Raw genomic sequence first — 72,089 nt, 5'->3', positions numbered from 1 at the left:
GGGAGGGGCAGAGAGAGAGGGAGACAGTTATATGACCGGGGTTCTGACAAGTAGAGGAGAAGGTACAGACAGGACACGCAGCAGAAGGCCACAGGAGGACACAGGTAGAGGCTGAAATGACAGCGGCTGCAAAACCAGGAAGCCCACGGATCCACAGGTACTGCCAGCAGCTAGGAAGAGGAAGGCAGGCTTCTATCCAGAATCTCAGAGGGAGCATGGTGCCACTTCCCCTTGAACTCATACTTCCGGGCCCGAGGACTGTGAGAGAAGAAATCGTTGGGTGAGCCACACAGTGTGTGGTTCTTTTTTAAGGCAGCCTGAGCAAACTAATATGCTACCCGAGTCTGTTTCCTTATCCATAAAAGTGGATGGTAACACTTTTATACAGTCCTTTTTAAAAAAAAAAAAATGTTTATTTATTTTTGAGAGAGAGAGAGAGAGCAGAGGAGGGGCAGAGGGAGAGAGAAAAATCTCAAGCAGGCAACATACACAAAGCCCGATGCAGAGCTTGATCTCAGGACCCTGAGATCATAACCTGAGCTGAAACCAAGAGTCGGATGCCTAACAGACTGAGCCGCCCAGGCACTCCTATACAGTCCTTTAAAAAAATATATTTTTAAAATTTTTTTTTATATTTATTTATTTTTGAGAGACAGAACTAGACAGAGCGTGAGCGGGGGAGGGGCAAGGAGAGGGGGAGACACAGAATCCGAAGCAGGCTCCAGGCTCCAAGCAAGCATTCAGCACAGAGCCCGACGCAGGGCCTGAACCCATGAACCTCAAGATCATGACCTGAGCTGAAGTCGGACGCTCAACTGACTGAGCCACCCAGGCCCCTCTTAAATTTTTTTTTAATGTTTATTAGTTTTGAGAGAGAGCGAGCAAGCAGGGGAGGGGCAGAGAAAGAGAATCTGAAGCAGGCTGCAGGCTCTAAGCTGTCAGCACAGAGCCCGACCTGGGGCTCGAACCCACAAACTGTGAGATCATGACCTGAGCCAAAGTCGGACGCTTAACTGAGCCACCCAGGCACCGCTAAAAAAAAATTTTTTTAATGTTTATTTATATTTGAGAGAGAGCAAGATAGTGCTGGAGTGGAGGAGAGACAGAGAGAGAGGGAGACACAGAATCCAAAGCAGGCCCCCGGCTCTGAGCTGTCAGCGCAGAGCCTGATGTGGGGCTCAAACCCACGAGCCACGAGATCATGTGCTGAACCGAAGTCGGACACTCAACCAACTGAGCCACTCGGGCGCCCCTGATTAAACTTAGATTAAACTAAGCAATGTGTGCACAGCATCTGGCTCCTAGAAGGGCAAATAGGACATGGTAACTGTTACCATTATTTTGCAATGTTGAGCTGGCTCTTGCTGGCTGCGCTCCGTTCCTGTCCACAGTGCCCGCCTCCCTACACCCACACCCACACCCACGGTGTGTCCATTCTACATGTAACCCTCTGCTATGTTGTGGCGAGGCGTCAGTGCTATTGTCCCTTTCAAAACTTCCGGAATGTTCACTTCAGCTAGGCTTCACCTGGATGAAAGGTTTGGCCAACTGTGAAGGGATGGCCCAGGAGATAGGACAGTTGGATAACATGATGTTCTCAGCTTGGCCCTGCCCCACGTGGAGGCACTGTTCCCTGTGGCTTTAACGTCTGTGGCCTTAACCTCTAACCACAAGGAGTTGCCGATTGTCAAAGTTGCATAGAGAGCGCAGCTAGCTTACATTTGCCAAGGTGTTTGCCCATGATTGATAAATATGAGATAACTTCTGTTCTTTCAGTGTGCCTCATTTTTAAAAAAGATTGCTGGTGGTACCCCAAACTCAGATGGACGGAGACGGCGTGGGCTTGGTTCGGTTGGGTCTGAATCTATATGGGGGTCACAGGGAGAAAGGGGGTGTATAGCACCTGATCCCTCCTCAGGTACCCGAGGAAGCTGCTGCTGATTCTTGCTCCCGCTGAGGAACACTCGAAAGGGATTGTTCAAAGGAAGTAGGTAGCTTCCCAAAATGTCCACAGTGGGGATTAGAAACAGACAGGCTGCAGCCTCACATGCGCACACGCACACACACGGACACACACCAGGAGAGCCCAGCTGCAGGGAGAACGTGGATGTGCCCTGCCCGCCTCTGGTGTCCCCTTGTTTCTGGCTACCGGCTGCTCTGAGCTGGAATCGGAGCAGCCACAGACCAAAGACGCCCCCTGCAAATCTGTGCTTGTAACTCCTCGATGGTGCCAGCCCCGCTCCGTCTCCTCCACTGGCTCAACAAATCAGGATTCTAGAGAAAAGGCAGAACTCAGGACTGACCTGCTCCCCGTCTGAGTCATCTTACCTTTGAGCCACAGTTGGATGGAGAGTCGGAGCCATTAATAGCACACCTCTCCAACAAACACATGACTGCCTGAAGAGAAACAGTCCCTGGGAACTCTAAACAGCAATTAGGCAAAATCCTAAATTACAGAGTTCTCACCCCGCAGAAAAATGCCAATTATAATTTTGCCTCCTCCAAAAGTCCACGGCCTGATTTTGCCTTCCATCTGCAGAATGCTTCCCCCGAGAGGCTTTCCTGGGCGAGCCAAGAAAGGGGACTCGGTGTGGGTCATGTCAGTCTCTGTGCTCTTTCCCACTGAGATCTGGGAGGGAGGGAGGGAGGAAGAGGTCCAGAGGCAGAAAGGGAGAGACTCCCTTTTGCGGCATTTCTGGCAGCCATAAATACAGGCTGGGTGGCAATGTGCTATGCGCCGTGGGGGATAAAACGAAGTATGAGATGTAACCCTTACGCCCAAGTAGCTTCCGATCTAAAACAAACAAACAAAAAAAGTCAAACCTAGCAGTTTCTTCAAGCACTTAATTTTCTGTCACAGGTACTTGTGGCTGTTGGAATTCAGGAAAGGGGGAGGCCACTGAAAACTGGAGGAAGAAATGCTTCCTGGAGGAGAAGGATTCTGTGGTGGACCCCAATGACAAGTGGAATGAACAGAAGAGATGGAGAAGAGATAGGGGAAGAAGAAATGGCCCAGGAAAAGGAAGACCGCAAAGCCCTAGGCTGTAGTGAGAAACCACCCTCACCACTGACTGACCGGGAGTGGCCCTCTGCCCTCCACGCGTCTCCCATGGACCCCAGGCCAGCGTGAGGACATCACACCTGCCTTAGGCCTTGGTTCCAGCACTTCCTGGGTGGCAGGGCCACGATGCCCTCTGTGCCTCCCTGTGTCTTGCTCTCCAGCGATTAGCCCCGTAGCTCTGGGTCCCCAGGGCCCAATGGTCCTGGAGGAGAGGGCCTGTCTTTCCTTTCATGCCCAGCCTGAAGCTCTGGGACATAAGGCCCACGACATGACTTGTTGAATGAGGGCGAGTGAAGGGGAATAGCACGAACTGAGAATGAGCTCCAGGAGGACCCCCACCTCCCCATCTCCTGTGTTCTTGACCTCGCCATCATCTCCCTGGGTTCTCAAGAATGGTCCATGGGCTCTCGGTGTATGTGGCCATGACACGAAGGAGTCAGAGGCATGTTGGGTCGGAGGCCTCCCCTGCTCCACTCCAGCAAGGAATTGGGTTTGCTGTATTACCAGTGAGCTCCCTACCCAGCAGGATATGGGGTGTCCTTCCCTTCTCAGTTAGGTTTGGAGACAGCTCTGCTGTGTGACTACAGCTGCACAGAGCCCAAAGGTAACAAGGGGGGAAGAGGACGGAGGAGGAGGAGGGGGGAGGGAGGGGACTTCTCCACCTGCTGCCCCCAGGGCAGAAGCCTGCCCTGTCACTCTCCCAGCCATGGCTCCATCTGGGAGCGGAGCTTCCTGGGTGGCAGATCTGAGCTGGGCCTGGCAAGGAGGAGCCGAGGCAAGGGGTACCCGGAGCCCGCTAGAATGCTCAGGATGCAGGCCCTGCCGGGGTAGCCGTGGGAAGGGGCCGATTCTCTGAGGGCCTTGAGCCCAGCATGGAGAATTTAGCCAGTGGTAAAGGAGAGCCATTAATGAGTTTTCAGCAGTAGAGACCCGTGCTTAGATCTGTACTTGGGAAAGATGCCCCAAGCTTTGCTATCGTCAGCTGTGAAGGGTTGTCTGGGTGAATGAATCATTTTACAGGTCTTGTCTCGTGTGCACGAATCCATCAGTATCCACCTCTAATTCATTATCCAGACAGCCAGGGCACTCAGATTTATGGGGGTGGGGGAGATAGTTGAGTGGGGGGAGAATTCTGGATGGGGAACCTTTAAAGTCTCTCTGACCCGAGGTGTTGTATCACCTCATGTCCCAGGGAAAAATCTAATTTCTCCACATATTATTTGGATTTTTTTTTTAAACGTTTATTTATTTTTGAGACAGAGAGAGACAGAGCATGAACAGGGGAGGGTCAGAGAGAGAGGGAGACACAGAATCTGAAACAGGCTCCAGGCTCTGAGTGGTCAGCACAGAGCCTGACGCGGGGCTTGAACTCACGGACCGTGAGATCATGACCTGAGCCGAAGTCGGCCGCTTAACCGACTGAGCCACCCAGGCGCCCCTATTTGGATTTTTTAAATCTCCCTCTTGTGTACTACGCCAGAACTAGGTTGCTGTATCCTTGTTCCAACTGTAGAGGATGGTGTAAATCATCTGATTAAGTTATTACTGGGTAAATCAAGAGCATGTGTGTGGGTGAGAGCCCTCTGTAGGCTACACACGGCACGATAATAATATCTTCGCTCGTGTACGTACCCTCACAGAGCCAAGCCACTTCCAACGCCTACCTCACTTGAGCCCTGTAACGACCCAGGCATGAGCTCCAGGGTCCAACTGCCTGGATGGCCCCCAGCCCTGCCGTTTGTGTGCTCTACAACTTTGGGCAAGATACTTGACCTCTCTGTACCTCCGGTGTCTCATTTATAAGACAGAAACTATGGGAGAATCTACCTCCGAGGGTGTTGTAAGGACTGAATGAAACAATACATGCCAAGTGCTTAAAATCGTGGCTGGCACATAGGGAGCAGGTTGTGATAGGTTGTTATTTCTTCTCCTTCTGGCTACTGAGGCATGGCCAGAATTGGAATTAAGTTTGTCACTTTCCCGTGGACTCACCACTGATTCTTGGCCCTTCCATGTGGAAGGGCCAACATCTGTGACGTTCCTATTTGTCCTTTTTTCCAGCTTGATTCTAGACTGCTTATAGGTCTGCTTTTTTTTTTCCTTCTTGGATTGTGTCAATCCCCATCTAATCAGTAATGAACATATTTGCAGATATTTAAGATTGGATGCCTGGCAGCAAATTACTCTAATTCACATTGTCCGATGTGAATTAAACCAGAGGCATTTGTGTTCCCAAGTTTCCTGAATATTCTAGACAATCAATGAAGTTTGCTGAATGAAGAAGCAATGTGAAGGGCAAGAGAAGGTACCATTTGGGCTAACATAGATTCATTATCCATCAGGCATATCACATACTGAGTCAATACTGTGAGTAGTTATAAAATGATCTCATTTAATTTACTAAGTGTGGAACTTAAATCATACTGAACACAGTCATGAAATCACATCAATTAATTCTGGTCAACTGACCAGATACTCTGCTACTTGATAAACTTTAAAATGCAGTGTTTGTTGATTTAGATTAACCATGACTTAAGAAAACTAAATTTACAAACTTAACAAAATTGGCAAATTAGAGGTCATCTGGCTTACAAAAGCATTCTGCAGTTTTATAGAAAAGGTATCCATGGGAAATATCTGTAAATTTCAAACTCCCCAGAGTGTTAAAAATATCATTTAGCTTTCTGAAATTCCTTTTTGTTTTTTTTTTTTCAGGAATACATTCGCTATACAAAGAAATCCAGCTATAGGATATTTCTGCTTAAGTAGAAATGGTCCAAGAACAAATGTAGTGCTAATGAGTATATAGAACTTGTAAAAGACTAAATATAGAAATGTAGTAAAGATGCAAAGTGGGAGAAAGAATGAAAAATGACTAGAAAAGGAAGGGAGGAAGAGGAAGAATGTCAGGAAGACTAAAGCCCCCAAAGGAATAAAGGTACACACAACAAAAGGAGTTTATGTTGTCATCCTTAGCTTAGAAGAAGACAGCTAGACCCTGCTGGGGCAGACAGCATAATATTAGCAGGTGGCAGAGAGAAAGAAGCTTCTTAACTCTCTATCAGGCACAGGTTCAGTGTCCACTCAGGTAGGATCTTGACCCTCAAGGGTAGAGCCAGATGCCACCGGACTTTGGCTTAAAACCCAGCTGCCCCTGTGGGGAAATAAGTTCTACTTACATAAACGGGTTAGAAACACGCTTAGGGCGGAAAGCTGCCACCATGGGGGAAAAGCATCTGAAGTTAGGTAGTGAGATACTGTAATGGGATCACGAGTTACAAATTACTTTCCATCTGACACCAATATACTATCACAAACTCCACTTGCCCCCCAGATCCTTTGCTTCTTGCACACACAAGTTAATGATTACTGTCTCATTGTTTTCTCCACGTTCGCGTGTGTAAGATCTTGTTTTCTTCACGTTCACCACGTGGGTAGTATCTTGTGAGCTCAGTAAATATGGAGATGAAACCCATTTGGGCCTCTTGTCCCCTCCTGGACATTAGCCTCTCTTGTATTCAATTCTGTGTCCACTCTCTTGTTGGACAGGAGAGAGCTTCAGACTCATAGTCTGCGACATGCCACCTGCTCATGACTTTACCACACTGTCCTGACCTCTATGCTTGGGTTCTTTTTCTGGATCTAAGTTGGCAAATTGGTTCAACCTTTGATTCAGCCTTTGTTTCTCATTCTTTAATGTAATGTTTTGACCACTTTAAGACCCAGGATCTCATGTGTGTGAAATCTCCCAGCCAACATATACCTTTAGTATTCTTCAACCTTTTGGCTCAGTTCTTAACTCTCTCTCCTTATTGCCTCCTTTGATAGAGCTAATAGATTGGAAGAACCAAAGCTTGCTGTAGACCAGAGTATACATTGATTATAGCAGAGCACTTGATTAAGCTGCTCATTTAAATCTCAGTGGAACTGGTTGGCAACTTTCACAGTGCAGGATAAAGAATTAGGTCAACAGTGTTTCTCAAAGAGTGTTTTATGGGATTCCACAAGATGATATCCTTATACAAGGACACACATAACAGAGTATTCCACGTTCTTAACAATTCACTGGGCACAATAATACTCTGAGAATTTGGGTTTTTTTAAAGTAGATCTTAAACACTTTTTAATTTTTATTGTTGAGAGAGAGAGAGAGAGAGAGACAGAGCATGAGCAGGGGAGGGGCAGAGGGAGAGGGAGAGAGAGAGAGAGGGAAACACAGAATGCAAAGCAGGCTCCAGGGTCTGAGCTGTCAACACAGAGCCCCATGCGGGGCTTAAACCCACCAACCGTGAGACCATGACCTGAGCCGAAGTCAGACACTTAACTGACTGAGCCACCCAGGGGCCCCAAAGTAGATCTTAGTATTTAGAGAAACGGTTCCTTCATCAGACAGAAAAACCCTGTGTTTGGCCAGTACTCAAAGAATACTGTTCAGTGTCAATTGGTGGAGACATTTCTAGTCCAGATCAAAAGGCTCTGTACTTGTCCCTGGTTCAAGTCAGTTCAACATTTTTTTTTTTTTAATCCATGACTTGGAGTAAGAGGTAAAATCTATGCCTATCAGTTGGTGCTGGGAAGACAGTTAATATAAGGGAAGGCAAGGTCAAAGTTAAAAATAATCTGAACGGTGATTACTCAGTGTTCCGTTTTTACTTGAATCCTGGACCGTCTACACTTATGTTTAAAGAATTAATTGCACAAAAATATAACGAGGGGGAGCTGATTTAGCAACGGTATATGCATGACCCACAAGCACAATCTGAGTCAAGATCATGCGAATGCAATCCAAAGCCACATTGATAGAAGCTTACTTCTATTAATTTTAGAATTAATAGAATTTTGGTCTGGAAGTTTACTATCCAGACCATGTCGGAGTATATATTCCGTCCTAGATACTACATTTTAAGAGGGCCACTTGAGACTAAAGACTTTTTTTTTTTTTTTGAGACTAAATTAAGTGTAGAAGAGATTGGGCAAGATGAAAAAAATCCATTATATGAAAACTGTTTGAAGCCATTAAACATGCTTAGTTAGAATAGGAGAAAACCCTAGGAGGACAAGAATATGGATTTGTCTTCACATATAAAGGATTATCGTGTGTACGTCGTTTAAGAATTGTTCTGTGTGCTCAAAGTCTAGATAGTGAACCAAAGGCTAGTGGTCAAATTTCACTTCAGTGTAACACCTTTTTGTGTTTAATATGGTCCAATGATGGAATAGGTTGTCCTCGTAAGTAGTAAATGAGTAAATGCCCCATCATGGGAAATTTTCAAACAGATGCTAAATGCCCAAGTGTTGAAGTTAAAGAGGTGGTGACATCAGAGGCCACTTTCGGCTTGGATACTGAGAGTTTTTCTGGGCATTAAATATTTTAACTACCTCACTTGGGGGAACGATAGCGGAGGTTACCTAGCCTGTCCTTTTCTTTTTTTTTTCTTTTTAATGTTTATTTATCCTAGCCTGTCCTTTTGACATTTCACAGAATCTTGTGTCTAATCCTCTACGTGGTTTCTGTTTTTAATTCTCCGTTCAATCTGAAAATGAGAAAAGCTAGGAACCATAGCCCCTGGGGCCCTGACCTGCCCTCGTGCTGACTCTTGTCCTTCCTAAGGATCAGGTGTAGCTCATTCTTCGTTGATGCAAGACACCCCCATATCTTTACAACAGGTTTCCCTTTTGTTCATACTGGCATGGCTTGGTTTCTGTTCCTGACAAATTAAAGAACTTTAATTATGCCCCAGTCTAGTGCCTTTTATAATATTATCTCACTTAGAAGATAGGTTCAAGTTTATTTTTTTGTTTATTTATTTATTTATGGGGGGGGGGGAAGGGGGGGGAAGGCAGACAGAGAGAGAGGAAGAGAGAGAATCCCAAGGAGGTTCCATGCTGCCAGCACAGAGCCCAACACAGGGCTCAGTCCCATGAACCATGAGATTACTACTGGAGCTGATATCAAGAGCCAGACACCTAACCAACTGAGCCACCCAGGCACCCCTAGGCTCAAGTTTATTTAAGCAGGAATTTTTGTCACATTTTTATAATATTCGTCCTTCCCATCCTTATCCTTTGGGCATTGAACTCCTAGAGCAATAGGACAGTGAATCTGATTCGAGCCTCATAGTAATTCATCAAGAATAGATGGTATTTGTAAAAACCCAAAAAAGGCTGCTGTGAGCAGATTTATTTACATTTTAATTTTTTAAAAATACACGTCCTGCGAGGCACATTTTATTTGGAAGGCAGCCTTCCATTATGCAAATACCCATTTCTCTGTGAAATGTCTCACTAATGGCGTAAGTTTTATACCTATTGTTTCTGGCCTGGAACCAAGAAAACGGCACAGCCACTCAAAGTTCACTTGTTACACAGCTGGTCTGACAGTTAATTAATGGGCTTTCTTAGGCTGGAGGGCGGGAGGCCTCCCTGAGCCAAGTGTAGGACCCAGTTGGCTCTCATAGGTCAGGTGCCCCGAATGAAGCTCAAACGTCATGCTGTTAACTCCCCGAACTCTTGGCAGAGTGCAGCTTTCTGTTTTGAAAGTAATGGCCCCATGTCTCTCATGAACAAGTCCTGTTAGAGATCAAAGCAATCTTTCATAACCTTGTTTTGATGAGTTAAGGGAAAATGAAGCAGAAACATGAGGATTAAGTGTCCCTTAAAACTCCCCTTGGGATGTAAATACTGGGAAGAATGTGTTGGGCCAAACCATGTGTCAGACCCCAAACATGGAGAAGCAGAGCAAGGCTTCTGACAAATTGAGGTATGTCTGGGTTTGCCTCTATCTCATTGGTCTGTGTTATGATCCTTAAGGGGGGCTCGCTATGAAGAGGGCGCCTAGCTTTCCTGGGGAGGGGGGCGTGGCTCCCACCAACAGAGCTGAATCTCTCCAAATGGACCAAGTGTAACCATCTAAAATTTAGGTTGTTATTTTTCCTTTAAATCAATTATTACATCAAGGGATTCTGCCTAGTGACACGTGTCTCTTAGGGCTCCAAGCATATGAGAAATAATGATTTTATGACGAACCAAACTTATTTTCTGTAAAATCGATAAAAACACAGCTGTCTCAAAGGTGTATCTATGACATAGGTAACATCAAAGAGGAATGCTAACTCAATCTGTTTCCTTTTGTTTCTGTTTCCAAATATCTTTGTATCTGATCTGAAACATTTATCCTGAAATTCTTAGCAGCTCCAAACCTACATTTATTCAAAGGAGTATCCATAAAAGATAGAGTTGGGGGGCTGGGGGTGGCAAAGAAATGATCATCCGTGAGAGGAAATATAGCTTGGGAGTAATCTAAGTGTGCAATGATTATACGACCATAGAGGGCTTTGTTTGTTTGTTTTTACTGACGTGAAATTCACACAACATAAAATTAACCTTTTTAAAGCGAATAGTTCAGTGGCATTTAGTATATTCACAACGTTGTGCAGCCACCATCTCCGTCTGCAAAACATTTTCATTACCCCCCAAAGAAACCTCTTTCCCAGTAAGTGGTTGTTCCTCAATCCTTCCTCTCCCCAGCCCCTGGCAACCACCCTCTGCTGCCTGCTTCTGTGGACTTAACCTCTTCTGGATATGTCACATCAATGAAATCATCTAATAAGTGATGATTTGTGTGGTGGCTGCTTTCACTTAGCATTGCAGTTTTGAGGTTCATCCACACTGTAACGTGTATCGATGCTTCCTCCCTTTCCGTAGGCTGACCGGTATGCCACTCTAGGCACGTACCACATTTGTTTATCCTTTCGCCCACTGGTGGACCTTGGGGTTGTTCCCACCTTTTGGCTGCTGCAAACGTGTGTATACACGTGTGTGTATGTGACATCTGTTTCCTATCCTTTTGGGTATATACCTCAGAAAAATAGGAATGGAACTGTTAGAAGACCAGCGGATGCTAGAAAGAGCTGCGGCTGTGCTCCGCGTGTCTGGTTTTTACCCCGGCACCATAGCACACACAGGTCACAAGCCACACAGCTGGAGAGTCTCTTGATCTTCCACCAGGGGATCCGTCACCAGTTCCCCTGAATTGGAGCTAAGACTGCTACCTGGCATTTCAATGTCCTGAAGCCATGAAAGCATGAGAGAAAAAGAGAGGTCGTGGTGATCACTGGAGGGCTGGTGCTGCCTATCCAGGGCAGCTAAGGAGAGCTACTGCACAAAGAACAGTGTTCATGGAAGCTGGGGGCATACTCCTTAGGGTGTCTGTTCGTACTGCCTGCCCTGTGGCCGAGGTTAACAAAGGACTACATCAACTCCATATGGGTGGAATCACCAAGGATTCACATTCCTCAAGACTGTAGGTCATGGTCACCTGGGCAAGACAAGAATCTCAACTGACTGAAATGCTGGCAGAAGGCAGGGGAAGTGTGGAGCAGAATGGGTAGTTACTCAACCAACCTTATTCTTTTTTCTTTTTAAAGTTTATTTGTTTATTTTGAGAGGGGGGGTGGGGCAGGGGGTGAGCGAGAAAGAGAATCCCAAGCAGACTCTGAGCTGCCAGCACAGAACCCAACGTGGGGTTTAATCCCACGACTGTGAGATCATGACCTGTGTGGAAACCAAGAGTCGGATGCTTAACTTACTGAGCCACCCAGGTGCCCCTCAACCAACTTTATTCTTAAGATCAGCAGCAGAAAAGCAGACTGACCAATCTTTACCAGTATTTCCCTGCATGCTGCTAGTATGTAACACTTTCCTTGATTTTCAAGTTTAAATGGAAGTTACACCCCTCAGTATATGCCACCCAAAATGAAGACATGTCTACAAAAACTTGTCCGCTTACATTCATAGTAGCATTATTCATAATGGTGAAGAATAGAAACAACCCAAATATCCATCAACTGATACTTGAATAAATAAATTGTGGATATCTATACAATAGAATATTATGCAGGAATCAGAATGAATGGATTACATTAGGAATAGGAAAAAAAAAACATATCCCAGATGCAACAGAAATGAAAAAAAAATCATAAGGGAATCTGTGGTACAATTTTATGTCAATAAATTTGGAAATACAGATGAAATTGCTAATTTTCTAGAAAAAGTATCTTTCTGAAACTGAAGAAATAGGAAAACCGAATGAAATTAGTTTAGCATTAAAAAAGAGTGATTTGACAGTCAAATGTTCATACCCCCCAACCACCTCCCAGAAAAGACACTAACTAGTCTTAGACGACTTTATTAGTGAATTTTATCAAACCTTCAAGGAGAAGGTAATCTCTACCTTACATAAGCTATTAACAGAAAATAGAAAAGGATAGCAGGCTACTTAATTTATAAAGCTAGTATGGGCTTGACACCAAAATGAAACCAGGATATACAAGTGCAGGCATACCTCATTTTATTGCATGTCATAGATATTGCATTTGTTTTGTTTGTTTGTTTTTGTTTTGTTTTACAAATTGAAGGTTTATGGCAAGCCTGGGTTGGGCAAGTCTATTGGTGATATTTTTTTCAACAGCATTTGCTCACTTCCTGTCTCTGTGTTGCATTTTGGCAATTTTCTTAGTATTTCAAACGTTCTCATTATTGTTTTTGCTACGGTGATCTGTGATCAGTGATTATAACTCGCTGAAGGCTCAGGTGGTGGTTAGCATATTTTAGCGATAAAGTATTTTTTAATAAAGGTATGACTTTTTTTTTTAGACATGCTATTTCACACTTAACAGGCTACAGTATAGTGTAAACATAACTTACATGTGCTGGGAAACTAAAAAATTCACTTGACTCACTCTATTGTGATACATGCTTTATTGTGGTGGTCTGGGACCACATCCGCAGTAGCTCTGAGGTATGCCTGTACAGGGGAAAAAAAATGTAGAGTAATATCACTTATAAATGTAGACTAAAAGACTTAAATAAATATTAGCAAATTAAATCCAACCAGTGTATTTTTTACATGATCATTACTAGTTTTGGTTTATCCCAGGGTTGTGAGAACATCAGAAAAATCCATCAGTGAAAGTTCACCATGTATTTCAGATTAAAAATAAATAATATAACATATCTGGTTCTATAAATTTAATACACACTCTTATCTAAAAGAAAAACTCTTAGGAAAAACTAGAAATAGAAGGGAGCTTCCTTACTCTGATAACGGGTTTTTACCAAAAACCTAGAGCAGTTACATCACATACTTCTGGAATATTCCCATTAAAAGCAAGAACAAGGCATAAGGGCAATTATCGCTGTCACAGCTCAACATTATACAGGAAGGCTAGCTAATGCATTAAGAAGGAAGGAAGGATGGAAGGGAGAGAGGGAGGAAAAGAACGTGTGCAGTGTGGAAAGGGAATGAAAAGCTACTTTTAGGCATAGAAAATGCATAGACATCAACAGATAAACTATTGGAAGTGATGAAAAGAATTCAGTAAGGTTGCTGGTTACAAGAGCAATATAACATTCGGTGTTTCTTTGCTTATATTTCAGCAACAAATTAAAAAATAATAAAATTGAAAGAAATCCGTCAATTCACAATAGCAGCAAAAACTGTAAAGAACCTAAGGAATACAGAGGCGCTTGGGTGGCTTTGGTCGGTGAAGCATCTGACTTTGGCTCAGGTCATGATCTCTCTGGTCATGATCTCCCAGTTAGTGGATTCCAGCCCTGAGTGGGGCTCTGTGCTGCCAGCTCAGAACCTGGAGCTGCTTGGAATTCTGTGTCTCCTTCCCTTTCTGCCCCTCCCCTGCTCTCTCTCTCTCACTCTCTCTCTCTCAAATGAATAAAATTTTTTTTAAAAAGTACCTAAGGAATACACATCATGTAAAATGTCGAAGAATGGGGAAAAAAATTACAAAATTTTATTAAGGCTATAAAAGAAGATCTGAGTAATGGGTAAAAAGCACTAAAATGTCAGTTATGCCTAATTACCCCTAAATTTAACTACATTCCAAACAAAACCCTGCAGAATTTGTTTGAGTTTCGAAATCGATTATAAAATTCATATGAAAATTGAAATTATGAAAAAGAAAATCGTTTTGAAAAAGAACAATGAGAGCCGAGGAGTCGCCCTGCAGATATCAAGGCATTCAAGTTGCCGAAGTTAAAATACAGTGGTCTGGGCAGGAGGACAGGTGCCGGAACAGAATAGAGAGCCCACCGCAAATCCGTGTGCACGCAGGAAAGTGGAACAGGATAGAGGTTAAAGTACGGATGAGTGAGAAAAGAATGGAAGCATTGGCGCTTCGTTAGATTCCTATGCCAATTATGCAAAAACAGATTGAGGGGTGGGGTGGAATTAAAGATCTCTACACGAAAACCTGCAACACAGAAACTACTGGAACGTGCAGGAGAACATCTTTACAACCTAGAGTGAAAATGCTAGCCGTGAATCCGCCCGGACCTTCTGGCTATCCGGGGCAACCTACGCTAGTTCCTACACCCGCAGACCTCCTTTCTCAAGGTAAGCAGGATTTCCCCAGACTGCTTCCCGGCCAGAGTGGAGCATGTGACTCGGGCCGGCCAATCCGACGCCACCGGAGGCCTCGGGCGGAAGTGAGGAAGCAGGCTGGCTCCCTGGAGGCGTGGAGGGGCAGAGGCAGTGCTGGAAAGGTGGCGGATTCCTGAAAGAGCTAGTTTGTTCTGGGGGTGTTCTTTCATTGAGGCTGAGGCATCTTTTCCCATCACCCCCAAACGTTGTGTGAACTTCTTACTGTCTGTAAATTTCTTTTCTGCTTAAACCAGTCGGACCGGATTCTATTGCTTGCAGCTAAGAGCAAGAACTGACATAGAGCCCCCCCTTGGACCTGAAAACATCTTTGGAACAAAATATACCATAATCAAAATTAGACATAATAATACTTTTTAAAAAATCCTTGGAGAAGACATTTGCAGGATCCATAACAAAGGAATAAATATGTTTATTTTACCATAGAATTTATATCTAATGGAGAAAGCACCTAAATAAATAAGAGAATGGAAACACCCCAATAGGGAAGTGGGAGAAAAATGAGAACAGGTAATTTTCCAAAGTGTAAACCCAAATGCCCTAATTATATATTTTTTCTTATTTAAAAAATTACATACATAGCATTATGGTATTCATATTCTATAAATTTTTTCACTCGAGAGCATTTATGAGAGTTCGATTGCATCTTGAGAGCAAAAACTTGTAGAATATGAACACCATAATCCTATTTACATAAAATCTTAAAGCAACATTATATATTATTGATGAAGATGTTAAAAATGCAAAAAAAAAAAAAAAAGGTGAGAAGCTAGAAGTTTCTACAGTAAGCTATGACAGTGATGTCATTTGGGGTTAGAAAAGCCACTGAGTGTGTCAATCAAAGAACACCAAAGATTTACTTGCATTTTGTTTCTGGGGGAAAAAGTTGGCAGTTGTTGCTGTTTGGTCTGGATTCTTCTACTCCATTTCCCACACTTAACGTAGGAATTACAATTTGTCACGTGTGCTCCCTCTTTTCTTTTCCTTTTCTAAAATCTGAGAAAGGCAAACTTACCATTTCATCTGTCCATTATAGGATGTTGTGATAGCATCATGAGACAAATAATGGCATACTCCCTGTCTATAAATTACAGAGGGAAACTCCATGTTGATTCCCCTTCTAAAAATAAGCTTTAAAAAAACCCAATAAGCAAATTTCTGTAGCTTTATTTTCAATTCAGTTTTAAATTATATATATACTTCATCCTCATGAAATAAAGATATAAGACCACGAAGATTCATTTATAATGATTTTAGGTCTTTAAAAATAATGAATGGTTGTTTTTTCTGCTGGCATTGTCATGTTCTTTGTACTGATTCTGTACTTCTGTGTAGCCACAAATACAAACCACCACCACCACCCCCCCCTCCACCAAGGCCACAACTGTGATATGCACTTGTCATTCACAGGCCAAGCCACAGGATGCCACTGTTGCATTTGTGCAATAGTCTACTTAAGTTGAGATGAATAAAGAAGGGGGGGGGGATCTCTTCTTTTATAAACAGACACATGATAACTAAGGTTTAAGATTTAAATCTTATGAGTTCTAATTTTTTAATTCCCTTTAAGTTGGATTTTAAATACCACATATTGAAATCACCTGAGTCTTTTAATAATTACATTGAGACTCAAACAAAAGTAAATTATTTTGGAACTGTTAAAAAAAAATGTGGGCACCCACAAATGCTAAGAACAAAGTCCTCTGAGAGTTAAATTCTCAAAAGTGGTTTCTATGCCAGCTACCTGGGGTCAGTTGCTATATTTATATTCATGAGATCTCAGTGATATATTGCTTGCTAAAAAACTGACAAATAATGTATTCATGCATATTAAAACCTATCTAAAATTATTTGTTTTTTAATGGGGGCAGCGTATTTTTGTAATCAAAGTGTTGAGTAAATCAAGTAATGGTGTTCCTTTGACTTACCCAAAGATAGTTTATTTGCATTTCTAATTGATCCACAATTGGTAATGATACTTGACCCTTTAAATTTCTTTCCGATCCCATCCCAGACTCTAACAGGTAATTAAAGGTTTATAAATTGACAATTACAGGTCCCAGAGAAACTGATATTTAAAGGGAAGCATTCCTTTTGTCTTATGAGTCAATAAATTGTACAGAAAGTCATTCCCAATGTAGAATACATCCTATTAAGAAGTTAGGAAAATGTGGTCGATGCATATAGGAAATAAATTGTAGTCCCTCAAAGAGACTGTAGTCTAATTAGGGACACATGACATGTCGTGTGAAAAAGAAAACAATGCCATTAGGAATATGAAGTGCCAAAATACTGTAAAGTGCCCAGTTCTGAAGAGAAGAGTCCCCAAGGACTGGAATGGCCAGGAAGGGCTTTGGAGGAGGCAGAAGTTGTGATCAGCCTGCTCAGTGTCACTTCCTTGCAGAGTCCCCTGTCCTCTACTTGGCCCAGGCTTTCCTCTGCCAACTCAGTCAGTTCTTGTCTTTGGAAGATTTTCATAGCTCTTTGAACATGTGTTTACTTGTAACTCTCAAAAATTGTTCATTTCTGCATTCAACAAATTCTAGGCACAAAGAATACGACCCACGTGGTCCCTGTCCTTGGAGCTTCTGGTCTAATAAATGCATTGCCATTATTTGCTCATTTGTGTCTCTCTTCTAGGGGCCTGTGACCTACGCAATGTCCCCGGTGGGGAGGACAGAGCAGATCGCGAATAAAGGTCGGTTACGTGAATGGTGTGCCAGGATGGGGCCGAGGCTGGAAGATCAGAAGTTAGCACGGTTGTCCAGCCAAGGGGTGTTGGGAGAGAAGGGACAGTTAAATAAGACGAAAATGCCAAAGGACATGGTGTGTCCCACCCGCAGTGAGGGAGAGGACGAAGCCAAAATCAACTCCCAGGATGACTTTATGCAGTGGGTTTGTTTGCGTGCGTGTTTCTTCACCCATGGCATTGGCCTCCTTTTCCTGTTACAGAATTAACCGTGTGCCAGCCTAGTTATTGTGAAATGAGTTTGCCTAATCTGCAGTAAACTGTGATCCTGCTGTAAAGGGCAGGCCCTTGAAAGATCAGTGCGGAATGGGCCTCTGTCCTGGCCCACGAGCTCGGCAAGGAGGTGGCAGGCCACTCCAGGTGCATGAGTCAGGCTGCCTTGGTCCCAGCTCTTCACATGCACCCACGCCACAGCCCTTAGTTGATTTAGAGTTCTAGGCAATTCTTAGGGGGTCAGCGTGACTCATAGGGGCAGGACATGAGCAAAGCGATGGGCTGAGCAGTTGTAAGGTCATAAATTTTTAGACTTAACTAAAATAGTCCAAGTCTGAATGCAGGATACCGGTTGCCCGAGCAACCGAGAGGTTAAAGCAGCAATAAATTACGGGCGGTCTTATCAAATAGAGCTGTTACGGCTTTACGACAGAGCACTAGCACCCTCGGTGTTGGCTGCGGAACACAATTCAGCATGGAGAAATTATCAGCAAGTTCACATCAAAGGAAAACAGAAGACCATGACCCAGGTCCAAGGCCTGAGCAGATTGAGGTCTTAATCTCAGACAGTGTAGAGAACAGAAGGTCCGGGTCCTAATCTCTGCCTTTCCTAATCGCGTGACCTGTGGGTGGCTCACCCGGCCTCCTGGAACCGCAGGCTCCCTCTTTAAGAAAGAGATGCTGTGAGGCTCCAGTGAACTGACCTTCATGAAAACACTCCAAAAGCAGGGGAATATGAAAGAAAGAAAGAAAGAAAGAAAGAAAGAAAGAAAGAAAGAAAGAAAGAAAGAAAAGGAGAGAGAAAGAAAAAAAGAAAGAAAAGAAAAGAAAAGAAGAAAGAAAGAAAGAAAGAAAGAAAGAGAAAGAAAGAAAGAAAGGTGGTGCTATCTCTAAAAGAGGAAAAACAAAATTAGTTGGGGAAGGGCATCAATAAAGCTATAATATCTTAATGAAAGCTACCTGTCTGCCAGCAATTGAGATGAGTAAGATCATCTGAACAAAACCCACACCCCTAACAACTGTAAACAGTCATCTTGTGTTACCACTCACACTTGACCTGCAGGGACCTGGTGTTCGGGGTGAGGTAGACATTTTTGGCAAGGCCCTGGCACTCACCGTGCCATAGTCATTCTCCTGGGTCTCAGGCCAGGGTTTGATTAGTTTTGCTAGCGCCCCTCCTGTCCAGATGCCTCTGTCACTCACTCGGTGCCTTTCTCACCCCACCCTGCTCTGTACATTCTCTGTCTTTGTCTCTCTCTCCCTCCCACCCTCACCCCTCCTTTGCGTCTCAGCCCGCACATGAGTTCTGCTACCAGCCAGATGGATTTCCTCTCTCCCGTATGCATTACTCATTGTCCGTCTCTCCTTGATGACCAGGCCAGAGTATCGGCCACCCAGTGACATCCGCCCCCATATAAGCTGCCTTTGCTAAATGGTTGTGTTGTCATCTTGCTCTCTGTCCCTCGGTAGACAGCAAGCTCCTTGAGGAAGGCCCAGGAGGGACCGTGTTTATTGCTGTTCACACCACATTCCCTGAGAGTCCACTTAACACAGGTTTGGACTCCTTGGCTGAAGAGGAAGGGAGGGCAAAGGAAATGGAAATGGCGGTGAGCTCTTAGCCCTCGGATAAGTGCCCGCGGAGCTTAGCCTGTGCTAATCCCCAAACGTTCCTTGCTGAGGAGACAGCTATCTGTAGGAACTTGGGGACACATATGTATTAGGTAGCTACCAAACATGTGGAGTGGTTGAGGTGTGGGACCAGGGAGGACCCTGCATCAGACCAGGAGGGAAGCCAGTGGCTGCATTGTCTCCCTTTCTGTATACCCTGACAGACTTGGAGGACAGGGACAGGTGTGGGGGACACCCACATCTAAAGATGTTCAGCCCATCTAAAGATAGCCATGGAACAGAAGAATATGTGCCCAACGAATGACCGATTTCACCCTTCTTCTGTGCCAGATGTAACGAGGATTCAAAGACCAACCCCTCTGACTTCTGTGTCCCACCAGCGAATCCAACCAGCAAGCCACAGGGGGAAGGCTTTCAAAACACAGAAGGAAGTGTGGCTTCTTGCCCTTGTTGAATTTTGCCTTCATGGTCATTAGCGTATCTTCATTTGTGACATGTCTATTCAAGTCTTGCACATTTTATTTGTTTATTTTCAAAAAAAATTTTTTAATGTTTATTTTTGAGAGAAAGAGCACGAGTGGGTGAGGGGCAGAGAGAGAGACACACACACACAGAATCTGAAGCAGGCTCCAGGCTCTGAGCTGTCAGCACAGAACCCAATGCAGGGCTCAAACCCACGAACTGTGAGATCATGACCTGAGCCGAAGTTGGATGCTTAATTGACTGAGCCACCCAGGCGCCGGTATTTATTTTTTAATGTTTATTTATTTTTGAGAGCGAGAGAGAGAGAGAACAAGAGCGGGGGAGGGGCAGAGAGAGAGAGACAGAAGAACCGAAGCCCACTCAATGCTAACAGCAGTGAGACTGATGTGGGGCTTAAACTCACAAACTGTGAGATTGTGACCTGAGCAGAGGTCGGATGCTTAACCAGCTGAGCCACCCAGGCGCTCCAAGTCTTGCACATTTTAAAACTGGGTTCATCCCTTTTCTGTTCATTTGTAAATTCTTTGAGTTCTTTATATATTCTGGGTTCAAGTCCTTTGTCAAATTTTTGTGCTGCAAATATTTCCCCCAGCCTGTGCAGGCTCCTATGTTCAGTTTCTTAGCAATGTCTTTTGATGAGCAGAAATTCCTACTTTTGATAATGTCTAAGTTATTGCCTTTGTTCTTTGATGATTAATGGTTTCTGGGTTCTATCTGAGAAATCTTTGCCCACCACAAGATCATAAAGATAGAGTTCTATATTTTCTTCCATTAGCTCATAGTCTGGATTTTATGTTCAGGTCTGTAATTCAGCACAGATTAATTTATATTTGTGGAGCGAGGTGGAGGTTGGGGTTCATATTTTTCCAGATGATGTCTGCTTTCCAGCAACATTTGTTAAAAAGACCTCTCACCATTGGACTGACTTGGCACCTTGGTTAAAGATCTACTGACTATATATGAGTAGGTCTGTTTCTAGAGTTGTTGACCTGTGATTTTTGAGCAACACGCTCACCTAGAGAGTGGGCCTTTCAAGATTTCCTCACCCTTGGGCTTTACTTTAGAGGGACTAAGAAATGGGCACCTGGGTGGCTCAGTTGGTTAAGTGATTAAGCATCCGACTCGATCTCTGTTCAGGTCGTAATCTCACGGTTTTTGAGATGGAGCCTCATGTCGGCCTCTGTGCTGATGGTGCAGGGCCCATTTGGGATTCTCTCTCTCCTCTCTCCGCCCTCCCCAGCTGATGCTGTCTCTCTCTCTCTCTCTTTCAAAAAATAAATAAATAAACTGTAAAAAATAGACTAAGAGAGAATGCTTGGTTTTGAGAAAATAAAGCACATGCTTATTGAATTAGAGTTCTTTGGGGAAAAATATTTTCAGACACCATAAATAAGCAACATGGCAGACATGAATTTTCCTCCACAAATAAAATGAAGGACACATTTCTTTTTTTCTTTTTTTAAAAAGTTTATTTATTATTGAGAGACAGAGACAGAGACAGATAGAGCATGAACATGGGAGGAGCAGAGAGAGGAGGAGACACAGAATCCGAAGCAGGATCCAGGCTCTGAGCTGTCAGCACAGAGCCCGACATGGGGCTGGAACCCACCAACCGTGAGATCATGACCTGAGCCGAAGTCGGACGCTTAACCGACTGAGCCACCCAGGAGCCCCTGTTTTATTTTCTTGAACTGAAATTCAATTTGCCTTTAAGGCATTATACCTCCATGCTGGTAAAAAGATCATTCTAACTCTTTCCTGAGATTTCCCCCCTCCCTGTGGTTGCAAGAGAATCTTTTCTTAGGAGGTTGAAAATGATGGGAGGAGGGGAGGGCAGGGTGGGAAGAGGGACCTTTACTCTCTTGTCCATTAAGAGGGAAATGATATCCTTAAGAATCAAGACTGAACAATCCCGTAAAGGTGAGTTGGAGTGATAATAGAGGTTGGGGTTCATTTTTTTCCATATGGGTATCCAGTTGGTCTGGGTCCTATGCCAGATGGAACACAGAGATCTCTGAATAGGCTGGGAGTCTCTGAACTTCCATAGGCTGTCCCCTGATGCTGTTCCCCTCTGATGCTTTATCAGCTCCCTGGGTATTGTTAGCTTCTGTGGAATATGGTGGTGGCTATCTGATGTTTTCACCTGCTTGATATGTTTCCCTTTCTTCCAGCCACTGCACTTTAATTTCTCTTTGGGAAACCACTCCTCCCACCCCATCCCACCCCACCCCTGGAATAGATGGAGTTAATAAGTGATTGACTAGCTCCTGACCCAAGATTTAAGCCAATCCTAAGCAATGAAAGTCAGCCCCTGGGATTCCTCTATGGGAATTCTGTCTGCTGAGCTTCAGCTTGGTGCACTGTAGACTCTCCTTAGTGGATTATCCTACAGAGAAAGAATCTGACTGAGAATGAAGCCAGCCCAGTAAGCAGCCGAGCCGTGAGAGAGCCCCAAAGACATCAAGTCCTTCTGAGCAACAGAGTTCAGCCATGCCTAAAGCTAGATCCACAATTTCATGAGCCATTAAGTTCTCCTCAACTGTCAGCCTATTTAAATTGGAGTCTATCATCAGAGTGAAAAAAGTCCTGATATACCACAACTGGGGCAGCCAACAACCTCTGCCCTTCCCAGTCCAAGGCTCTCTCTCTTCTTTTCCACACAGATACTATTACTAAGCCCTCAAGAAGAGCAGTAGCCAGGAAGTGGCTGTCTTGAAGGAGTTGCCACTTTCTTACCTGCCATGCTGACTGCCTGCTGGGAATAAGGGTAGAGAAAAGTCAAAGTGAGGCTGAACATGAACTAGCACCTCAAGGTGTCAAACTCCCACCCAGATCTCTTTCTCTGTCCTGCTTTCTTGCCTTCCTTTCCTATCCATTTGCTCTTCCTCCCCAGTGGTCTTGTTTCCAAGCCAATTTAACGCATAAATCACTTACATTGTGCCCAATACTCTTTGGAATCAGAAAACATCACCTCAGCCCTTGGAAAGCTCAGGTGTAATGAAAGAGAATTTGGAGCCGGGACGGCGTCAGTGAGGGAGCCTGGGGCCAGAGGACAAAGGGCAGAAAAAGCCAACACTTTGAATTTGAAGCTGGTGATGATGCCCTTGAACGAGTCCCTTCAGGGAAGAGGAGGGGCTGGCTTGGATAATGGGGAGATGAGAGTCAAGTCAGATGGGAGACCGCTAAGCTCAGGATTCTGAAGAAAGAGACTTGAGGGTCCGTTACATTGTAGAACGTTTTTGTGAAATAATGCCTGAGAGGTGATCTGACACAGGTAAATCCTTTTATTTCTTTTAGGTAAAATTAAATCCGACCATACACCTCAATTTCACAGTTTAGTGAACGAAAGAACGAAGTCAGTAGTTCCCACAACAGGCAGGGGCCATGCATGTCCCCAAGATCCTTCAGGGCCTGCCAACCAGAGGAATGGGCTCTTACCTGTCTCGTTAATTCTGCTTACTCATGAGATTTTTAAAAACAAAAATCGAAATGAGTTTGAAAACCCAAGGATTAGTTTCCTTCCCATGCAAGTACTAATATCATTTCTTCCTTCTTTTGAGCCCCATCTGCCCCGCACCCCCCACCTCCCCAACACGTGGATCTAAATTCCCTCTTCTGGTTCCCTACCCCTCATTGTACCCCAAGACTCAGAACCCAGATGTCAGTTTTTTTCCCCACAGTCTCCTTTGCTGCCTTTAGGACATCATCTCTCGTTTCTGAGCCAAAGACACCCAGATGTGTCAGTTCAGCCTGACGTCTATCTTGTGCAGGACCTTTCTGCCTGGATGCTCTGCCTGCAGCTCCTCGATGAGAAGGAACGAGAAGAAATCAGAGTGACCCCGCTCAGCAGAAAAATCATCCTGGTGGAAAACCACCAGTAGCGGCAGCCACTGGATGGCTAGAAATACTGCCATCATTATTACCTTCTTTTTGCTTGACTGGACCTCTTTTAATGTAACGAACCCCAGCTGATTTTATAAAAATAACAATAATTTTAAGCCAAATATGGTAAAATAGAAACAAAAATTACCCGGAACATTTCAGTGTTGAAATGCTTCCCCCCCACCCCCCACCCCCCACCCCCCCCCCGCAACCTGTTTTGCTTATCCAGGAATGTGTTCATGAAATTTTGGAATTGGGAAAAATTGAATATTACAAGTTACCCATTCACATTTGAAAAGTTTTTGTGCATAAGATGAAACACCTTTTATAATTTATTTAAGCAATCCACTCTTGTTAGATTTTGAATTGTTTCCAACTGAACTCCTATTGTTGGACATTTTGGTTGCTTCCAACTTGGCCCCGACAAACCAACACAGAGCCAGAATAACTGGTTGAAAATAAATTACAATAAAGGAGAGGGGAGAAAGGAGGAAAATGACTGGAGAAGTCCTGGAAAGATGGGCCAAATTGCTTAAAGAAATAAAAGTTTTTAAAAATGCCCTTTTGTGCACAAAATTTGCCAACATTTGTAAGACAAAAGAAAAAAACACAAAACCAACAGTGATTAGAGATTATTCATTTTCTTTTTTAATGTTTATTTTTGAGAGAGAGACAGAGAGAGAGGGAGACACAAAATCCAAAGCAGCTCCAGGCTCTGAGTTGTCAGCACAGAGCCTGATGTGGGGCTCGAACTCAAGAACGGGGAGATCACGACCTGAGCCGAAGTCAGATGCTCAACCAACTGAGCCCCCCCCCACCAGGCGCCCCATAGATTATTCATTTTCAACCAAATTATTATTATTTTTAGAGAATGGCTCCACTAAGTTATTTTAAACAAAGTCACGTGCATGTCCTCCACTGGACCAATGCTTATGTAGCCAATTAGGTTGTTCGTGATCGTCCAGTGTTATAAACTGCAAGAGGGTTTGTATTAACGTTTGCGAGATTGCCTTCTAAAACCCAGTGCTTTTTTCCCGGATCTGGTGGTGGTCCGGATCTGTTCCTGACTGGTCCACCGACAATGCAACGTCTCACTGGGTCTCATTCCCGGCCCCTTCTCCTCTGCGTTGCTCAGCACCCCCGCGGTGGCCTCTGCTGAAGGGGCAGGAACAGTAGCTGTCCGGGCTCTGACATCCAAAGCTTGTCTGGTACCTGGGAGAAATGGAAAGCCACTCTAAAAATAAGTTGTTTCCTCCTGCTCCCAATCCCTCCTCAAAACAGTAAGAGGATGTTTCAGAGTTTTCGAATGGAAATGGTCACAGCAGCCAGAGGCCATGGTCTTGACTTTGACAAGGCTTAACCTGTCTTCCTCTAGTCCTCTGAAACAGGACCGAGTTCAGAACGAGAAATTAAAAGAAGACCCGCCACATAGATTTGTCCATAATGCCACTCTTCGAGTCCCATTTCCAAGGGAGACAAATTCACTTCTGGCACCTGAAGTTGCTTATCTGGTTCCTCAGAGCTGCAACATTGAATTCGCTCCCACGTATGAATCAAACCATCAAATATTCTTTATATCTGCTGCCAGGAACAAAGGTGAAAACCAGCTCAGGTGAGTGCCTCACAATATACTCCATGCTTCAAGAAAACTACAGCCTGTCTTACCTCTTCACTAGACAGCGTATTATTTTTCTTTTATATATGTATGCTTTGTCGGAACCATCTGAAAGTTTCAGACACAGTGACACTCACCCCTAAATACTTCGGCAACCACCTACCACAAGGGACATCCGCCAATACCACAACAGAATTATCACACGGAGGAAAGCTAACATTAATTTAATAACGTCCAGTGTACAGTCCATATTCAAATGCCACAAGAGTCTTATAAAATTTATTTTTTATCACTTAAAAACATTTCATCCTATAGCTGTGGTTCATCCCTGCCTTTGGTTGTTATGTCTCTTGCAGCCTCAAGAAATTTTAACTTAGAATAGTCCCTCTGGCTTTTGGTTTTGTCTTGTTTGTCTGTTTTACATTACTTGATTAAAAAAATTTTTTTTAACGTTTATTAATTATTGAGAGAGAGCAAGAGTGAGCAGGGGAGGGACAGAGAGAGGGAGACAGAGGATCCGAAGCAGGCTCCACACTGTGAGCACAGAGCCCAATGTGGGCTTCGAACTCATGACCGTGAAACCATGACCTGAGCCGAAATCAAGAGTCAGCCATTTAACTGACTCAGCCACCCAGGCGCCCGTTATTGATTTCTTTTTCATTCACACCAATTGTCTTGTAGAATCTCCCACATCCTAGATTTGTCTGGCTCTTCCCTGGTGACTAGATTCAGGTGAGACATTTTGGGCTAGATGTCTGTCCGAGTGATGGAGGCTGTACTTTCTGCATTGTATCAGAAGGCATGTAACATTCGGCTGTCCCAATGCTAAGTTTGTTCACTGTGTGGCCAACTTCTTCTTAAAACATAAAATTAAAGCACACATGAAACAAATCTATATTTTCTAATTGCCTCTCTGCGATGAAAGCCCAGTGTATCTTACAAAACTATCTTCCTGCACAACTTTTAAAAAATTCAGCCCTAAGTCACAAGGCTTCTCCTTTCCTGTGAAACCGGTGTTTGAAAAGCCTGTGAACTCATACTGGTTATCTTTCACAGAATCTGGAATTTCTCTTACCAAGACCAAAACCAAATCAAGCAAAAGCAGCACCTTGCAAACCGAAAAACCCAGTCTTCACAGGGTATGAGTTTTCAAGCCGAGGTTCCAAAGTGAGACAGATTGCTCAGGACAGGAGGCGGTGGGGTGGCAAATGTGGCCTCTGTCCTTGGTCTAGAGGGTCACCGGCCACCTCGCCCAGGCTCCCGTCACTCACATGATGGGAATCCTGCACGCGCTGCCGGGGCAAGCCCAACCGGGAGACCCAGAGCTGGATGCTGCTTCTGTTTTGGAAATCAATTCAGGGGCACCTGGGTGGTTCAGTCGGTTAAGCGTCGACTCTTGATTTCGGTGCAGGTCACGATCTCACAGTTCGTGGGCTTGAGCACCGCGTCGGGCACTCTGCTGTCAGCGCAGAGCCTGCTTCAGATATTGTCCCCGGCTCTTTCTGCCCCTTCCCCACTCATGTGCACTCTCCAAAATAAATATTCAAGAAAGAAAGAAAGAAAGAGAAAGAGAGAAAGAAAGAAAGAAAGAAAGAAAGAAAGAAAATCAGTTCAACAGACTTCACTCCTGCCTGCTGAGAAACAAGGTAACTTCTAGATCCTGAATAGTCTGTGGGCTTGCACCGAGCTGTTATCTTTGTATTAAGAAGACCTGGAGGGAGCGAGAGGAAAGGGAGATTTTTTTCAATGCACTCTGAAATGGCTAGAATCCTTGTTGAAATTTTAGACTTACAGAACCATTTTCAGGAAGAGACGTAATTTGTCTGCATCAGTCTGAGTGAGTGTGTCTTATGATTTTGAATCTGATCAGAGCTTTTGATGATCGACTATGCAGGGGAGATGGTTCCTGTTTGGGGAGAAATCCCCAGACTTCCAGCATCGTTTCCTAAATGCAGACCTAGTTCTGTCAAACTTGATGGATATTTCAGTCCCCACAGCTTCTTATTGCTGCTTTTCATTTTGGGGAGATGCTCAGCTGATAAGAAAATGGGCTGAACATTCAATCGATAATAGTGACATAAATAGCCTCTGGTTGTATAAATAAAGCTGCTTTTACCTGAGCGATGTTTTCAACCTCTGGCAGCAGCAACTTTAGCAAATGCCCTTTTGGGAAATACCCCCAATAAATATTAAATTCGAAAAGAGTTTTGTGAACCGAAGACTCCCCGCCTGAAATCACAGAAGGCACATCTTATTTAAAATCGGTTTTCAGCTGCCGTTTCTGGTTGCAAGGTAATGAATTGTCCTACTAATTGAACTTGAAGTTCACCTTTCAATTATGAAGCAAATTGCAGAACCCAAGGACGGGCAGGTAAAAGTGAAATGCCGAGCAGTCATGTTGAAACTAAGACACCCTTTGTTCCGTCATCTGTGGGCACAAGAGCTTTCTGTCCTTTGGAAATGCCCCTGGCAGTGTCTGAGAGCGTAGAAATCTCAAAGCATCTCAGGGGTGTGCCTAGGGAGAGAGAGAAAACAAGAGAGGGAGAGAGAGAGAGAGTCTTCTTTTACTGCATTTCCCTTTATTTTCTTTTATTACATGAGAAAACGGTCTTCATGTGACAGCATAAATTAAAGACGCTTGAGTTTGCTCCCTTCGGTGTTGACTCTGAGGGAAGCTGAACAGAGTGGTGGTAAATAACTATATAACTGAAATCGCCTTGCTTTGTTGTTACCTTAGAAGGGGACTGTTGTGTAGAGGCTTCAGATTTATTGAGATAGATTACACCCCTGGGTGTAAATCACTTTGTAAAAGTAAATCAGGCAGTTTCCATCATTCCCTTAGGCCTCTGGGGTACAGTTTAATACACTAAGCCATAATTTACTATTAAGGGGGACCCTTGGGGTGACTTTTTCCTGGGGAATCATCTTCTCACTGGGAGACCTGCTTATGATGCTACTATAAGGAAGCCTCCCTGTCTTCTCTCTGCCCTGGCCATCTCATGTTATATGTCCGAATGGGGAATGTTCCAACTCCCAGTTTGGAAGGCAGAAAGTTGGGTCTCCTTGTGTCTTTCTGGCACAAGGAGACATTATCTATTGCCTGGAACACGAGGAGATACCACATGAAGGATGCCATCTCTCTCAGCCCTGGATCCAGGAGGATTTGCCCCCCTTCCATCAGCTGGGCTTTATTTGGAAAGGCCAGCCTGGGACCTTGGCACTCCGTTTCATTATGAGGTTTTGAATAGCAGACACTGTTTCCTTAAAGTATGTCTCTAAGACTGTTTCTCTAAGACATTTAATTTGCATTTTTGTTTGATTTAGGATATGACCATGTTTTACATGTTTCAAATCCTATTTCTGATTTGCAAAAATAAGAACCAAGTGGTCGTCTAATCCTTAAAGGTTAAAAGGAAGAAATAGAATGTGGGAGTGGGGGGGGGTGATAAGAGTTAAATATGGTTTGAGTTTATTTAAAATGTAATTACTTTTGGCCTTTGTGATTTTGTTCCTCTTTCACAGAGATGACAAGAATTCCACAGACAATGGCAGTCGGTGGAACCTAATACGCAAGAGAGGACTTGGGTGGTTCAAGGTGAAATTAAATCATCTGTGTAGGTAAGTGCATTATAAGCAATCTCCAAGCTTCGTTCTTGATTTTCTAGTTTCTGGTTTCCTTCTTCTGCTGGGGTGCAATTCTGCTCCATCCGTAGCCAGTGGTTCAATTGCCGCCCTGATGACCAAGCTCCTAATAGCTTTGTAATCCTTCCTTCACACCTACATTTTTCCATTTCATTATTAAGTCAGTAGGATTTAGGCAGCCTCTCTCCTGTGCCTCCATTCCTCTTCTCACGGCTCTACTGTTTTACTTTTCAATTTAACTTCTTCTTTCTAGCAGTTTCTCATTATGTAATTCAAAGACTAAGGGTGCAGAAGACTACTCAGGCTGGCACACTCGTGTTCACAGTTTTAGTTAAAAGTCCTAGGAGACACTTCCTTAAGCGACAGTAGAGGGAGAAGTTTGTCAGAGTTGTCCATTGTTCTGAGTTGCTTTAGGAACTTGGTCTTTAAAAAAAATTTTTTTTAATATATTTTTAAATGTATTTATGTTGAGAGAGAGAAAGAAAGCATGAGTAGAGGAGGGATAGAAAGAGCCACACAAAATCCAAAGCAGGCTCCAGGCTCTGAGCTGTCAGCACAGAGTCCCATGAAGGGCTCGAACCCACGAACTGTGAGATCATGACCTGAGCCGAAGTTGGATGCTTAACCGACTGAGTCACCCACGTGACCCAAGAAAATTGGTCTTGATTATAATGGGGATGTTTAAGAAAGTAGCAAAACGTCCAGAAGATGAAGCTCCAAATCAAACTCTGATTTGTAAACTTGTCAAAATCATCCCTACGCCCAGCAGTAGCCCTGGAAACCCTGCCCCATCCTGTTCCCTTTCAGGAGGTGCGCAAGCCTGGGACAGGCTGTGGACAGAGCACCTGAATGAAGTTCTCCTCCTCATGTGGTTGGTCGACTCTGTTGGAGCCCACAGAGGAGGTGAGAGGCCCAGCCAAGTAAGCAAATAGATGCCCCCTGGTCAAGAACATTCTCTGGAGAGAGAAATCAGAAAACAGGAGTGGTGTCAGCCACACATCCGCCAGGACGAGAAGAAATCCAGGAAGCCAGATAGACCTATGATGGTAGCGATTTAGAAATATCACTTCCGGGTTTATGGGGAAGAGTGGAGTACACATAGGTATTGGATTCGCCAGATGGAAAATGTCCATATACACACATGAACATACAGGTGTATATGTGCACGCACATATGCACATGTATATTCTAGCTTAGGCAGTGAGGCCTTCAAACCTAAACATAGAACTCTGGCATCATATTGAGGGCTCCTGGCAAGTGGCCCCTAAGTGTGTTCCCCTAGCTTCTCTCTCTATGTCCAGTGTGAACCCACTGGCCACAGACTAGTTACAAAGTTCTCAAGTTACACTCTGTCGAATCTCAGCTCCATAGCTCACTGACCTCCGTTTCCTCATCTATAAAATGGGTATCATGTGAGTTATATTGGGTAGGCTGCATTAGCAACCTCATCAAAAGAGAAAACATATAATAGACTTAACAACTAGAAAACACTCAACAAGTTGCTAGTTATCATTACGTATTATATTCCCTTCTTAGCCTTTGTAATTGATAACAATAGAATTATAGGTGGTTGGAGGGGGGCGCCTCAGTGGCTTAGTTGGTTAAGCGTCCAACTTCTGCTCAGGTCATGATCTCTCAGTTTGTGGGTTTGAGCCCCGCGTCGGGCTCTGTGCTGACAGCTCTGAGGCTGGAGCCTGCTTCAGATTCTGTGTCTCCCTCTCCCTCTGCCCCTCTCCTGCTTGTGTTCTCTCTCTCTCTCTCAAAAATAAATAAACGTTAAAAAAAAAAAAAAGGAATTATAAGTGGGAATTTTCTGTATAAAATACAGAGGCTCTGTGACCCAGGATTTTTTTTTCTTCTACATCCTCTATTCTTAGTCAAATGCAATAGAACATGGAAATATAACTGAACATCAGTTATTACGTGACCAAAACTCCAGGGCAAACTTTTGGAAGGTTATAAAACTGTTGCCAGTTATGAATAAAAATGTCCTTAAGACTTGTAACGGTTTGGCAATTCCTTAGAAAAAGATCACAATTTTCAAGTCAATTACCACACAGTAAATGTCAGATCCTCAATGCACGTGTTTTAGATATAAAAAGGTAAGTTGAGAAGTCAAGAAAAGCTAGATCATAGCATAAGTTTTTCTTTTTTTTTTTTAATTTTTTTTTTCAACGTTTTTTTATTTATTTTTGGGACAGAGAGAGACAGAGCATGAACGGGGGAGGGGCAGAGAGAGAGGGAGACACAGAATCGGAAACAGGCAGGCTCCAGGTTCCGAGCCATCAGCCCAGAGCCCGACGCGGGACTCGAACTCACGGACCGCGAGATCATGACCTGAGCTGAAGTCGGCCGCTTAACCGACTGCGCCACCCAGGCGCCCCAAGTTTTTCTTTTAAAAAGGTCCATCGTTTCTGAAAAATGGGCAGGCCGGTTTTTCTCAATGCCCGGAATGCTAAGACCTTCCGGGGGCTTCATAAGACAGATTTTGGGGCCTGCTGGACCAGGGGTCGTGGTGCTGAGGGCTGTGCGCCTGTAGCCAGTCACCAAGGTAAACCTGTTCGCTGGGGTGGTTTGGAAAGCATGTTTACATGGTGTGCCCACTCCCACTGCTCAAAACTCCCGGAAATCAAGGACTTAGAGATCTGTTTGTGATGCTCCCGACCTGCCAGTGTGACTTCAGCCATGCTTTTGCCCTACTTGCTTGGCTTTTTAACTAAAATGATCTTTTGCTGATTTCAGAAGTTAGGTGAAAATACAGGAAGGACATGGGGCGCCTGGGTGGCTCAGTTGGTTAAGTGTCCAACTCTTGATTTCCATTCAGGTCGTGATCGCACGGTTCGTGAGTTTGAGTCCTGTGTGAGGCTCTGTGCTAACAGCACAGAGCCTGCTTGGGATTCTCTCTCTCCCTCTCTCTCTCTCTCAAAAATAAAAAATTTTAAAAAAAATTAAAAATAGAAAATACAAGAAGTACGAATAAGGGCAAGGAGATTATTATGGTCATTCACAACTCAGGAATACCACTGTCAACATTTTAATGTTTTTAAAATTCTTGTTAAAACACATACATTTGATTATATATACATTTTATTTTTCAAAAATGGGAATATGCCATGTGTGCTATTTATAGCCTGCTTCTTTTTACTTAATAGCAGATTATGAACTTTTTTGCATATAATTAAATGCTTTCAGCACCTTTTCATGATTATGTATTATTCTGTTTTATGAGAGGTCCATCATTTGGTTAACCATGTGAGCCTTTTCCTATTTTAAATAATACCATGATGTATGTACTTACGTACTGTCTTTGTTCCTGTGGTTTCTGGCTTTTTTATTTCTTTCTGCGTATTGTGGGTTGAACCACCTGCCTGGCAGAGATGTTGCCCAGAGAAGCCAAATACGTGGTTTATCTCACCAATAAGTGACTCAGCATTAAGAATGATCTCAGGAATCCCCATACATTGATTTTGCAAATAAAATTAAGGCCTAGAAAAGCCAAGAACTTTGCAAAAGCATCGCAGCTAATGAACGCAAAGCACAGACTAGAATCTAGAATGCCATGATTCTCATTTGATACACTTTCCAACCTACCGGATCATCCCCCAGAGCGCCCTGAAAGGTGAAGTTTTAGGATCATGCAAATGCAAAACATATAAATGTGTATGCATACATATATACATATATGTGTATATACATCCACATACATAAATTTATACACATGCACACACATGTATATGTTCTAATTTAGGAAGAATTAAATAGAATTAATTCATTAGTTAATTTTTTAGGTTTAATTCTTGATTTTTGAGAGAGAGCAAGAGAGAATCCCAAGCAGGCCCCACGCTATCAGCATGAAGTCTGACTTGGGGCTCGATCTCACAAAACGTGAGGTCATGACCTGAGTCAAAATCAAGAGTCAGACGCCTAACCGACTGAGCCACCCAGGCGCCCCTATGTCATTAGTTAATTTTTAAAAATCAGCTGTCACTACGGTATTATAGCATGAAATAATTCTAAGCTTATCATTCATACCCCTGAAAGATTTTCCAGAAGAGACAGAGGTGCAGGCAGGTCAGTCCCTGGGTCTCCAAGTACTCAGTGCACATGAAGCACCATTGAGGGCTAAAACCAGTGCCATCCCACTAGAGCCCGGGCACAGACGTCTCCTCTGACTTTCCTCCTGCCTCGCCATCAACTCTTGGGAAACCTGAGAAGACACTACAACAAAAGTTTGTCCAAAAGCCAGTGAAGCAATGGAGCAGCCAAACCTTGGTGGCTTTTCACGAGTGTTGGTGCCTTTAATATTGCTGTCCCAGGCTCACAGACTCTAACGATCACAAAAATATGCTTTGAAGCCCAAGATGACGATCTTACATAATCGCAGTGCGGCCAGTGCTCAAGAGGGGCAGATATTGAAGTCAGAAAGTTGCCAACAACCCTCGGAAGGTCTCAGCATCAGGCGTAGTTGTACAGAGCAGAAGCCCCTTCTGCTGAGACTCGTTCTGGGGTGCACAACCTCCTTCTCTCCGTCTGAGCAGCCACATTTATATGCAGAGGGATTTTCCAAATAATCCCAGAGGCAACTCAGGTTCATATTTCTCTCTGGCTCGGCGTGAGTGTAGAACCAACATGACTTCAGCAGGGTGGGCATGCCTGGTGACATCATTTATCCGTGTCAGCAGAGACTTTAGCTGGTGTTTGGTGATTTCGCTACGTCGGGAAAATAAGCCAGTACTTTCTGACTCGGGGTAGACAGATCGTAGAAGTCTCAATTGCTTTTAGATCTTTGCAGTTCTAAAATTGCAAGCCTGGTATTTTTCAAATACCTAATAATACAGTAGTATTTTACATAATTGCTTTCCCTAACATTCGTAGAAAACTATAAATAGTCCTCTTAATAGGCACAGAAGTACTTATATTCCAGATGTTCCCATGGTGAAGGGACTTGAGCTGTAATTTCCACCTATTTCAGAAGCACTGAGACAGGGAAACTTGACAGACACATTCTTTTCTTTTGCCTCCTACAGATTCCCACATCCCCATCCTCGAAGCCGGTTGGAGATGATCTGATCTCCCAACACTGCCGGGCTCAAGGCTGCCTGCGGCAATTCCTGTGCCTTTTTAGCTCCATCCAAAATAAACCTCGCTCAAAACCTTTCTGGGAGAAGTGCTGTAACCTCTGCTCCAGGAGAGATAAGTTTCATGCTTGCTTGCTTTCTTGTTTGTTTTTAAAGACTACTGAAGGCAGGCTGAATGAAGACTTTCCAGTGGTACTTTATTGGGGTTCCCTTTTCTTGATTTCTGGGTTTTCATGCCTGGTACAAACCCGCTGATGTGTGAATCTAGCAAACAGTCTCTCTCCACAATTTAGAACCTTCACCAGTAAAATTTGGGGCTTTCTGTAGGCTGAACTAAAATCTGCAGTGCTCTTTTGGTAGTCTTGTCTCCTGGAATCAGCACATTTGAATCATTGGGCCCTAACTCACACCTCGTGGTAAGTTGTAATGCATCTTCAAAGGCACTGTGGACCTGATTGTTCCCCGCCCTGGGCCTGGGGTTGGAGAGGGTGCAGGGCTGGGCGGCACAAGGGGCATCTGGAGCCTCTGGGCCTCATCCACAAGCTTTATGGGATGTGCCAGCAGAAGGGCCACTTTCTAAGCTCCTGCGTGGTGTTAGAAACTCTTAGGTAGGTCAGGACCAGGAGAGTCCCAAGGAAGTTGGGGATCAGGGGGTGCATTATCTTTTTTCTTTTTTTAAATGTTTGTGTGTGTGTGTTGTGTGTGTGTGTGTGTGTGTGAGAGAGAGAGAGAGAGAGAGAGAGAGAGAGAATGCACATGAGTGGGGGAGGGGCAGAGAGAGAGACACACAGAATTCAAAACAGGCTCCAGGCTCCAGGCTCCAAGCTGCCAGCGCAGAGTCCGACGCTGGGCTTGAACTCAGGAACCGCAAGATCGTGACCTGAGCCAAGGTCAGATGCTTAACAGACTGAGCCACCCAGGCGCCCCTGGGGTTGAATTTTCTTAATCCAACTCTTGGTACCTTCCCCTGGAAGTCTTTGGGCCCCCACAGCAGTGGACACTCCGGAGTTGGGTAGACGCAAGTGGATTCCCAAATCCCCAACGTCCTTGGGAACCTGCCTGAGAAAGGACCAGCTCTCTCTCATTTGCCAGTCTCCCCTTCCAACTGCCCTTCCTCCTCCTAATGGAAGAAAAGCACACTTCTCATGTGTGCCCCGGAATGTAAACACTAGAGCGCTACACCAAGCCAAAGCAATCTGACATATTAGTGTTGAATCAGGCGTCATGAACATGCTGTCTACGCGTATTTCTGTTAAAGGAAACCACAGCTGCAGAGCTGGGAGTTTTAGTCCAGATTAAGTGTTGGGACTATTTTCAGGATGTCTGTTTCCCCCAACTATTGGCATAGCGCTTGCCTTTGGACGGAACGCGAGCAAGGGGGAAAATAGGCAGTGGGATCTCTGCCTTCTTTCCGTTGCCCTCTGTGAAGTGAAGTGTTATCCCAGAGACGCATCTGAACGCATTCATTTGAATGGGTGAAGGGAGGCAAATTCTTTCTAGCAGAAAGCTGAAGTCTAATTTGGCTGATTGATTGGATGATGAGGACTGACTCTGTCAGTTCATTTGTGTGACAACCATTTTTTGTAAAAGAAATGAGCCAATTGGTTGCTCCAACATCCTGAATAAGTAGGTTTAAAGCCCTTGATGAGGTAAGAGCATTCTATCAAAACTATTCTATTGGTAAAGACATAGTGAAATTAACAGTAGATTTTTAAAAATCTTGTTGGTAACATTGGGTGAAATAAAATGCCTAAGTGAAAGAATAATGAGTATAATTAATCATCATTTACTAAGTCTTAGTAGAACCTGTTTGGTTATATTTTCCCAGAAATCACTCCAATAACTGAATAACAATTTTTTTTTTTTTGTAAATCAGATGATTTCTTTTCCTTTTCTTTTTTTTTTTTTTTTTTTTTTTTTGGTTCTTAATAAAATTGGAGGAGGAGGACCTAATTGAGTTGTCAAGTGATAGATTAATAAAAGTAATTTTTGAAGATGGATTAGTATGTGATTTTTGAACTCTCCCTTGGAAGGAGTTCAAAGAATGGAGTGTGCCGTTGCCGTAACAAAATTCTTGCTACTTATTTATCAGAACTGCGAGCTGTAGAACTTACCTACGTAATAACGAAAACCAGGAAGGGAACGGAAGCTGCCTGCTGGCTTACTGCAGTAATGGGTCATGGTCGCCTGTGGCTGAATCCAACTCTTTAAGAGGGACATTTTCAGTGACATTCTACGTTTATGTGTAATGATTGCATATCAACATTTGAAATATATTTATGTTGTTTTGCTCAACTGTGAACTAACGATACTTGTAGCAATAATTCAACCCAGATAGAAAGGAACACTTAGGAACTTACTGTCACTAGACATTTAAAGAGTCCAAAATTCCAATTTATATGCATACACCTGTGTCAGAGAAACATAATGGGATCATCAGTTATCACGTTGAAGCATGCACACATTACATGGAGGCAAAATTGTGTGGGAGAAATGGAATGAAAATGTGGGTTCAAGGAGAAAAAGGAGTGATACAGATGTTCCAAGAGGTAAACAAGAGTGGTTCTCATCCTTTTTAAATGAACCATGGAGGCTTTCCACTCTTCTGATACTTAGACTTTGTTATGTGTTTTGAAAAGAGTTCTGTAACCATTTGTTTTTCAAATGCCCTGTTTACAACACACTGGGAGCATATCTTTTGTGACTGTTGTAACTTCTGGTGAATTGTCTGGGTGGCTCAGTTAGTTGAACCTCTGAATCTTGATTTCAGCTCAGGTCATGATCCCAGGGTAGGGGGATTGAGCCCCACATGGGGCTCTGCACTGGGCATGGAGATTGCTTACGATTCTCTCTCTCTCTCCCACTTCCCACCCCACCTGGCATGCGTGCATGCATGTGCTTGCTCACTCACTCTCTCTTTCAAGTAATTTTTTTTTTGAGAGAAGGCACAAGTGAGTGAGGGGCAGAGAGAGACAGAAAGAGAGAGAGACGCGGGGCTCTGTCTCATCCAACGTGGGGCTCGAACTCATGAACTGTGAGATCATGACCTGAACTGAAGTCAGGTGTTTAACGACTGAGCCACCCAGGTACCCCTCAAATAATTTTTTAAAAGAGAAAATTTTAAATGTCAACTAAAAAATGTGTGAGAGGAATGTTTGATTTTAATACTTATATAAGCTTACTAGGGAAAATTTTGAAATCCACGGCTCCAGGAGACCCAGATTTCTTGATACAAGACAGGACAGCTTTTCTCTCTCCTTCCCCTGAGCTTCTGTTAATAAGCAGCCTGCCTCTGGGGGCCACATGGGACCAATGTACCCTTACCTGCCAAGTGTTTTTAAGCTTGAGCAACATTTGGACCCCTCTTAAAGGGAAATAGCACGTGGATCCCTATTGTTGGGTTAAGTTGTTTCTATAGTAGTGTTCCGTTCCAGTATAAAACGCCATTGTAACTCCATGGCTCCTAGACATTGATTCATAGAAACAAATGTACAAATCAAAAATAAACCACGAAACCAACAAAATTGAAATTTTAGTTAACACAGCTGTAGATAATTGCCTGCAAAAGCAAAATGGCTGCTCTCCTTGGGAATGTAGCACCGATGGCCATGGCAGTGGCTTGTTTCCTCGTTCAGCTTTCATTATGACAAGCCATCTTCCTGGGGGGCCACAGAATCACTCACTGATTGCCTCCCCTTTTCTCTGTTCAACTACTATAAAGTCTTTGTGGACAGTCTCACAGGTTAAAGTCCCTGGTGATGTCACCAGGTGGTGTCACTGGGCTTCACCTGGTGAGGACCCTCCTTACAGATCCTACTGGTATATCAATAGCCCACATCACTTGGAATAAGAAGATTCCGTCAGACTCAAGAGCTGAACTTGCTCATTTGGGCCTTTGGACTTTCTGATATGCAGCATTTTGAATTTTTTCATCCTTTACTAGTTGTTTTTTCACTTTTAAATGACCAGATTTTACTTTTCAAATTTTTAAGAAATTTATTTGTTTTGAGAGCTAGAGAGCAAACAGGGGAGGGGCAGAGAGAGAGGGGGAGAGAGGATCCCAAGCAGGCTCCAAGCTGTTAGCGCAGAGCCCAACACGGGGCTTGGATCCCTCGAACTGTGAGATTGTGACCTGAGCCGAAACCAAGAGTCAGACGCTTAACCGACTGAGCCGCCCAGGCGCCCCAACCACATTTTACTTTTCAAGTACGGAACTTCCGAAAGACTCTGAATTGAAATCTACAAAGCGGATTGAACATAAAGGAACACTGAAGAAGCAGCCGTGACTTCCAGCTTAAACATTGCACAACCCGGTTGTATGGTCTTGGGTAACCCACCCCCCTCTGAACCTTAGTTTCCTCTTTTATCAGATGAGAGAATAGATTCCATGAAATCCAAGGTCCTAAGCTGCCATCATTCTAAAAGTGACAGGCAGGGGCGCCTGGGTGGCGCAGTCGGTTAAGCGCCCGACTTCAGCCAGGTCACGATCTCGCGGTCCGTGAGTTCGAGCCCCGCGTCAGGCTCTGGGCTGATGGCTCAGAGCCTGGAGCCTGTTTCCGATTCTGTGTCTCCCTCTCTCTCTGCCCCTCCCCCGTTCATGCTCTGTCTCTCTCTGTCCCAAAAATAAATAAACGTTGAAAAAACAAATTAAAAAAAAAATAAATAAATAAAAGTGACAGGCAAAATCAAATCCCAAGGATAAAAGAATTCAAATGTTGATAGGGCTCCACAGTTTTCAAAGCACCATCTCAATTAGTTCCTATAACAACTAAAGGTGCTATGAGGTATTACTCTTATTCCCATTTTATGCATAAGTCTTGTGCAGTATTGAGAGATGAAGTGACAACTAAAGTTACTGAACTAAGGAGAGATCTGGGAACTCTCTGTGTGGGATGTTGGATTTCTAAATTTTCTCTAAACTTGTTGCCATTTGATTAGAGGAGAAATTTCTTTACACTTGACATTCAGAAAATGTTCTTTATCCTCACGGGTCATGGCCTGTTCACATGGCTGTGGATTGTACGGGTTAGATCATTCATTCCTTCATTCATTCACTCACTCGTGTGACCAGGATTTATTTACTGGTCATGTCAGCACAGCATTATTCAAAGTGCTATGTGTGGATATAAGAGAACCCATGAGCATGTTCATGGGCAGCTGGGGAAAACAGCATGCAGCATCTAGGTCTCCCTTTTTTTTTTTTTAATGTTTTTAATGTTTGTTTATTTTAGAGAGAGACAGAGTGCGAGCAGGGCAGGGGCAGAGAGAGAGAGAGAGAGAGAGAGAGAGAGAGAATCCAAAGCAGGCTCCAGGCTCTGAGCTGTCAGCACAGAGCCCAATGTGGGGCTCGAACTCATGAACTGTGAGATCAGGACCTGAGGCGAAGTCAAAGTTGGATGCTTAACCGATTGAGCCACCCAGGTGCCCCCCACCTCTCTCTTTTAATGTTCACTTATTTTTGAGAGAGAGAGTGCAAGCCAGGGAGGGGCAGACAGAGGGGGACAGAGGATCCAAAGCAGGCTTTGCGCTGACAGCAGCGAGCCCCACGTGGGGCTTGAACTCACGAAACATGAGGTCATGACCTGAACCAAAGTCAGACCCTCAACCGACAGAGGCACCCAAGTGCGCCACATCTCGGTCTCTTATTCACTGATACAGACGCAGAGAACAGTGCCTGGAGAACAGTGGATCAATGAGTGAATGAAACAGGCATTCAGTTCTGGGATCACATAATTGTGCCCAACTTCTAGGAAAGTTTTCCCGCCGACGCACCCCTCAAGGCTCTGCAGTTCCTCTCCACTCTGCCTCGTAGCACTTACCACCCTGTGCTTGTTCTCCTTTAGTTTAAAATTTGTGATCAAAGTTCATACATACGTAGAGTTAAAAATGAAAACTTCCCAAAGGCTGGTAATAAATCACGGCAATCCTTAACCCCTTCTTGCACACTCGAGTTCTGACACCTGGAGGCAGCCACTTTGAACTCTTGGAGCTGTTGCCTCTGGCAACTGATTCACAATGCTGTGTAATATGCACACACGGCTTGTTCTTGATGTATGCATCTTAGATGATATCTGGTATCTGTTATGATGGATCACTGTGTTAAATTAAGTCACAGGATTATGACCATGTGGGTACTACTCATTTTGGTTCAAACACTCCATCAATCCGGTCACCCGTCTGCCTTTTATCTTGCCCTAGTGACCGACCGCCTCGGGTATCCTGGGGAGCCCCCTTTCTCAGTCTTCTCTCCCCACATTCTCTATCTGCCTGTTCCAGGTTGGCCATGCTGCTCTTCTGTCTGTTAGAAATTCCTCTGCACCCGTCTCCGGGGTTATATCCACTCCTTCCTGGATCCCCTTCTTTGTCTTTCTTGGTTTACTCCTTCATCTTTCCAGAGCATAAAGCCCACTCACTTCCTAAGACAGAAGAAATGCGGGGGGAGAGATGCTGAGTCCTGTCGCATGTCTGGAAACCTGTTTTGTCTCCCATCTGAGTGAGGTTAGTGGAGAACTAACTTCTAGATCGAATCCTTTTCTCTCAGGATTTAGAAGGCGTGACTCACCCCCACCCCTCATCCCCATCTTCTGCACCCAATGTTGAGAAGCCTGATCCCAAGCTATTTTTTTTTTCTCCTTGGAGAATTTTTGGGAACATTCCTTTATCTCTGTTGTCAATAGCAACATGCCTTTGGTGTGGATCTTTTCCCTTTGTTGTGCTGGTTGCTCGATCAGCTGTTTCAATCTGTGTCCCAGTTCTAGAAAATGCTCAATAATTGTTTTCCTGTCCGTTTTCTCTGTTCTCTCATTCTGAAACTCCTCTTAGTCTGTTGTTAGACCTTCTGGAATAATCTTCTGTGCTTCTTATCTTTTCTCTCATATTTTCCATCTGTTTAGCATTTGTATTAATTTATTCAACATTACCTACCAAGACCTGTGTTAAACATTTTCATTTTGGCTGTGGTCTGTGTTTTAAATCTCCAAGGGCTTATTCTTTAAAGATTTTTTTTTTAATTTTTATTTATTTTTGAGAGAGAGAGGATCCAAAGCAGACTCTGTACTGTCAGCACAGAGCCTGACGCAGGGCTTGAACTCACAAACTGTGAGATCGTGATCTGAGCCGAAGTCAGACACTTAACTGACTGAGCCACTCAAGCACCCCTCCAAGAGCTTATTCTTAACCCCTAACTGTTACCATTGTATAGTGCTTTACCCTTGCTTCAAAGCTGTAGTGTTTTCTTCTAAAAATATTATTTGGGGCTATTTGTCAATGTTCCCTCTTCCCTGATTAGTTCCATTTCCTCTGGTTTCATTTTTGCAGTTGTTTACTTCAGCCTTCTTCACATTAGAGGTTCTCCTCGTGTGTTTGAGGATCCTTGGTTGTTCAGTATTCAAAGCCCTAAAAGGCTGATTGGAAGCACTAGGATTTGGTGATAGTTCCTCACAAGAAACTAACCCTGCAGACACCTTGATCCTGAACTTCTAGCCACAAGGACTGTGAGAGAGTAAATTTCTGTTGTTTAAGCCCCCTAGTTTGTGGTACTTTGTTGTGTCATCCCTAGGAAACGGATAAAACGGCCGTGAATTACAATGCCTGTGTTACGTTAAATGCATGCACTACAATATGTTTTTTCACACGAAAAGGGGAAGATTTCACATGTAGGCATTCTACCACCTTAACCAGAAGTCTGTTGCATGACCTGGCTTACTTGTCTGTGTGCCTATTATGTAGTCTTTGGGCCCAGGGCTTTTGTTAAATTCCCCTTCATAACTGAAATGCCTGGTCTCTAGAAATTGTTCAATAAATGGGGGGTTTTTTTTTGTTGTTTTTTTCTTAATGTTTATTTTTGAGAGAGAGAGAGAGTGAGAGCGCAAGTGGGGGAGGGGCAGAGAGAGAGGGAGAAAGAGAATTCCAAGCAGGTTCTGTGCTGTCAGCACAGAGCCTGACTTGGGACTTGAACCCACAAACCATGAGATCACGACCTGAGCCAAAGTCGGCTGCTTAATTGACTGAGCCATCCAGGTGCCCCGTAAATGTTTTGTGAATAAATAACTGAGAGATAGATAGGGTGAGAATAAATAATTAAATAGGCAAGGAAAGTGAGGGACTGACCAATAACATGTATGGTTATTCAGGGAAGGCTTCTAGAAAGAGGTAAAAAAAATACTGAACAATTGGCTCCGATACATAGTTTCGTAGTTTTGTTTTCTAATTTAATACACTGGTAAACAATCTCTTACCCAAAAACTTACCAACCATATTAACTAGGCTATCCCTTTTCTCCCACAATGGGCGGTCCTAGACTAGGCTTATGTCATAATTCAGATCTTTTGGATGACCTCAGAGGGGACCTTTCTGTTCTTCCACAAACTCTTGTTTATTCACACAATAATGATTTCTTTCAACAGGTGGTTGTGAAACAATGAATCAATCACAGTTATTTGCTTAGCACAAACTATGTGCCAGTAACTGTCTGGTCACAGGATTTGGCTGTGAAGGAGAGAGATGGGTTCTCCCCTCTCAGGTACCTTGAAAAGAGTTACAAATGATTATGTTTAAAAGGCTTCAGTGTGGGAATGCAAGCTGGTGCAGCCACTCTGGAAAACAGTATGGAGGCTCCTCAAAAAACTAAACATAGAACTACCCTATGACCCAGCAGTTGCACTACTAGGCATTTATCCACGGGATACAGGTGTGCTGTTTCGAAGGGGCGCATGCACCCCCATGTTTATAGCAGCACTATCAACGATAGCCAAAGTATGGAAAGAGCCCAAACGTCCATCGATGGAATGAATGGATAAAGAAGATGTGGTGTGTGTATATATATCATATATATATTATATATATATCCATATATATAATATCCATATATATAATATATATGATATATATGGATATATATATCCGTACAAACAATGGAGTATTACTCAGCAATCAAAAAGAATGAAATCTTGCCATTTGCAACTACGTGGATGGAACTGGAGGGTATTATGCTAAGTGAAATTAGTCAGAGAAAGAGAAAAATCATATGACTTCACACATAGGATGACTTTAAGAGACAAAACAGATGAACATAAGGGAAGGGAAACAAAAAGAATATAAAAACAGGGAAGGGGACAAAACAGAAGAGACTCATAAATATGGAGAACAAACTGAGGGTTACCAGAGGGGTTGCAGGAGGGGGGATGGGCTACATGGGGAAGGGGCACTAAGGAATCTACTCCTGAAATCGTTGTTGCACTATATGCTAACTAATTAGGATGCAAATTTTAAAAAATAAAAAATAAAAATAAAATAAAAGGCTTCAGTGACTAGATGATTTAACACATAAAGACCGTACCTCTGGGGAAGAACAGATTTATTCCCTAGGTGTGATGAGAAAGTGTGATTTTGTGACTTTCATCCAGTTTCCTGGCACTTGTAAGGGACAGATCCATCTCTGAGTTGCGGTGTTACATACTGCAAGATGGGCAACATAGTGCAGCAGACAGTTCATGAGTTCTGGAATCTGAAAAACTCGGGATGAATGGAAGGGCTGACCCAATCCCGGGTCTGGGTGTCAAGGTGCTCACCTGTACAAGGGTGGGAGCAATCCTACCTCATGGATAGTCAGGAGAATCTCACGAGGGAAGACCTTTGCATGACCATTTTTCTAGGTTACCATTCTTTTTTTTTTTTAAGTGTTTATTTATTTTGAGAGAGCAGGGGAGGGGCAGAAATAGAAGGAGAGAGAATCCCAAGCAGTCTCCCCACTGTCAGTGCAGAGCCCAACACGGGGCTCAAACTCATAAACCATGAGATCACGACCTGAGCTGAAATCAAGAGTTGGATGCTTAACTGAGCCACCCAAGCACCCTTGGGTTACAATTCTTAAACCTGATATGTGAAAAGTCTCTGTTACTAGACATTAGATTAACTTCCTTGGGAAAGCTTATTGAGAAGCCTAAAAACTGTACTAGGTTTTTGAAAACACAGCCTTGAGAAATGTTTTGTCTATTTACATGGAAGGCAGTTCCCCACTTACCTTGTATCCAACCAGGCCTTCATCACAAATGTCTCCGCTAGGGTTCCATGGCCAAGGAGGAGGTCACCACAAAATTGTACTCTCAGTGGCTAGGGGCTTTGTGGACTAGGCCCTGGGTCTTTCACTCAGATTATCTAGTTTTGGTGTCTTAGAATCATGTATAACTTGTTTACCTTGGGTGCTTGAAATTTGTAAATGGCCTACTTGGGTCTAGAGCGAGTTTTGTTTTGAGGCGCAGCTAATAAGAACAGGACTGAAGATGACATGAATACTTGACACTCCTGCAAGCCTGTTACTTGCTAACACTCCAGAGATAGTCCTGACCTCTATCAGATATCTTCTCCCACCCATTCAACCCTGGCCTATGGCTGCAATGAGGACATTGTGGAAAGTACCAGCAGCAGCAAGAACAGGGTCACCCAGGGTGAGGGTCACACGAGTGACAAAGGCATGCTTTATTAAAAAGCTTATACATTTTCGGGGATAGCCAGAGCAACCTGTTTTATTTTTCTGCTTGGTTCCAGATATTTGGGAACAGATGAGTAATATTTGCCAGGTTGCACGTACATGTGCATAAATATCTTTTCCCCTCCAGCCTTGAACTTAAATATTAAAGATGACAACCCTTATTATTGTTAGAAACTGCAAGTAAAAGAAAATTCTTATTGTGTGTACTCAAGCAAAATGACTTCATCCATTTCTCCTTGACTTACACAAAGGGAATCTCAAGTTAAAGTTCATGCTTTAGAAAGCATTATGTAGGAGACTTTTTTTTTCCTCCCACACTGCACATCAAACTGACTTTATTCAACTGCGAATGATATTGGGATAATTAAGATAAGCCTCTGAAACATTGTACGAAGACAAACAGAAATTCCACTTACATAATTAAAAGAGAATTTTTCACAGGGTTTATTGCCAACGAATGCATTATACAGACCTGAGTCATTACAAGTAAATTATTGGCGCGCATTATGGCTGCATAGCACTTTTGATTCATCCATTTCCCATAATACAGAGTAAATTGGTTCATCTAAACAGAACAAAACAAAAAAACAAAAGAAAAAAGAGGGCTTAATTGCAGGTGTCCTCTTTTAGGAATGCTGTCCTTTTAGTTGCAACTTGTAGTAAAATTAGAGGGTATGGGCTTGCTTTATGGGTTTTTTTTTTTTCCTGCTTCTCTAAGGTTATTTAAGGTTTCAGCTGATGAATCTTAGCCTTACTATATCTGGGTGGCATGGGAAGGCTTTGGGAGCTTGGGAGTGAGTGTTGAAAAACGGCAGCACAGAATGCAGGATAGAATTTGTCAAAAAAGACCGTAAGACCAGGGTACAGGGTGATAATGCCTTAAGGCCTCCCTACTCAAATATGGACCAGCACATCTACATCACTTAGGGAGTTTACTAGAAATGCAGATTCTCAGACCTATTGAATCAGAATCTGCATTTTAACAAAATTCCTATTAACTTGTGAGAAGCACTGCTTTACAGAATATTTGACATCAGCTAATTCAGACATTTTATTTAGAAAGGAATGGACTGGGGTGCTTGGCTGGCTCATTCAGTGGAGCACGTGACTCTTCATCTCGGGGTTGTGAGTTCAAGCTCCACCTTGGGTGTGGAGATTACTTAAAAATTGATCTTAAAAAAAAAAATCACAGAAAATCTCCTTGAAAAAAAGAGGAATAGGGGCGCCTGGGTGGCGCAGTCGGTTAAGCGTCCGACTTCAGCCAGGTCACGATCTCGCCGTCCGTGAGTTCGAGCCCCGCGTCGGGCTCTGGGCTGATGGCTTGGAGCCTGGAGCCTGTTTCCGATTCTGTGTCTCCCTCTCTCTCTGCCCCTCCCCCGTTCATGCTCTGTCTCTCTCTGTCCCAAAAATAAATAAACGTTGAATAAAAAAATTAAAAAAAAAAAAAAAAGAAAAAAAGAGGAATGGACTTTACCAAGGTGACTAATTGGCCACATGACCACTCATTATCATTTGTAATATCCTCCAGGTATCTGATTAATGTCTGCAGCACCTTTGAAATTCCTATTATTGTTATAATCCTTTTAAAATTTCTATTACTATTTGTGCTTTTCCCCCCTTGGTTAATATTGCTGTATTTTTCCCCCAGAAAACAACTTTTGGTTTTGTTGATCCTCTCTAAAATATATTTTCTGTTTCACTAACTTCCGTTTTTCCCTGTATTATCGTTCTTCTTTCTTTGGGCTTATGCTTTTTTTTTTTTTTTTCCTCATTCTTAAGTTGGCTGGCTCTTTGCTTTATTAAGTTTTAGATCTTGTTCTTTTCTAATATAAACATCAAAGGCTATAAACTCTTCTCTAAGTACCACTTTAGCTTCATTGGACACATTTTGATACATTATTTTAAGTTGCTGTGTAGTTCTGAGTATTTTCTAATTTCAATTATAATTTCGTTTTCAGTACATGAACAGATTTTAAACGTTTTATGCATGCTTCCAAACCCATGGGGCTTTTTTAGTTATATTTTTTATTTCTAATTTGTATTTAAGATTATCGCCTATATGTCAGCGCTTTGAAATACTTACCAAATAGGTGTTAAAATTTCTAAGTGAGATGGTGAGTTTGGTAATGTCTCTCATGGAGCTATCAATTTTGTTTTATACATATTTGAGGTTTTGTTATTAGTTGCATTCAAATTTGTAAATGTTAAATTGGACTTTTTGTCATTCGTTATGTTATGACCTTTTTCTCCAGTAATGCTTTTCATATTAAAGTTTACTTAGTCTGATGTTAATATTACTACTTGATTTCTCTTTTGGTCAGTTATTTTTCTTGGTTTGTGATTTTTTTCACCCTTTGACTTTTTAGTCTACTCTAACATTTAAGAAGTATCTCTGTTTTTAAAGTTTATTTATTTTTGAGAGAGAGACAGAATGAGCAGAGGAAGGGCAGAGAGAGAGAAGGGGACAGATCCAAAGCCAGCTCTGTGCTACCCAGGCACCTCTATTTTTTTTTTTTAATGTTTATTTATTTTTGAGAGAGAAAGACAAAGCATGAGTTGGGAAAGGGCAGAGAGAGAAACAGAATCTGAAGCAGGCTCTAGACTTGAGAGTTGTCAGCACAGAGCCTGACCTGGGGCTCCAACTCACCAACAGTGAGATCATGACCTGAGCCGAAGTCGGAAACTTAACCAACTGAGCCCCGACCCCCCCCCCCCCCCCCCCCGTGCCCCAAGAAAGTAGCCCTTTTAAACAGCCTATATCTGGATTTTGTTTTTTTTCCAGTCTGACAGTCTTTGTCTTTTCATTGGAGTGTTTAGTCCTTTTACATGTATAGTGATTACTGATATATTTGGATCTCGGTCTTATTTGTTCTACTATTTTATTGGTTTTGGTCTTTTTAAGAATTTATTTGGAAATGGTGTGCAATAGGTCTTTCTTTGGTGGTTACTGTAGTGTTAGCATGCATACTTAAAAAAAACTTAGTAACTCCGAGGTACTATTGAGAAATGTAGAAAGCTTAAACTCCAGTCGTGCTCCTCCCCATTTGCACGCTATTATTGCCTATTATTTAATCCTAGCCTTTCCCCCACAAATCAGAGGTTAATGTTGTTATCAATCAACTGGAGTCATTTGTCTGTGGATGGACAGAATGTGGAGAAGGATACAGAAACAATGAAGAAACGGTAAATATTAGGAATGGGGACCAGTTGAGATTTATTAAGGGCTTTGAACTCTATCTTAAAACTAGGAAAGCCCTGAAGGGTCGTCATCGTCCACATGGTCACATTTGATTTTGAGAAAGCTTACTCCAGCTGGAATATGAATAATGGAAAATGAAGACCCGAAGAAGAAAACCAATAGGTGCTGTAATCCCTGGGACGAATTGGCAAGGTGACGTCAGGATGGAGAGTGTGACGACGTGCAGAAACCCCTGGCTGCCCAATGGACTGGATCTGATGAGTGGCTGGATCCGGTGGGCGAACGGGAAGCGGAAGCCAAGGATTTCACGAGATTTCGCATTCGGGTGGAAATCATGAAATATGGTGAGAAGCTGAAGAGTTGACTAGATACGTATCTCCTTAGGCTTGTGATGAAAGCTAGAAGATGTATGGGTCTCTGTAGAGCCTCACACGAAGCCCTTTCAAAAATGGTAGCTCCGTGTAGAGGGCCTGTATCTTCAGAACCCTAGGCGTCAAAGCAAAACCCTCTGCTCACAGACCGGCTTGGCCGCAGGGCAGAGGTCGGGCAAGGGCTGGAGAGCGGTTTCCGCGCCCGCTCCGCGCCTCAGCTTCGGCCCACCCGGGCCTTTGCCCCTTCTTCTGGGACCACCCGCTTTCGGGGGCGGGGCCGGCCTCACGGGGGCGGGCGCTGGCGTGCGCCGCGTCTGCGCAGAGCGCGGGCGGGGGCTCCAGGCGGCGGCGGCGCGGGCCGAGCGCCGTGGACGCGCCCCCTGCGCGCCCCCGTGCGCGCGCGCGGGCGCCTGCGCCCTGCCCACCCCCACGTAGCCCCGGCTGCCGCCGCGCCTTCCCCAAGCGCAGGCTTTGTGGGTCTTTGCGAAAACGCGCGTCCAGGAAGGCGGGGAGAGGCGGCAGAACTGAGTTCTGTTAGACGCAGTCATCGGAGGGTTTGCAGTGCACTGAGAGCTGTGAGTACCCGGGTATTCACTCCAGTGGCACCGGCGTCCTGGAAAGGCTCAGTTCTCGGTGTCGGAGAGGGGAATGTGGGCCTGCGGGAAACTACCCCTGATGACGTACCTGAGTGGGTTTCAACTTTGTCAGGCCCGACACCACTTTTAAAAATAAGCCTTTGTCGGCTTCATTGAGGTATAATTGACAAAAAAAAAAAAAAAAAAAGTGTGTATTTAAGGAGTACCATGTGATGGCTTAATATGCTACGCATTGCGAAATGATTCCCACCTGAAGCTAAGTTACCAGGCTTTGGGTGGGGTGAGAACACCGGAAACCACTGTCTCAGCGAATTTAAAATACACCATACGGTGTCACTAGTTAGAGTCGCCAGCTCTACATTAGAGTCCCTGGAACTCATTCATCTCCTATCCCAACAGGCGGTGACCCGGGGACCCACTTCTCCCCGCTCCCCACCCCCCCCCCCCGCTCCCTGGCTCCCCCCATTCCTCCCTCAGCATCTCTGAATTCTAATTTTTAGGGCTGAATAATACTCCATTATGGGTAGAGAGATCATGTTTTCTTTATTCATTCATCTCCTGGTGGACATAAGCATTACTGTTTCTTGACTACTCGGTGTAAGGCTGCAGCGAACCCAGAGTGCCACGATCTCTTGGATACTGACTTCATTTCCTTTAGAGAAATAGCCGGAAGTAGGATGGCTGAAGCATAGAGTAGATCGGTTTTTAATTTTGCGGGGGACTTCATGCTGTTTTTCCTAAAGGCTGTACCCATTTACACTTCCACCCACAAAAGCTCACCAGCAAACGTGTCCGTATTCTTGCCAACACTCTCAACACCGCTTTATTATAGTAATCAATATTTCGCAACACCCCCCTTTGTTAACCCCAAATTAAATTCATAGGTAATATACTTATCCAAGTGCGTATTTTTTTAAATTGAAGGATAATTGACATATTAGTTTTAGGTGTACTGCAAAATGATTCAGTACCTGTGTCCGTTGCAAAATGGTGACCATGATGACTACTGACATTCATTGCCTTGCCTACTTTCAAAACAAATTTTTTCCCTTGTGATGAGAACTTTACAGATCTACTTTCTCAGCAACCTTCACCTTCCAATATGTAATAGAGTATTATTAACTACAGTCATGGTGCACACCTCCCCGTGACTGACTTCCTCTCTCTCTCTCTCTCTTTCTTTCTCTTTCTTTCTTTCTTTCTTTCTTTCTTTTTCTTTCTTTCTTTTCTTTCTTTCTTTCTTTCCTTTCTTCCTTCCTTCCTTCCTTCCTTCCTTCCTTCTCTTTATTATGACTTATTTTATAGCTGGAAGTTTGTGCCCTTTCACCCCGCAAGTGCATAATTTTTTAAAGAAAAAGGATATGATGGCCTAATATAAACAAGTTAAATAGAGTAAAATCCTAAGTGTCTTTTATCCTTTCTGTGTCCAGTCAGAAAACAGACCACTCTAAGTATTTCAAAAGAAGCAAGTTAATCTAGGGAACTGGTTGTAAAGGTTTGGGCAGGGCTGGATGAGCATATGGGGGAAGGTAGGGTTATCCAGGATTAGTAACTACAGGAACTCACTACCCCCTGGAGCTGGAGAAGCAAAGGGGAAAATGTTGTCCCCCAGAGCCTCCGAATGCAAGGCCACCGTGTCTGCCCCCCTGCACACCACACCGGGCACACCACACGACCCAAAAGACAGGGGGAAAAGGGATCTTCCTGATCTCTTCCATTCCCCAGTGCCTCCCATTGGCAGACCCTCAGAGAAGCCAGATGGGAAGGAATCTGGAAGCTGTAACTTGGAGGTTTCTGGCCCTAGAGGTGGAGAGCAGGGCTCACAGGGGATGTACAGAGCCAACAGATAATAGTTTCAATTTGCAAATTTTTAGGCACAACTACATTTGAAGATATAATGAAGATTCCAGATGCTTGAATCTGCATTTAAATAAGTTGGGATTTAGTAGAAGTAAAACAAAGATCCACGAAATGTTACAGACACTGTCTGTATCTGACTTTCGGGAAGAAAAGGTGGAATAGTGGATTCCCATATATGTATAATCACTATGAATGCAATGACTACAACAGAGATCCAGGTGGCTGTAGTGGTGACTCAAAGGTTATGGGCGGCTTTGCCATTCCTGATGAGATTTTGAAACAGTTGAGTTGACAATTTATAGTAAAAAGTGTAAACAAAACAGAACTCATTAGTTGCATTGTTACAAAATTCAGTGTATACTTAAATCATGCCAAAAAGCCTTGTGTTTATATGTCAAGTGGAGTTAGGTCTGGAGCTGAAATCATTAGGAATAGGTTTTTTTCCCACCTTCATGAATATCCATCAGGACATTCAAAATTTGAGCAGGACTAAGGATTATAGAACATCCAGTTTCCTGGTCTCTTCCCTTCTAAGTGCCCTTTGCATATCCACCCCCCATCCCCCCCACTTCACCCCCGTTGTTGTAACAACTAAAAATGCCTCCACAGATTTTTGGTCCTCTCTTGAGCAGCAGTACAGCTGTTAAGAGCACAGATGTAGTCGTGCAGTCTTGATACAGAAGTATTATGAGATATCAAATAGAAATTAGGTTATAGAATGTTGCCTTTCATTATTTTAGGAAGTATTTGTCCATGCATATGAGAAAAGGCTTGGCATTTATAAACCGAAATGTTAACAGTGGTTATTCCTTTTGTTGGAATTTGAGGAATAGTTTTTTTGTTTTTTTCTGTTTTTAAATTTTTTTTCTACTTGAGAAATTTTAGAACGCATTCAAGGGAGGGGAGAAAAAGGTTAGGTCAGGCAGGCGTATCAGTGAGGATCCTTCTGGGCTCATAGGAACAGTCAGACCCTAAATCTGTCCATGGGGACTGACCCAAGTACCTGATACAAGCACTTGCTCAGACAAACTTTGGTTCTACCAGAAATGCCACCTCCTTCCTGCACACAAACCACTCTCTGCTGCTCACTGTTCCTTCGGGATGGTGAACAGAGCGTGTCCTTCCTGATGTGGGTCCAAATGGGGTCATACGAGTTTTTTGGCTTCATAGCACAGCAGTTTCTTTAAGAATAGGAGCCCGCTGAACTCACCCTCATGCCCGCCCCGTGAATCTCAGGTATGAATCGCCAAACTGGGAGACTGAGTCCCAAGCTTGGACAACATTTTCCATCCTCGGGCCAAAATGGGGGGCATCAGCAAGATGTAGCACGTTCAGTGGGTTGCGTGCTGGAAGCTTGTGGCGGGCCTGATACTGTGGGCCCTACCAAGAAGACCGAAGAAGGATGATAGGATAGGGGCGCCCATGTGTTGGCAGGTCCCAGCATTTTCCAACTGACTTCTCATTGGGATTTAACCCAACACACTGTCTCCAGTCCAAGCTGCCAGCCTCCAAAACCTCTGTCCTGCACAGGACCTTGTGCGGGGATCTCCAGGCAGGGCGTGGGCGTGCCCGACACTCACACATCTCCCAGACCTGAACGCCTGGGCCGAGACAAGGGATAGTTTCCAGATGTGGGCTTCACATCTGGGCCAGCCATCAGAAGGCTGCTTATTTGAACAAAGACTGGAAGTACTCAAAGAGCCCCGAGGTCCAGAGAAGGCTGCCAAGAGCTGGCGAGCAGATGAGTGGAGAACAGACCTCAATTTCTGGTTCCAGGAGAGGAAGAAAGCCGTGCTTTGTGGTCCCGCACGGATACGTGTGAAGCAAGGCATCCTGCTCCTTCAGGATGGGCAATGGCTCTGTTCGTAGGATTAAAATCAGGGGCTTCGATTCTAGGATGAGCAGAATTCTGAACTGAGGGTGCACTCCCATGTCCAGCGTGGCACCTCGACCTTCCCCCCCTTTCCACACCACCTCATAACTGGTATTCTGTGGAAATACTGTGGAAATAGAAAATCTTACAATTTTATGGCTTGGTGGGCCCTTTCAACCCATCATCCCCACCAGACACACACTTCCTTTTTGAAAATTTTTTCTAAATGTTTATTTTTGAGAGAGAGAGCGACAAAGAGTGAGTGGGGGAGGGGCAGAGAGAGAGAGGGAGACACAGAATCTGAAGCAGGCCCCAGGCTCTGAGCTGTCAGCACAGAGCCTGACACGGGGCTCGAACTCACGAGCTGTGAGATCATGACCTGAGCTAAAAGCCGGGTACTTAACTGACTGAGTCACCCAGGCACCCCATTTCCTTTTATAGGTAACCCTGTGACTTGGGCAAATTCCCCACTTGACTGGAGGAGCTGAGAAGAATAGATCTGTTAGCAGTCCTCTTTGGAGGACATCAGTGAGATCGGCACAACTTGGAGCAGATTCTTACGTTCCTACAAAGTGCAGAAGCGTACTCCTTGGGCTGAGTCCTGTTGGGCTGAGTTGCCTGCCCCCTCCCCCCACCCCCGTACCTGTGTTGAAGTCCTAACCCCTCGGTACCTCGGAATGTGACCGTATATGGAGATAGGGGCTTTAAAGAGATCATTAAGTTAAAGTGAGGTCAGTTGGACGGGTTCTCATCCAATCTGAGTGCTGTCCTCGTGAAGAGATTGTGCACAGACACACGCAGAGGGAAGGCTATGTGAGGACACAGGGAGAAGGTGGCCATCTGCGAGCCCCGGAGAAAGTCCTCAGATGAAACCAACCCTGATGCTACCTTGATCTCAGACTTTCAGCCTTCAGGAATGTGAGAGAATCAATTTCTGTTAAGCCACCCAGTCTGTGGTGCTTTCTTATGGCGGCCAGAACGAACTAACATGGAGGTTGGGGGACGCCCGGACCACAGTGGTGGCCCCAGCTGCCTGGCTCTGTGGGGAACCAGGGACCAGGCCGGTAGCAAGAACGGGCAGGACAATGACGAGCCCTGGGTGCAAGTGTGAGCCTGAGGGTGTTGCCAATTTATTTTCCGGTTGGTGCTTTCATTATCCGCACACCGTCAGGAAAGTTCTATGACCTGTCACTGCCTGGCTTCTGCTTTGTGTGGGGCATTAAGAAGGTCCTCGCTGAGGGGTCGGAAGACAGTCATGCCGCAGGTCTTCAAGTCCAGACTCAGGAAGGGGCAGGAGCGTGCCCACTGGCAGGGGCGGCATCCTTAGGGCCTCAAGAATAGCTTGTGGGTCGTTTGAAGAGAACTGGTTTCCTTCAGTGACGCTGGCACACGCTTGTGCGGTTATCACTTGGATTACAGGTAGAATGTAAATTTTACTAGCCATGTAACCTTAGGGAAGTTATTCAAACTCTCCCGTCCTGTTTTTTGGCCCTAGGGATAAGTGGGGTTCGCAGAGTGTTATAAGGGTTCAATGAGACCACGAATAGAAAGGCTATGGAAGCACACGGCACTTTGTCTTCGGTGCCAAGTATTTCCTGAGTTCCTCCTATGTTCCAGGTTCCATCTTAGGCTTTGAGGATATAACAGAAGGTAAGAGGAAAAAAATGTCCCTGCTCCACAGAGCTTACACGGTATACAGGGAGCAACTATAAAGGAAACAGACGTGCAGAAGGAAGTGGGGTCCGCTGGGTCAGAGGCTGGTGCAGAGTCAAGGTGAGGAGAGGAAAGGACCCACGAACAGGTGCTTGCACTCCATTCACTGGGCCCCTGGGGGCGGAAGGTAGAGCTGAGCCCTGAGCTAACGAGACACTGGAAGGGCTGCTGCTTCCTGGAGAAGGGGCTGGAAAACTCTGCTTGTTGGCCCCGGGAAATAATTAGGAAGCCTATTTATGTCCAGGATCCTAAATGGGGGGGGGGGGGGGGGGGAATCTTCTGTTTAAAAATAAAATGAGTTTGGCGGCTCCTCAAAACGTTAAACATAGACTTGCCATGTGACCCAGCAATTCCACTGTGAGGTGTAGATGCCGAAACATCGAAAGCAGGGTCTCAGGCTGATCCGTGTAGAATGACGTTCGTGGCGGCTCTGTTCCCAACAGCCGAGAGGTGGAAACAACCCACCCACAGATGGCTGAATAAGCGAAGCGTGGTATATGCACACAGTGTTCCTGAACTTGAATAAGGAGTGAAATCCTGATACGTGCTCAGCGTGGAGGAGCCTTGAAAACATTATGCTCAACAAGATAAGCGAGACCCAAAAGGGCAAATGACCGCGTGATTCCACTTACATGAGGTGCGTAGGGTAGTCGGATTCGTAGCCATAGAAAGTGGAACAGGTGTTCCCAAGGGCCAGGGGGGTGGGGTGGGGAGTCACTGTTCACCGGGTACAGAGTTTCTACTTGGGGTGATGAAAAGTTCTGGAAATGGACCATGGCTATGGTTACACAACATTGTGAATGCTCTTACCGCTGCTAAATTGTGCACTTTGTTTATTTTTTTAATTTTTTTTTAACATTTATTTATTTTTGAGACAGAGAGAGAGAGCATGAACAGGGGAGGGTCAGAGAAAGAGGGAGACACAGAATCTGAAACAGGCTCCAGGCTCTGAGCTGTCAGCACAGAGCCCAACGGGAGGCTGGAACCCACAGACCGCGAGATCATGACCTGAGCCGAAGTCGGACGCTTAACCAACTGAGCCACCCAGGTGCCCCTAAATTGTGCACTTTAAAACAAACAAACAAAAATAGTAAATGTTGTGTTAGGTATATTTTACCACTATAAGAAAAAAAAAAAAAGGAAGAAAAAGAAAGTTATTTGCCCCAGGTCGCTGAGCTAGGGGAGCCAAGTGCTGAGCCTGGCATCCGGGGGTCCCTTTTTCGCAGCCCCGCTTGCTCCCCAGCACAAAGCGGGGTGCTCACAGTGGCCGGGGATTTACAGCAGCAGCAGTACCCCCCGGATGGGAAGGCAGCGGCCTTCCTCGCCTGTTTCTTGCACCTGTGTTTCTTTGTGACTGTCTTTCCCGTCTTCCCTTGAAGTCATATTTTCTCTGGTTTTGGGTTGTAATTAATGGAGGCCGCTCTGCGTGCTGACATGTACCCGGGAGCCAGGCTGCACCGCTTCAGATCTCAGCTCTGCCACTCACTAGGGGGGATTCTGGGGCAAGTTTCTTAAGCTCTCTGTCCCTCGTTTTCCCACCTGTGGGAGGCGGTAATAGCAGGGGGTGGTTGTGGAACTAAAGTGAAGTCACCCGCGTGAGGTGCTTGGAGCAGTGGCTGGCACCCCAAGTGCTTTCATTGTTGGGTGTTCTCATTGGTAGCACACGACCGGGCTGAGGGAGCTGAGCGTCTATGGCCAGCGTGCAAGCTTCTTGGACTTAGAATCCGTTTGCAGGATTCTTAAACCCCCCAGGACTCTCCTAGAACGCTGCATCAGAGCCGGGAAGAAAGGCAAAGATACACAGGAAATGTTGCCCACGCACATCCTTACTTAGTCGGCAATGTGGAATGATCTCTGCATTTCTGTAGGACGTGGTTTATAAATCCATGGGTTGGGATCAGGGCAGTCTAAAATCACTTGAAGTGTGCTCACACGCTTCCACACAATCTGAGCGTGTCGTGTCTGCTTTCATTCAGCAGTGCTGCCCCCTGTGGGCGGTCCGCGCACTGCGGCCCAAGTCACTCCAGCCAGCTGGGGGCGGGGAGGACTGCAGAGGCCTGATGGTGTTATGTTTCCCCTGACCTAAGCCCACTCCTGATTCTGTTCCCTCTGTTCTCTCTAAATGGATTTGTGAGATACTTACAGCGTTCCTGTTCCCATGAAATGAGGCTTAACAAAAAGAAAAGAAAAAGGCAGCCAGCCTCTGATAACCCAAGGAGATACAGCCGCCGTGTGTGATTTGGGGCAGGTTGTGGGTCTCAGCCAGCAAATGGGCTCCTAGACGCCTACGATGTACTCTCTCCTGAAGAACATCCCACTTTCACATTTCAAGACTCAAAATCCAGGGACACAGTGAGACTAATATGTTGTATATTTAAAAAAAATTTTTTTAATGTTTGTTTACTTTTGAGAGAGAGAGAGAGACAGGGCATGAGCAGGGGAGGGGCAGAGAGAGAGGGAGACACAGAATCTGAAACAGGCTCCAGGCTCTGAGCTGTCAGCACAGAGCCGATGCAGGGCTCAAACTCACCAACCGTGAGATCATGACCTGAACCGAAGTTGGACACTTAACCCACTGAGCCACCCAGGTGCCCTGAGACTAATATGTTCTATATTTTTAAAACTTCTGCACAGAAAGGAAAAAAACGACCATACGCTAAATTTTAGAAAATGAAAAATGGAAAGAACAGTTTTGTAATTCATGACAAAAAAAGGCCTACTCTTCTTCCTAATACATAAAGAACTCCTAGAAATCGAAGGGAGGGAGGGACAAAGGGAGGAAGGAAAGTAGGAAGGAAGGAAAGGGAGAGGAGGATGAGCAAATGTGGGCCACATTCACAGAAAGCAACCCCGAAATACCATTTTCACCCACTGAATTGGCCAAAATCCTCATGTTTAATACCACACTCTGTGGGCCAGTCTGTGCAAGGGCAGGCACCTTGGAACATTGCTAGTGGGGATGGGACTCGGCATATCCATTATGAAGGGGGATGTGGCCTGTCAGCAATTGCAAATACATGATTCCACTTCTATAGCTGCACGTGTGCACAGAGAACATACAATGCATTGAGATTGTTCATTGCAACATTGTTTGTGATAGAAAACAATGGAGGCGACAGGTGGCTCTTACCACATTTACTGCCTCCCTGGGATGAACTCTATGCAGGGAGAAAAGAGGAGATGTGCTATCAGTATTGACATGGAAAGAACTCTACAGTATTCCATTAATAAAAATAAGCAAGGTTCAGGGCAGTGTATTTAATCTGCCACCTTTTTATCTAAAGGGTTGGAAGATACGAATTTATGTTTGTATTTCCTTGGTTTTGCCTTCACAGGGTTACCCGTGGAGCACCTAGACTGATGGGGATAAGGCTTGGAGTTATCCACTCTCCTTTCCGCTCCTTCTAGACTTTCCAAACTTCTCTTTCTGTATATTGATTGTTGAAAGCATGAAGGTGTTACCAGTTTACACTTAAATAAATATATTCTTATTCTCGGGGGGTAGTGAGGATTCTCCTATGCTACAATAAGAGAATAATTAGTCCAACCTTTCTGAGATGCAATTTGGCAATATGGATGGGCACAGAGATTTCACTGTTAGGGTCTTGATTACATACTGTTTAAAGCGAAACATTCCCAACTTTTGGAAGACGCACCTGTTAAATGTCCCAACATCAGGGGATGATGACATACCCGTAAGACAGTGGTATATCCATAGGACAGAATACTCAAAGCTAATTCAAATACCACAAAGTATATGTACTGACATGGAAAGTTGGCCATTTGTTATAGAATGGAAAAGCAAGTAACATATTTGCATATATGGTTTGGTACATTTGTAAAATATAGAAATATAAAAGTAAGTAAACTCTGTAAGGGTAATATGCCAACATATCATCAGTGACCATAGCTAGATAGTAGGTCGGGATCAGTTTTTGTCTTTTATTCATCTGACTTTTCTGATATTATGTATTAGCATTACAAGTAAAGATAATTAAAAATAACCTTACAGGGGCACATGGGTGGCTCAGTTGGTCAAGCGTCCAACTTCAGCTCAGGTCATGATCTCACACTCCATGAGTTTGAGCCCCGCGTTGGGCTCTGGGCTGACAGCTCAGAGCCTAGAGCCTGCTTGGGATTCTGTGTTTCCCTCTCTCTCTACCCCTCCCCTGCTCATGCTCTCTCTCTGTCTCAAAAATAAATAAAAACATTAAAAAATAAAAAAATAACCTTCCAGCTATATGTATATATACAAAAATATAGTCTTTAATAACAGGACCAGTAGCATATATCCTGTTACAGCACCTGGTTTTTCATCTTGAACACTTATCGTCCATATCTTTCCCAGTCAACAAACACATCTCAGGGAAATCGAGTGGTCAGACTACAATGGTTTTATGATTGTTTGTTTTAGTTTTTTTCCTCAGATCTCCTGATCTTTCTACTGTCAACCCTTATTATTTATGTAATTCAGAAATAATAAGCACTTTTAAAAAGAAATACTTTTGTTCTAATAGTTGGCGGTTTTGAAAGCCCTTTTTACAGACTGCACACAATATGTGCAAAACCCAGCAGAGCCATGATAACTCAATATGGAGAAACAGAGACTGGGGAAGTTAGGAGGTTTTCTGGCAGTTGCCAAGCCAATAAAGTGAAGCTGGGCCACGTTGATTAACACATGGCCCAAAAGTGCTCATTCTACCTGCCGTGCACATTCCCAGAGCCCTCCTAGACATCTGGAAGGCTTGGACTCAATTCCTACTCCACCAGAGAAGTGAACAGGGTCATCTACGATATCCAATAAAAGTCCTCAAAAGGAGGGGCTAACCAACAAGAGAAAGCATTCCTGGAAAGACAGTTGCTTGAGGGCCCCATACTGAACTGCAGTGAAAGCCTCAAGAATTCTCTTTCCACTTTCCTGTGAACATGCTTACCACTGAATGTGGGAAGATTCACGAATATTTCTAGATAAAAGGATTTCCGTTAAAATAAAAAGAAAAATAGATTATCCCCATTTATAGCTTGTTTGAAAGTGTTATTAAAGGATAAACTTACTGAGGGTAAGATTATTTTTTATCTCCATATTTCAGTGCTTAGTTATCCCAGAGACACTCAGTAGGTATTAGATGGTTGTGATAAATGGATGGATGGATAGATGGGTGGGTGATTGTTTGAGATGCATTAATTGAAAGATGGAAGGAAGGAAGGAAGGAAGGAAGGAACAAAGGAAGGAAGGAAGGAAGGAAGGAAGGAAGGAAGGAAAAGGGAGGGAGGGAGGAATGGAATCTAGAAAGAAGGAAGGGAGGCTGCTGGGGTTGGTTGGATAGATGAATGGAAGGTTGGTTAGGGTGGAAGAAAAGATGGCTGACTGGCTGGCTGGTGTGATGGAATAATGGGTGGGTGGGTGGATGAAAAGATGGACTGATGAATGGAATGGATGGATAAAGCTGCAGTTGATGTTAAAGTCTAACAAACACTCAAGTACTGTGGGCTGTTTCAGCTCAGGTACAGAGATATTGCTACATAATTTTCTTCTCTTTTAGGAAGGATGGAACTATCTCCGCTTTTTATGCCAGTCTCATTAACAGCCGCCAAGACAGATGTGGGGCCCTCAACAGCAGTCCTTCTTCTTCACATCCAAAGAATGGCAGAGAAAGTTAAGAGGCCGAAATGAGGAGGCACAAAAGTTAGCATCTTTATTTTATAGGTGAGGTAACCAACCTGCAAATAATGAATGTCCAAGCTATTAGAGACCTTATAAAATACCAGGCATTTAAAAATAAAATTGTAAACCATAGAAATGAACAAAAGAAGAGGAAGGGCAGGGTCATTAAAGTCATTCAGTGGGACGGGACAGGTCTTCCCACTGTGGTTACTGCCAGGGCTAAATTGCAGTGTGTAAGGCCATCTGCCCTGGTATTCTTCCTGTCACTCCCGAGAGCTTTTTATTCCACTTTATTTTAGGAGTGCCAAAAGGTGGGTTTCTAATTCTATTCCTCTCTAGTTCTTTTTATAGTACTCAGATCTGGGCAAATACCAGTAATATGAAATGTGTCCTCTTTTTTTTGTACTTTAAATCAGCCAGAAGTTTAATATCTTGAATTTCCTGCTTCTTTGGCATTCCTCACCTGCTGTGTGCATGCCAGCTGCACCTGCATGGTTTTCTGAGCACGTGTCTACCTGCCGGACTGCCTGCCAGGCCATTAGCGAGGCCAGTGGACGAATCACACACTTGGGTGTTTTTAGATTCTGTCACTTTAATGATAGTGAAAAGCTCCAGACTGCCTGCAGCCCCTCCCAGTGTTTGCCAGACAACTCAGAGCTGGAGGCAGGCGTTCATTTAGAAACTGCCAGCGAGCAACGGAAAGTTCTCAAACACCTTTTACCTCTGAGGACTACAGCGAGTCATGGCCCTGAGTTTGTTGGGGTCTTTTATTTCTGCCTGTAAAAAAAAAAAAGTGCATTCTCCTAAAGGCATTGACTTAAAGTGCTATAGCAGGTGCTGCCTGAACCCCACCCACACACTTGTCTTTCCCCTTCAGTGCTAACAGGCTGGAATTCCAACTGCTGACACCTCATTTTGTGTCCTGAGGACTTTCTCTTGACCTGGAGCCCCCTTTTCCACCTGTGCAGCAGGCCAGAGTGCTGGGAAATTGATGCCCCTGGGAACAGACTCCCAACAATGGTGAATAAGAGTTGGTGTATAAATGCCCCAGCTCCCTTGCCCCTCAGGTGGGATTGCTCTGAGGTGTATGTTTCTCACTGACTTCCAGAGTTTTCTGAGCAGATTTAAGCTTCAGTCACCCCCAGAGGTAGCTGGTTAGATACCACATGCTTTCTTGGCTGCCTCTTCTCTGTCTTACGTCCCTCTGCCCCTGCCAGCATCTCCTGGGATTGTCTTCCAGATAAACTACTCCATCTGGAATCTCTGTCCTAGAGTCAGATTCAGAGAGACCCCCCAAAAAGGCCCACCTCGACCAATGGGATGCTGTTGCAGGAGTTGGAGGAACACATACTGGACATCTAGGAGATTCCCTCACAAAATCAGAAAGTGCAGCCCCTTCTATAAGCCTCAGCTGTAGTATACAATTTGGGGGCCCTCTGATGCACTGTGGGGTTCCTCTGGCTGTCACCTCCTGTCCCAGGAGTGGTGAGCTGGTAGAGAACCCCAGCCGGAGGCACTCAGAATGCATGTGTAGGTGGACAGAGGTGATGTAATCTGTGGGCATCCTCTCCAGTCTCCCACCTGGGAGGAAGGAGGCCTAAGAGGCAATAGAGGAAGTGGGATTCAGGGAGAAGAATGAGAGGGAAAAACAGATGGCCTTTCTGCATCCTTCCCATTTCGCTTAGATTCAGCTTATTTTTTTTTCTCCGAAGTATATTCTTTAGTGTTTCATTCAGGGAGGATCTGTTAGGGGCGAACCTTCCATTTTTATTGGGTAAAGAGGTCTCTGTTTTGTCCTTGCTCTTGAACAGCAGCTTGGCTAGACTTTGAAGTCTACATTTTCTGTCCGCACGTGCGTTGTCTTCTGGCTTCCATAGCTGATACTGAGAAGGCTGTTTTCAATTGGACTGTTGTTGTTTTGCAGGTAAGCCTGTTTCTTTGTGATTTGATTTCTGGTTTCTTAATCCAGAGAGATTAAATCCTTTATTCCCTTGCTAACTTCTGCAGTTTCATTCTCATCTGTCTGGGCATGCCTTTATTTTTATTTATATTGCTCAGGATTCCCTATTCTGAAAAACCTTAAAAAAGAATCTCAGCCAGTTTCTCCTTGACTTTTGCCGCTCTCTCAATCTTTCTAGCCTCGCCTGAAATTTCTATTAAGGGTAAGATAGCTCTTGTTATTTTATCCTCCATGTTTCTTAAGCTTTCTTTAGTATTTTCTATCTCCTGTTGGCTCCTTCTTCCAATTTACAGACTCTTTCTTTAGCTGTGTCCCAAGCTGCTGCTTAGCCCCATCCACCAAGTGCTTCATTGAAACGATCCCATTTTTCATTTCTAGAAGTTCTGTTTGGCTCTTCTTCAAACCCGTTGGTCATACTTATCCTCATTAGTTAGTCTCTCATCTGCGGTTTTAATTTTAAACATTACTTCATGCACTCTATCTGAACATTGTATTATCTGAAAGCTATTTTTAGTGTGGACGTTCACTTTTACTCATGGTGACTGTGTCCTCTAGTGCTTTGTAATTTTTTATTTTTATTGTAAGCTTGCCTTCCACAGGGAAAATGTTGTTTTGTTCTGTCTTGTTCTCTGTGGGAATCCTGTGCAATTTGGAACACAGAAGTGTCCCTCCATGGTCGTTTTATTTTTGCTATTGCCAGTTGTCTTGGGGATAGTCAAATCAGCTAAGAACATCACCACCTCTACATAGCCTCCTTGGGCCCCTTTCTCTCAGCTGAGCCTTGGAACCTCTCCTCTCTGCTCACGTAGCTCCTTGTACATATCTCTATGGCATCTCAAATAGCACTCTGTTTGAAGACTGTGTGTCTGTGTCCTCAGTTACTCTAGAAGCCCCTCAGGCACTCATCAGGTCTAGCACAGAGCTCATAAATGTTTGCTGAATGAATGAACTTGGAGAAATAAGTCTTCAATGCCTCACCTTCTTTGAATGGGATGTTATCTTTTGCCCTGACCTCATGGGATTTGGAGACATCATAGGCCCTCTATGATAGATCATGGATCTATCCCATAGACCTCATGGGATTTGGGGAGATGCTTTAATTCACCCTTAAGATCACTGCATCAAATCCTTAATTCCCTGCCTAAGATAATTAACTAAGGGGCTCTCACAAGCTGTGAAACACTAACACAGGTACCTCCCGGTGCTATTCCACTGTGCCTGGTGACTGGTTTCCCACTCATTATTATCTGCTTCCTTTGTGCTTTGTGAGACAGGAATGGTTGCAGTGGAGAAGACGTGTCATGTACTAACAACTTCAAACTTTTCTGAGACTAAAACAAGGCTGTACCTGAGGCTGATATACTTGGACATATGCTGGACTTAGAACCCCTCAAAATCAAATGGCAGCAGCCAAGCAAACAGCCGTATCAACCCTAAATGGCAACTGTGTGTGTTCCTCCTTTTCCCAGCTTGACTGAGCGCTCTTTGAGAGCATGGACCATGACATACATCTGCCGGGGTGTCCTCATGGCAAGGTCAGAAGCACGGCGCTGAATCGTAGGTATGGTTGAATTTTGACCGGTTGAGTTGTAGTTAAAAGTAGAGTCAGCATTCTATATACGAAGTAGAAGCCACCTCAGAATACTGGCAGTTCTTAATAATAGCAAAGCCATTTTTGGTTTGTACTATACTTTTTCTTTTCTGCTCAAGCATTTTGTGGTGGGGAAAAAAGGATTGGGATTGCAGTGTTTTTTAGTGGCTCCAAATAGCTATCTTCCTCTGCCCCCTAGTGGCCTCATGACAAATTGTAAGAACCTTCATGGTTCTCAATTTCTCTGGTTGCTTCTATTCTTACTGTTTTTGTTATTGGTTATGAAAAAAAGATTTCCTTAAACTTGCCGCAACCTCAAAGTGCCCTGTGTTAAAAATTAAATGAATGAAATATAATTTTACTAGAAAATATACGTGCAGTGAGGGGCATCGAGAATCTAGAATTTAGGAAGTGATTCTCTCTCATTCTCCAACAGGCTCCATCCGTGGCCGTCCATCTTTGGTGTTAATGCTTTCTGGGACAGTTGTTTGCCACTCTGGGGCCCCTTATGTGACAGCTCCATTTGAACCAGCATGAAATGTCCCTCCCCGGCTGCATTCTAGAACCTGGAACCTCCCAAGTAAGACCTAAGCCTGCCTTCACCTGGTGGGGTTATCTGCTTCCCTGCCTGGACTCCTGTCCAGACCAAGAACGGCACCTTCCTCATATGCCTTGGCTCCTGGCACCGAGTTCCTCCTGCCTGTGCTCTCAACATAACACTAGTGTGGGGGCGCCCCAAGAGAATCGGGTTCTCAACACCAAGCATGGTTATTTCTGGTGAAGTACAGACCACACAAACCATGTCTTTATTTATGCCCCTGAGCCTGCATTAGCTCCCTTACCAAACCCGGAATCCGACTGGCTCCTCTTGAGCAACTTGCCTCCCAACAGCCCCCGGTCACCTTCACATGGATAGTGGCCAAGGAAGACTTTTCTCATTCTGCCGTCATAACGGTGGCTTCTTTGTTCAGTGTAGCTGTGGGAAATTTATTTTCGTCTCTGTTTTTTTTGCCAGGAGACTGGATCATCATCTGACAATAAAGAGAAATTCCAACCTGAAGGATTTTGACCACAGAGGAAAGAACTTCCTGAAAGTTCTCTTTCAGGAAGAATGATGGGATGTCCCTGGGGCCAAGAATCAAAAGTTGTGTTCTTGGCCTCAACCCTGCCTGGCTGCCATGCTCCTTGTCAGTAGCATGGAATTTACCTCAGCGTGATCTTGTAAGGATTATAGGAGGGGGAAAGGCTTTCTAGAGGAGAGAAAGCCTCCTCTCCTTATAATCTTGAATGGACAGCTGAAGGATACTGTACAGTTTTAGGAACTTTTCCCATAAAACCACACTGACTTTCAGAAAATTAGCACTCCTGTCACTAGCTAGTGGGAACCTCAGTTCACAAACTCACTGGGGTGTAAGAAATGCTATGTTTTTAATTTCTCCTAAATCCAATTCTGAATCTCTGTTAGTTTCCTAGGCCTGACGTAATGAAGTACCTCAAGCTAAGTGGCTTATACAAGAGGAATGTCTCACAGTTCTGGAGTTTGTGGTGTTCTCCCTGTGCCCCTGTTTCTGTGTCCACATTTCCGTTCTTTTAAGGATACAGTCATATTGGCTTAGGGCCCACCCTAGTGATCTCATTTTAACTTGTAACTTAATTTTTTTTTCTAAGAGAACCGATGAGCTGGAGGGAGGCACAGAGGGAGGGAGAGAGATAAGCAGGCTCCATGCTCAGTGCAGAGCCTGATGGGGGGCTTGATCCCATGACCTTGGGATCATGACCTGAGTTGAAATCAAGAGTTGGATACTCAACCAACTTAGCCACCCAGGTACCTCTGTAACTAACTTAAAAAAAAAAATGTTTTATTTTTGAGAGACAGAGAGAGAGAGAGAGGGAGAGAGACTGCAGTGGGGGGGGGGGGGCAGAAAGAGGGAGGGAGACCGAGAATCTGAAGCAGGCTCCACGCTGCCAGCAAAAAGCCTGACCTGGGGCTTGAACCCAGGAACCGTGAGATCATGACCTGATCAGAAGTCAGACGCTGAACCAACTGAACCCCCCAGGTGTTCCACTTCACTTTGTAACTTAACTTTGTAAAGGCCCTATTTCCAAATAGGGTCACATTCTGAAGTACTAGAGGTTAGGACTTCAAAATATCTTTTTTGAAGGGACACAATTCAACCCATAACAGTCTCCATCCTGCCAAGCTAGTGGGAAATCGTTAGCTCCCTCTTCACCACACCCACATATCCTCCTGCCTGGGACTGAGCTGCTGATGTTTTTGGCCAAACCCGAGGACCTGGGAGAGCCCTTTGTCTTAAGTCTTATTTGCTGCATGGTGCCCAAGCTTGCATGGTGTCTCCAAGTCAGCAGCCAGCCAGCCATGCTTTGCCTGAAAGCCCCAAACCCCTTGCCTCACCAGCAACTCCAGTGTCCAGAGAGTTGGCTGGGTAATATGGCACCCTACATAAGTATCCTTTCTGAATATTGCCACTTCACCAGGGACCTGAGGGCTTGCTAGTCTTGACCCTATTCGCCTTTTTCCTTTCCCTTCTCGAAGCCCGTAAAGGGATCCCCTCAAGCAGTTCCAAAAGAAACAGAGCCACTGACATTAGATTGATCACCAAACCTTCCCTGAGGAGAGGCCACTCAGAGCCTGCTTACTTCCATAAAATGGAGGGAGAGAAAAAGATGAATAACAAAGCTCGTATATCAGTGCCTTGTCCTGCCATGCTTCTAACAGTGTGCCCAACAGATAAGCCACAGGCCAGTTCACCAAGAGAGGCCACGCTGGCTGGAACCTCAGACCTGAACATGGCCTCCTTCTCCTCCACACTCAGTTCCAAGGCACTTGCCCACCTGAGCAGGTGTTGCTGGGACCTGCGGGTGACTCGGTGTGAATGAGTTTTGCTGGGATTGAGAGGACATTGGGAATGAGATGACAAAGTCAGAGTCATCTACTGGGAATTGGACACAGAGCCCAGAGCAAGAACCAAAAGGGCACAGTTTGAGAAGAAATTGAGGGGTCCATAGTCTCTCCTGAAGGAGAAAAGAAGTGACCACATGCTTGGGCAGAGGCTCTGTGGTATAAGAAATGTATCTGGCCTTTGTCTTCATTCCTGACACAGAACTCCTAAAATCCTGGAATTTCCTGAGTGGTAGGGACGTCTTTTGTTATCCCTGAAGAGCTCTTTCTGACCACACCTTGGTTTATGCTACTAGGGTGACTTGGAATGCAGTTCCTAGATTGCCAAGGGATGTTTTGGGTCCTAGAAAGGCCCAGGATGGGGCTGGTCACTAGAAAACCAAGTGGTTAGAGAGTCGGAACTCCCAGCCCCACCTAGCAGCCACCATGAAGAGTAGTAGGGGCTGGAGATTAAGCTCTGTAAAAACTCTTGATGTGAGAGATTTGGTGAACTTCTGGATTGGGGCGCGTGTGCGCACGCACACACACACACACACACACACACACACACACGAAGTGCTGGGGTAGTGTCATGCACAGAGGAGCCACGGAAGCCCCACACCCCAGCCCCCGCACTTTGCTCTGTGTGTCTCCTCCACCTGGCTGTTCCTGGCTGTTCCTTTATAATAAACCTGGTAAACAGAAGTGTTAACCTGAGATCTGTGAGCAGTTCTAGCAAACCATCCAACCTGAGGAGGGGGGCTGTAGGAACCCCTGATTCATAGCCGGTTGGCCAGAAGTATGGGTAGTCTAGGACTTTTGACTGGTGTCTGAAGTGGGGCAGTCTTGGGACTGAGCCCTTAAATGTGTAGAATCTGCCACAGACTTCAGGTAGTCAGTGTCAGACTTGAATTCAACATTAGGGCACTCACTTGATGTCCAGAGATTTGGGGACATCGTTGGTATGGAAAAAAAAACTCCACAGGTGTTGTCATAGTGCTGAGTAAAAATAGTCCAGAGTCATCCTGACCCCAGAAGGCCAAGAGGAGCAGACTGGTGGATTGAGGTGTCCCTGTGCTTGAGATAGAGAACAGAGGACAGAGAAGGTTCCCCTGGGGCTCCCAGGGCCCTGAGGGGCCTTGTCACTTAGGTCCACAGGGCCAGAGACTCCTTTGTCTTTCACCACCTGTGAGATTTCCTGTCACTAAGAAGACTCGCCAGTGACACCCACAGAGAATGGTAGGTCCACATGAGGCCACCCGGCGGGGACAGGATGGAAAGCAGAACCATGGGGACACTTGTGCAGAGTCACACAATGGCTGCAGGAGACCAAAGAGTGCCTGATAAGAGTAAGTGGGACGTGCACATACAGCACGGTTGTGCACATGCACACATATGTACACGCACACTGATGGAGCTTAGCTAACATGCATCTCAAAATTTTAAAACGCAGTAGATGAATTAAAAGAAATTGTAGTCATTGTGAGATTTGAGTTAGTGCCCTGGGAGATCAGGCACGAGACCTATGTCATTAACTAAGCTGCTGGATTCCAAATGCCCAAAACCTATTGTCTTTCTCTGTACCGGCAGAAGTAACTAGAAAAAATATATTTTTTAATGGCGGCTTTTACAACCAGGTCAAGAAAACATTGGATACCTGGGAAGAAGTCTAAGGACGTTCAAACCCTCCACACTGAAAACTATAAAACATCACTGGAAAAAAATAAGTCAAAGGAGACCTAAGCAAATGGACAGATATACAAAGTTCATGAAGAGGAAACCTAAATATTGTTAAAATGTCATTTATTCAAAACTGGTTTATAGATTTAAAGTAATCTCAATTAAGATGCCAGTATTTTTTTTTTTTAACTGGCACGCTGATTCTAAAAATTCATTGGGAAATGCTCCCGTTACCAGTACTTGAGAATTTTAATTGTTCCAAAATCTCATCAAATGTTGGTATTGTCTTTTTATTTTATTTTGCTTTATTTAAAATTTTTTTAGTATTTATTAGAGAGAGAGAGAGAGAGAGAGAGAGAGAGAGAATGAGTGGGGGAGGGGCAGAGAGAGAGGGAGACCCATGTCCTTCATTTCCAGGGAGCTCTTCTGCTGAGAGACGCCACCATGCACTCAAAGATCTCAAACCCAGAAAATACGACAGACGTTTCCTTCAGTGATTCTCAGCTGGGTGAGCGCTGGAGTGCCAAGGGTTGAAGCATGTCTTTCTTCCCCCCCGACTCTCAAGATGCCTGGGCAGCCCCTTGGGATCATCACCCTTTCTTAGAGCCCCCTGGTGCCTGGTGGGAGAGCTATGCCTCTCAGGCGTGTTGGGACGGCACAATGATTGAGAACCGAGGCACAAGTGGATGATCTCAGCGACTTCCAAAATGGATGGGTGGATGGCTTTCCCAAGGCTCCAGGAGAATTAGAATCCCAGGAAACCTACCTGTGGGGGTACAAGTATTCTGAGCCAAGGTCTCTGTTTGGTGTGAGTCTTCTGAAACAACCTGAGACTATTGCATGTTCCAAGATACTAAGTTTAAGGCCACTTAAAAAAAACCTGTAGGTTGCCAGAGTTTTCATTGTCCTGCATGTGTTTTACAGAATATTTTATCTCTTCTTAATGACACCTTTTTGTACTAACGTCTGGGAAGATAACTCCGAGGTGGTATAAGCAGCGCTGCTCAGATTTCCACGTGCGTGGGAGTCACCCGAGGATCCTGTTAAAATGCAGATTCTGATTCAGAAGGTGCAGGCAAGATTTTGCATTTTTAAGACGTTCCTGGGCAGGACTGGTTACAGAATTTGCAGGGCCCTGTGCAAAATAAAGAGGCAAGAGCCCTTGTTTAAAAATTACGAAAAAAAATTCAAGGTCAGGGTGCCTGGGTGGCTCAGTTGGTTAAGCGTCCACCTCTTTTTTTTAATTTTTTTTTTTTAATTTTTTTTTTATTTAAGAAAAATTTTTTTTTCAATGTTTATTTATTTTTGGGACAGAGAGAGCCAGAGCATGAACGGGGGAGGGGCAGAGAGAGAGGGAGACACAGAATCGGAAACAGGTTCCAGGCTCCGAGCCATCAGCCCAGAGCCCAATGTGGGGCTCGAACTCCCGGACCGCGAGATCGTGACCTGGCTGAAGTCGGACGCTTAACCGACTGCGCCACCCAGGCGCCCCGTGTCCACCTCTTGATTTCGGCTCAGGTCACGATCTCACAGCGTGTGGGTTCGAGCCCCGCATCAGGCTCTGGGCTAAGAATGCGGAACCTATTTGGGATTCTCCGTTTCCCTCTCTCTGCCCCTCCTGTTCTCTCTCTCTCTCAAAAGTAAATAAATATTTTAAAAATCTTTTCAAGGTGAAGGGAGAACATTCAACCAGTGCGTGAGCCTTCTAACCTCAGAGTCCTCCTGAACGTGGGGCCCCATAGCACCGTCCGGTCACACACCCACGAGGCCGGCACTTTTCCCAGGTGATGCCAAAATGAGCCAGTCTGTAACACCGGACTCCTCCTTAGACTCCGAGCTCTCAATATGGCAGCTCTGACCTGAATTCCATCAAGAGAAGTTAGTTCCTCCCGCACCCAAAATCTCTCACTGTAAGGTGGTCTGGAGATGAGCGGCCTCAGGTATCCAACAGTGCGCGGACGGTACAAGGTCCACATCTACTGACACCTGTCTTCAGAATTTACTGATTTGGCGAGACGATAAACAAGTGATTCATAAACCACAGGGCGCTGTATAAATATTGGCCCCTCTACTGTAAGATGCCTTCAACTTGCAACTCGGGGAGAGAAACTGACGCGAGGCCCTCTGGTGCCTTCCTATGTGTCAGTCCCCAAGTTCAAGCCAGCTCGGCTATTGTAGATCCCTGAAATTCCGTTTAAGTGAAAACCAGAGAGAGAGGATCCAGGGCGGGCGAAGAAACCGTGATGAGGATCTTCAGTGCTTCCGGGAGGCACTGAAATGTGAAATAATTAACCTTTGGAAAGCCTGCGTGGTGACTTGGTATTTTTCCACCCCACTGAGGCTAAAAGGTTAATGAATTTTCCCTGTGTGTAAGAACCAGCCCTACAATTTAGAAGTGATGGCCGGATGCCCCTACCTCCTGAGCAGCAGTGGGATGGGGGTATTCTCTTTGTGGGGGTCACCCACCGACAGGGCCAGAGCTCCGGGAGAGGCTCCCATTCCCTCTCACCCTTTACCTTTGGCCCCCACGGGTGCCTCTGTGGTGTTCTGCCAGAGGTGCCTTCGGGGACCTGCTCCGGGCCCCATCTGTCTTCCTGCTGGTGACCTCTGTGGGTGCCCCTCCGGGGCTGGTGTTGTTTTCCGGTTTGGCCTCGTCAGCGTCACCACCCACCCTCACAGACGTGGAATTTCGGAGAAGAAGTGCCCATTTACCAGGGATGTGGCCTCGCCCTCCGGGCCAGCTGGCTCAGTGCCAGGACAGCCCTGCCAGGATGGTCCTCTCTGTTCCGAAAGGAGGCCCCAGAGGTGGATGCATCTGTCAGAACTTGTTCTTTTACGAATAATTAGTGCTCTGGTTTTCAGTTTACTGTGAAATGTGGTGCTGGAGTCCGTTCCTCACCCGGAGTTGATAAAAGAACTCTCCATCTTTCTTCTCTTGTCCCTCGATAACTGTGATTGTCCACCCGACTGCACAACAGAATCACCCAGGGTGCTTTAGAAGATACTCATGTGTGGGGTGCCTGGGGGGCTCACTCAGCGAAGCATCTGACTTCAGCTTAGGTCCTGATCGCATGGTTTCGTGGGTTCGAGCCCTGCATTGGGCTCTGCGTTGACAGTGTGGACCCTGCTTGGGATTCTCTCTCTTCCCTCTCTCTGCTCCTCCCCTGCTCACGCTTTCTCTCTCTCTCAAAATAAATAAATAAATAAACTTTAACAATACATAAATAATAAACAACAAAATACTCATGTGAGTCCTACCCCGAGGCCAATTAAATCAGCATCTCTGAAGGTGGGATTCTGGCATATGGCTATTTTTTAATACTCCGCGAGCAGCTCTCACATGGAGCCAGAGCTGAGGGCCGCTGCCCGGGAAATACACCGACAGTTCTGGTAGCACAGAGCCCCCCCGGAAATGCTGTTCCAGTCTCAGCTGTCTCCAAAGTGCTGTTGGGGATGTGTTGCAGTCACCCTTCATTCCCCAGAGCAGCTATTCTCAGCCCCTGTCACTTCGTCGTGGCCCCTAATCCGCCCTGACTTCTGACCTTCCCAGCTCATGACCCAGCCCCCCCCTCCCCCCCCCCCGTGCAGAGTCCAACTCCATGTGCCCACGCTGGTCCCAGCCCCTGCCTCTTGTCCCAACGCCGTACCTGGGTTTGTGGAGCCTCTGTAGACGCACTGAGGGCTGGCGACAGAGCCAACCCTACGTATCCCCCATCATGCCCTTCGCCTCACCCTTCTGGGAGGGGGTCTCGGGCCTCAATACACCTTTCCCCTCACTCCCTGCCAGTGTGGACATACCCAGCCCAGGGTTCTCATCCGCCCCCCCCCACCCCCCGCCCCCGCCGTCTGCAGGAATGCTGAAGCTGTGTTGGCTTGAAGGGCACGGGGGACTTCCAGGCTTTGGCCATGTCCTCCTTTCCTGTCGCCTGCTGGAACGCTTTCGCAGACGTGGGCATGTGCACATCCTAGTTGTCTCGGGGTGGCAGCTGTCATTAGGGCACTTTGTTTCCAACCTCTGCCGACAGCCCCTGGCCCCGGGGCGTCTCCTGGTAGTCTAGCTCGCCCCCGGGCTCCGCAGCTCGTGCATCACTGCAGGTGACACTGGCATGAATCAGAGCAGGTTCTAGTCTCGGTAGTTCATGGTACAGTCTCATTAAAGATGGGTCCCTAACATGTAACTCATCAACTCAGAAATCACCGATCCAAGTACGCAAGGAGGGCACCACCACGGCTCGACCTCTCGACTGCCCGCGGAGTTTGCCCAGGTTGTTTCTGAGAGCAAGCAGGGTGTCGTTACAGGAGTTCCTGGGAAAGACCCTGTTGTGAGTGGAATTGTGCCCCTCCCCAAATTCATATGTTCAAGTCCTAACCCTCAGTACTTCAGAA

The 72,089-nt window shown here is 44.8% G+C and overlaps 1 long non-coding RNA gene across 5 annotated transcripts; it reads left to right on the top strand.

Annotated features, from left to right (window-relative positions):
* Positions 1 to 48,240: 48,240 nt before the first annotated feature.
* LOC125148609 (uncharacterized) lies at positions 48,241 to 64,634 on the top strand. 5 transcript variants are annotated; one of them, XR_007145654.1, is made up of 6 exons: positions 48,241 to 48,441; positions 59,452 to 59,615; positions 61,385 to 61,497; positions 63,003 to 63,094; positions 63,561 to 63,704; positions 64,140 to 64,634. It is a non-coding gene; the product is annotated as an uncharacterized LOC125148609 (long non-coding RNA). The 5 variants fall into 5 exon arrangements; XR_007145653.1 differs by adding an exon at positions 60,451 to 60,593 and having other exon boundaries at positions 63,561 to 64,634; XR_007145652.1 differs by having other exon boundaries at positions 61,388 to 61,497; positions 63,561 to 64,634.
* The last annotated feature ends 7,455 nt before the right edge of the window (positions 64,635 to 72,089 follow it).

Source organism: Prionailurus viverrinus, chromosome D3, assembly GCF_022837055.1.
Source record: "Prionailurus viverrinus isolate Anna chromosome D3, UM_Priviv_1.0, whole genome shotgun sequence".
Lineage (NCBI taxonomy): Eukaryota > Metazoa > Chordata > Mammalia > Carnivora > Felidae > Prionailurus > Prionailurus viverrinus.
The sequence above is the reverse complement of the archived record's forward strand: the minus strand, read 5'-3'. Positions and strand labels throughout refer to the sequence as shown.